This window comes from Aegilops tauschii, chromosome 4, assembly GCF_002575655.3.
Source record: "Aegilops tauschii subsp. strangulata cultivar AL8/78 chromosome 4, Aet v6.0, whole genome shotgun sequence".
Taxonomy (NCBI): Eukaryota; Viridiplantae; Streptophyta; class Magnoliopsida; order Poales; family Poaceae; genus Aegilops; species Aegilops tauschii.
In genome coordinates, this window is record NC_053038.3 from 18,318,482 (window position 1) to 18,388,203 (window position 69,722).

General features: G+C 47.2%; 6 protein-coding genes, 5 non-coding genes and 1 pseudogene across 13 annotated transcripts; 9 read left to right on the forward strand and 3 right to left on the reverse strand.

Moving 5' to 3' along the window:
- Positions 1-3,398: 3,398 nt before the first annotated feature.
- On the reverse strand, positions 3,399-5,382 carry LOC141021616 (uncharacterized). Its single transcript, XM_073497457.1, has 7 exons — positions 5,351-5,382; positions 4,880-5,117; positions 4,580-4,800; positions 4,185-4,500; positions 4,005-4,106; positions 3,761-3,844; positions 3,399-3,671 (listed from the first exon to the last, which is right to left on the reverse strand). The coding sequence occupies exons 1-7, from the start codon at positions 5,380-5,382 to the stop codon at positions 3,399-3,401; spliced, it is 1,266 nt and encodes a 421-aa protein (XP_073353558.1).
- Positions 5,383-15,054: 9,672 nt separating this feature from the next.
- LOC109742611 (nucleobase-ascorbate transporter LPE1) lies at positions 15,055-18,600 on the forward strand. The gene is made up of 14 exons (XM_020301710.4): positions 15,055-15,330; positions 15,430-15,527; positions 15,606-15,785; positions 15,910-16,010; positions 16,119-16,194; positions 16,312-16,371; positions 16,463-16,647; positions 16,747-16,843; positions 16,988-17,074; positions 17,167-17,225; positions 17,332-17,423; positions 17,526-17,603; positions 17,697-17,857; positions 17,958-18,600. The coding sequence occupies exons 1-14, from the start codon at positions 15,237-15,239 to the stop codon at positions 18,174-18,176; spliced, it is 1,587 nt and encodes a 528-aa protein (XP_020157299.1). The 5' UTR covers positions 15,055-15,236; the 3' UTR covers positions 18,177-18,600.
- Positions 18,601-19,230: 630 nt separating this feature from the next.
- On the reverse strand, positions 19,231-21,185 carry LOC109742610 (uncharacterized). The gene has a single exon (XM_020301709.3). It carries the CDS (start codon positions 21,071-21,073, stop codon positions 19,445-19,447), a length of 1,629 nt encoding a protein of 542 aa, XP_020157298.1. The 5' UTR covers positions 21,074-21,185; the 3' UTR covers positions 19,231-19,444.
- A 2,457-nt stretch (positions 21,186-23,642) lies between these two features.
- LOC109742590 (uncharacterized) lies at positions 23,643-26,300 on the reverse strand. The gene is made up of 2 exons (XM_020301693.3): positions 26,002-26,300; positions 23,643-23,950 (listed from the first exon to the last, which is right to left on the reverse strand). The coding sequence occupies exons 1-2, from the start codon at positions 26,298-26,300 to the stop codon at positions 23,941-23,943; spliced, it is 309 nt and encodes a 102-aa protein (XP_020157282.1). The 3' UTR covers positions 23,643-23,940.
- On the forward strand, positions 26,222-35,006 carry LOC109742589 (uncharacterized). 2 transcript variants are annotated; one of them, XM_020301691.4, is made up of 3 exons: positions 26,222-26,379; positions 26,460-26,554; positions 34,438-35,006. In XM_020301691.4, exon 3 carries the CDS (start codon positions 34,457-34,459, stop codon positions 34,799-34,801), a length of 345 nt encoding a protein of 114 aa, XP_020157280.1. In that variant the 5' UTR covers positions 26,222-26,379; positions 26,460-26,554; positions 34,438-34,456; the 3' UTR covers positions 34,802-35,006. The 2 variants fall into 2 exon arrangements, with proteins under 2 accessions (XP_020157280.1, XP_020157279.1); XM_020301690.4 differs by lacking the exon at positions 26,222-26,379 and having other exon boundaries at positions 26,425-26,554.
- On the forward strand, positions 27,082-27,199 carry LOC120963699 (small nucleolar RNA snoR104). Its single transcript, XR_005755448.1, has one exon. It is a non-coding gene; the product is annotated as a small nucleolar RNA snoR104 (small nucleolar RNA).
- On the forward strand, positions 27,515-27,632 carry LOC120963703 (small nucleolar RNA snoR104). The gene has a single exon (XR_005755452.1). It is a non-coding gene; the product is annotated as a small nucleolar RNA snoR104 (small nucleolar RNA).
- Positions 28,212-28,329, forward strand: LOC120963700 (small nucleolar RNA snoR104). Its single transcript, XR_005755449.1, has one exon. It is a non-coding gene; the product is annotated as a small nucleolar RNA snoR104 (small nucleolar RNA).
- LOC120963701 (small nucleolar RNA snoR104) lies at positions 33,275-33,390 on the forward strand. Its single transcript, XR_005755450.1, has one exon. It is a non-coding gene; the product is annotated as a small nucleolar RNA snoR104 (small nucleolar RNA).
- Positions 33,719-33,836, forward strand: LOC120963702 (small nucleolar RNA snoR104). The gene has a single exon (XR_005755451.1). It is a non-coding gene; the product is annotated as a small nucleolar RNA snoR104 (small nucleolar RNA).
- Positions 35,007-35,240: 234 nt separating the features above from the next.
- Positions 35,241-46,263, forward strand: LOC109742587 (lysine--tRNA ligase). 2 transcript variants are annotated; one of them, XM_073496101.1, is made up of 16 exons: positions 35,241-35,407; positions 35,495-35,555; positions 35,800-35,871; positions 35,952-36,117; positions 36,204-36,297; positions 36,443-36,528; positions 36,710-36,825; positions 43,661-43,741; positions 44,094-44,219; positions 44,327-44,609; positions 44,856-44,952; positions 45,060-45,216; positions 45,383-45,526; positions 45,622-45,690; positions 45,801-45,944; positions 46,050-46,263. In XM_073496101.1, exons 2-16 carry the CDS (start codon positions 35,532-35,534, stop codon positions 46,092-46,094), a joined length of 1,704 nt encoding a protein of 567 aa, XP_073352202.1. In that variant the 5' UTR covers positions 35,241-35,407; positions 35,495-35,531; the 3' UTR covers positions 46,095-46,263. The 2 variants fall into 2 exon arrangements, with proteins under 2 accessions (XP_073352202.1, XP_073352203.1); XM_073496102.1 differs by having other exon boundaries at positions 35,274-35,388.
- Positions 46,264-47,962: 1,699 nt separating this feature from the next.
- Positions 47,963-48,474, forward strand: LOC141021174 (uncharacterized; annotated as a pseudogene).
- Positions 48,475-69,722: the final 21,248 nt, after the last annotated feature.

A 69,722-nucleotide genomic window follows, 5' to 3' on the forward strand; every position in this document is an offset into this window, starting at 1 on the left:
TTCAATAGGGTGCTCAAAGGTGCACGTGGATTACCCGTGACGGCAATAGTTCAATACACATTTGACAAGATGAATGCGTACTTTGTAAAGTACTCGATGGAAACCGATGCACAGATAGCGGGTGAGAACCCACGGAAGTACAAGTACAAGTTCCCACCCAAATTTGATGAATGGTTGCTATTTCAATCACGGAAGGCGGACTCAGAAGAAGCTATATTATATGACAATGAAGAGTGGAAGTACGAAGTGAAAGAGCCAGGAGGAACCACAAATGATGGCCGGCAACATGGAGGTCGGGCTTTCAAGGTGTCGTTAACACAATGTGATTGCACTTGCGGGAGGCCATTGTTGCTTCATCTCCCATGCTCACATTTGTATGCCGCCGGCCGCGTTAGGAATGTGGACATCAATCACCCACGCATTGTGAGGGAGTCGGAGTTCTCAATCATGACGGTCAAGAAAACATGGGCTCCCCGCTTTCACCCATACTTTGACCAATCACAATGGCCGGAGTATCATGGAGTTCAACTATGGCCGGATCCGGAGTTGAAGGTTGTTAAACGGGGTAGACGTAAGACAAAGCGTCTTAGAGGCGACATGGACGGATGGGGCCATGGTGGGTGCCGCGAAGCGGGCAACGACCAATTCCAAGAGCCTCGTGAGAGCTCCCGTTGTGGGGAGTGCAAAGGTCATGGCCACAACAAAAGAAAATGTACCAAACCAAGGAAAAGGTCCAAGAAAAATGATGCAAGCACAAGCCAACATGGAGCTACACAAGGGAGCCAACCAAGTGGTATCCAACCTAGTGGTAGCCAACCTAGTGGTAGCCAACAAGTGCCAAGCCAACCAAGTGGTAGCCAACCTAGTGGTAGCCAACAAGTGCCAAGGCAACCAAGTGGTAGCCAACAAGTGCCTAGCCAACCAAGTGTTAGCCAACCTAGTGGTAGCCAACAAGTGCCAAGGCAACCAAGTGGTAGCCAACAAGTGCCTAGCCAACCAAGTGTTAGCCAAAGAGGATCTAGGCAACAAAGAGGTCGGCAACTTGGACTTACAAGAGGCCGTGGTGGTGGTAGAGGTGGTGGTGGTGGTCTCGGCCGTGGTGGTGGAAGAACTCGACGTGGTGGACTTGGCCGTGGTGATGGACAAGCGCAAGTTCGTTATAGAGGAATGTTTGGATACCTAGATGGACCGTTTCCGTATGTTCCTCACTAACTATAATGTATCATATGTTCTTGTTTTTTCATATGTTCTTCTTTTTCATATGTGCTTCCATTTGTTCTTATTGTCCTTACTAACCGTTATGTTCCACTCATTGTAGGTATGGCGGCTTCCCAACCCAACAAACCAACGATGAAGGAGGATGGCGAAGATGAGATGGCCGGATGGTGGGAGAAGGCTGCGAAGAAGCTTAGAGAGGAGGATGCAGCCAAGCTAAAGAAGAAGAAGGAAGAGGAGCTTGAGAAGGAGAGGAAGCGAAAACAGAGTGCGGCAAATGCGATGCGCGCTAGGGAGCAAGCGTTGATGAGGAAAGTTGAGGAGGCACAGAAGAAGCGTCAACAGGATTTTGAAGAAAGAACCATGAAGCTTTGGGCAATTGCAGGTGAAAAAGAAGAGAGGGACAATCAGATATTCATGGAGAGGGTGGTTAAGGAGGCTCACCTCATAAGAAAAAGGGAGGAGGAAGAGGAAGAAGAGAGGAAGAAGAAGAAGGGAAAGGGGCCTTGCTCTACGCAATAGAGCTATGTCTCCTCTTCGATTTGGTTGTGAACTACTATGTCTCCAATGTGATTTGGTTGTGAACTACTATGTGCCGTGAACTACTATGTCTCCTCCTCGATTTGGTTGTGTGAACTACTATGTGCGGTGAACTACTATGTCTCCTCCTTGATTTGGTTGTAAGAACTACTATGTGTCATGAAGTACTATGTGTTATGAACTACTATGTGTCGTGAAGTACTTGGGCGCTGCAATCTACCATGTGGCGCCTAGCTGCTGTGGCTCTCTGGATAGCTAAAAAATTCACTAAGTCCAAGTCCAAGTGCCTCAAACTGTAAAGTACCTTCTGTTCTGGCTGCATAGCTACAGACCAGTGCAGCGCCTAGCACGGAGGCGCCACACTGTACAGTGCAGCGCCTGGGGGCTAGGCGCTGCACTGTATAGTGCGGCGCCTCCGTGCTAGGCGCTGCACAAACACTTAGCGAAATTTTTGCCTGAAACTGGAGGCATACCTTCTGTTGCACTCTGGATAGCTACAGACATGTGCAGCGCCTAGCTCGGAGGCGCCACACTCTATAGTGCAGCGCCTGCGAGCTAGGCGTTGCACTGAAGAGTGCGGCGCCTCCAAGCTAGGCGCTGCACATGTCTGTAGCTATCCAGCAAGCAACAGAAGTATGGCTAGTTACAGACATGTGCAGCGCCTAGCTTGGAGGCGCCACACTCTATAGTGCAGCGCCTGCGAGCTAGGCGTTGCACTGTAGAGTGCGGCGCCTCCAAGCTAGGCGCTGCACATGTCTGTAGCTATCCAGAAAAGCAATAGAAGTATGGCTAGTTACAGACATATGCAGCGCCTAGCTTGGAGGCGCCACACTCTATAGTGCAGCGCCGGCGTGCTAGGCGTTGCACTGTAGAGTGCGGCGCATCCAAGCTAGGCGCTGCACATGTCTGTAGCTATCCAGAAAAGCAACAGAAGTATGGCTAGTTACAGACATATGCAGCGCCTAGCTTGGAGGCGCCACACTCTATAGTGCAGCGCCGGCGTGCTAGGCGTTGCACTGTAGAGTGCGGCGCCTCCAAGCTAGGCGCTGCACATGTCTGTAGCTATCCAGAAAAGCAACAGAAGTATGGCTAGTTACAGACATATGCAGCGCCTAGCTTGGAGGCGCCACACTCTATAGTGCAGCGCCTGCGTGCTAGGCGTTGCACTGTAGCGTGCGGCGCCTCCAAGCTAGGCGCTGCATATGTCTGTAGCTATCCAGAAAGCAACAGAAGTATGGCTAGTTACAGACATATGCAGCGCCTAGCACGGAGGCGCCACACTCTACAGTGCAACGCCTAGCTCTCAGGCGTTGCACTGTAGAGTGTGGAGCCTCCGTGCTGGGCGCTGCACAAACGCTTAGCAATTTTTTGCCTGAAACTTGAGGCCTACCTACTGTGCCTCCTCCCCCCCCCTCTACTGGGTCTTTTTCAGCCACAGTTCAACAATTAGTATAACAAACATTCAGGTTCAAAAAGGGTTCACAAAAGACATCATTTCTTAGAAAGGACCATCACAATAAGTTCCAGTTTACCATAGAGCTACCACCACTCCAAGTTCAACGACATAAAAGGTACGACCACTCCAAGTTCAACGACATAACAAATCGCACTCGAAGTTCAACATTATAAAAAAACTAAGATGACTAGTGCTTTCCACGCTTGCTTGATCCTCCCCCCCTCTTGACGCTTATCTTCTTCACCTTCCTAGGAAGAGGAACCCACTCCGGCTCCGGCTCCGCCTCCGGTTCGACATCGTCATCCAAATACTCATCCAAAGCCGCCATCCGCGAGGTGTCGACCATCCTTTTGCCTCTTTGGGTGAAGTCTTCAGGTGTGTACTTGTTGATTCCCCTCCTAGGCTTCAACTCGTATGCAGACCGAGCCCGGTACGTCCCCAAGGTCATATCATCAACAACCTATGCATCAACAAAAGATATGGAAAGACCGTGTGTGAGGATATAGTTAGCAATGCATCAACAAATGGATATATATCGTCATGACATACCTCTTGGGTGACCACACCCACATCCTCATCCTCGAAAGGTTCACCATGGCTCTGCCCGTAGCGGGATCTGATGGTGTCGCCGACCTAGACCGTTCTGGTGATACATACTCGGGGTCACGACAACCGAAAAGGTTTGATAGCCGCCTTAACTTTTGGCCCTGGCGCTGCAACATGTACAAGTGAATGAGACATGGAACGTACCAACAAATGTTAAGTGCTAGTTTGAATGAGACATGGAAAGTACCTTAATGAATTCTCGAAGTGCACCTTCCCCATCACTTTTGCCAGCCGGGGTTGTTTCGAGAATAGTCTCGGTCTCGTCAGCTGCTTTCTTGATCTGGGCACGCTATGAACAGAAACGGTATCAAAGTGTTAGGCAAGCGAAGATGTGAAAAGTGCGAATGGAAAAGCAAAAAGGGCTAACCACAAAGTTCATCATTGGAGCTGAAGGGATCACCGAGTTGCCTTTCCTGACTAATGCGTTGTACTGGTGCTGGGCTACCTCATCAAAAACGGTGGGTTCTTCCAGAATCTCCTCAGCATACGCCGGCTGGCATACCTCCACGCGGGTACTTGCAAGAAACCATGCGAGATAGTTGTTGAACGCGATCGGGCAGTGCTCACGAAGCTGGGCTCGTTTTCCAGCCCTTGCTTGCTCCACACTAAGAGCGAACTGCACGACATACTTCCTGTGATGGCTGGCCCAATCCTTGATCTTCCGCTGCTTTTTCCTATCCAACCTGCAAGTTAGAAACAGAATATTAGCATCATCGAAACCGTCGAGAAGCTGCTAAGTGCTCAAGGTTAATTATATCTTACGCGTGTAGCAACTTGTCCGTGTCCTCCCACTCCGGCGGGTGTGGCTGGAACAAACCAAACTGGCGGAACACCCGATGTGGCAGGTGAAGCTCAACCGCCCAGTTGCATATCAGTGGGCACCGCATATGCCAGAGATCCCTATCCCTAATGCACATCGGATTAAGCCTGAACTCTATAGGGTTACCAAAACTCTCTCCTTTTCCATACGGCTCCCATTCCACCTGCAAAATGGGATTGAATGCAAAATTGATATCGAGTGAAGATACAAGCATGATAATCACTTATGCAAGGTCGGTTCACCTGCTCAGGCGTGATCGCGTCCAGCTCGCTCTTGTACAACTTGTACATTACCGAGGGATCATCCGTCGTCTCATTTAACACATCCCACTTGTAAGCCCAAGTGGGGAGCCGTAGTGGGTCGTCTTTATCGTCCCAATCCTCGTACTTCACGGTCTTAGGTCGTCCAACCGGCAAACGCTCCCAGCTCCATATGGAAAGTGCGAGCAGACAACCACCAATACCTCCAGTGTGCCTACAACTGGCATCGGCCAACTGCACATAAAAAAGAACATGGTCAAATTTGCCGCAAGAGCGCATTGATAATGTATCAATGAAGTGAAAAGGAAACAACTTCATACCTGTCGATACAAGTAAGCTAGTGTCGCCGAACCCCAACTCCATTTGCTATCGAAGACGGTCAATGCCTTCAGCCACATCCATGGAGCATTCTTGCCTGTGCCATCAGCAAACATTGTCCTCGATATCACGTACCACATGTAGACACGAGCATATGTCTTCACCATGTCCTCATTAGCATCATCGGGGCAATGAGCGAAGTTCGATGATATCCACGTGAAAGTAGCGCCCGCTGCGACTCTTTCCTTCTTCTTATCTTCCCTTTATGGCTCCCGAGGCTCCGGAGGAACCATACCGATAAGGGCATGCATCTGCGCGCGCCACCCTTCAGAATCGGTGTTCATACATAAAGGATTGCCATCGATAGGAAGACCGGTGATCATAGCAATATCCTGCAGCGTCACGGTCATCTCCCCGGTCCGAAGATGGAAAGTGTGTGTCTCCGGCCTCCAATGATCAATAAGCGCGGTGAGTGTTGCAGCATTGTTGGGTGGCGTCGACCGGCGGACCAACTCAATGAAAGGGAGAAGTCCTGCCTTGCTAACATAAGGTGTGTACCGCTCATCATAGCGCATCCCTCCAAGGCTGATCCCGTGAGACCGAAGCTTCAGAGGTGCAAGCTCCTACAAACAAACAAATCATAACATTACATATGGGGCATTTGTGTTTGAAAAAACATACGAAATTCATAACACCGGCCACTTTCAGTATTACCCGCTGCTGCACCGACATAGCGTACGACCGGTGTTGTTTGTCCCAATGATCATCGAGAAGCCAAACCATCCTAACAATTTCAACAAAGCATTCTTGTCAACACGATTATCTTTTCAATTCAAAAAAACTAAAGTAGGCCTACTACATGCAAGATTCAAAGCATATGGTGCTTCCCCCTACTTGGGCCTACTTCATACAAATAACTTCTCCATAGAAATAACATGTCAATCTATGTATCCAAACTATATAAATAACATGTCAACCTATCTATCCAAACCACATTCTAATCTAACAAGGGTTCCCCAAATCTAATATATGCAAGATTCAAACAAAAGTTGCCCAAATCTAATACATGCAAGATTCAAACAAGGGTTCCCCAAATCTTCAAAATATAATATTTTCTATGGATAGAAAGAAGGGGATCAGAGGAGAGTACCTTCTACGATGGATTGGTGAACAAATGCACGGACCAAATCGTCGGATCGGAAGGATTTGGGAGAGGGGATTGAGAGGGGGAGTGCAGATGGCCGCCGCCCTATTTTTCTGTAACTGCCAATGGGGAGGGTGGGGGAGGAGAGGGCTGGCGCGTTTGCAGATAAGTCACAGTGCAGCGCCTAGCCGCTAGGCGCTGCACATTACACGTGTAGCGCCTAGCGGCTAGGCGCTGCACATTACAGGTGCAGCGCCTAGCTCGGAGGCGTTGCACTGCTGGGTGCGGGCCCATGGGCTGCCACGGTGGACAGAGGTGCAACGCCCACAGTGGACAGAGGTGCAACGCCCCGGAGCTAGGCGCTGCACCGTAGGGTGTGGCGACGGCGTGGCGGGCGCTACACAAAAGGGTTAGGGGTGTGAAATAGTTTCGCACCCAGTTCATTCTGTGAATTTATTTCGTTTCCAGGTCAAAATTGTCAAATTTGCCTCCACCGAGACGTCAATCTCCACTCTCACCGATTCAGTCAGTTTGACTTTGATCTGCGAGCCGCTGCTTGTCCTCGCGGATATACGCGCATCATGCGTGTGCCTGGTCTGCTGCTGCTACCGTGAAGGATCAAGTCCCGAGGTACAATCGATTTGCTTGTCTGTTGCATCACGTCAAGCCTACCAAGCTGCTGCTGCTCCTACTCGCGTGAGATTACAAGGTTACAGTACCTAGTGCTAGTACTATTCTACTCCGTGACCTACTAGTACTAGTTGAGTACTACTACTACTCACATGGACGTCGAGACTGATCTACAGATCAGATTTTTTGTTCTCTGTTCAATCGCTACGTCCACTGTCCAGCGACTATCAGGTGCTATTTACTCTGTTTTGTTTGCTCCGCATATTAATTCTATCAAGAATTTTTTTCTTCCGGCTTGTACTACTTTGTGCACACAGATTTAATCTTCTCATGGCATCCATGAAGTACGATCTTCCGCTGTTGGACCGTGACACAAGGTTTACCCTATGGCAAGTCAAGATGTGGGCGTTGCTGGCACAGTCCGACTATGATGAAGCACTGGATAGCTTTGGGAAGAACAGAATTCAGGACTGGACTGATGAGGAGAAAAGAATTGATTGTAAGGCTTTGTCACAAATTCAACTCCATTTGCATAATAATATTTTGCAGGAAGTTTTGAGCGAGAAAACTGCCGCCGCTCTATGGTTAAAGCTGGAAGGGATTTGCATGACTAAAGATCTCACCAGCAAGATGCATCTGAAGCAAAAATTATTCCTGCACAGGTTACGCGAGGGAGGTAATATTTTGAATCATATTTCAGAATTTAAAGAGATCATCTCTGATCTAGCTGCAATGGAGGTTAAGTGTGAAGAGGAAGATACTGCTTTAATGTTACTTTGTTCACTGCCAAGTTCTTATACCAATTTTAGAGACACCATATTATACAGTCGTGATACTCTCACACTTAATGAAGTTTATGAAGCTTTGAACTCCAAGGAGAAGATGAAACTAATGGTGCCTCATGATGGTTCAAGTTCATCCCAAGCAGAGGGATTATCTGTTCGTGGCAGGACAAAGGAGAAGAACTCACATAATGGAAACAGAGGCAAAAGTAAGAATGGCTACAAGGGCCGGTCGCAATCTAGAGACAAGAAGTATTGCAGGTATTGCAAGAGAGACGGGCATGACATCTCTGAGTGTTTCAAGTTGCAGAATAAAGAAAAGAGGAAAGGTAACAAACAAGGTGAAAATTCTGCTAACGTTGCTCGTGATGATAGTTCCGATGATGCTCTTGCCGTTATTGCTGGATGTGTTGAGACCAGTGATGAGTGGGTACTTGACACTGCATGCACTTTTCATATGTGTCCACATAGAGATTGGTTTAATACTTTTGATTCCACTACTGCTGCTGGTTCCGTTTTGGGTTTTGATAATTCACCATGTAAGATTGAAGGCATAGGTTCTATTCGAATCAAGATGTGTGATGGCATAATCAGAACTTTGACAGATGTTCGGTATATTCCGAAGATGAAGAGAAATCTTATTTCTACGAGTGCCCTTGATGCAAAGGGATACAAGTATTCAGGTGGAGATAGTGTTTTGAAAGTCACCAAAGGTTCCCTTATTGTGATGAAAGGTGATTTGAGTTCGACCAATGGTCTTTATTACCTTCGAGGTTCTACCGTTTCAGGTAACGCTACTCCAGTTATTTCAAAGAATTTCGATTGTGATGCTGCTAACCTTTGGCATATGCGTCTTGGACATATGAGTGAACTTAGTTTGGCAGAGTTAAATAAGAGAGGTCTTCTTGATGGATATGAACCTGGTAAATTGAAATTTTGTGAGCATTGTATCTTCGGCAAACACAAGAGGGTGAAGTTCAACACTTCGACTCATACAACTGAAGGTATTCTTGATTATGTGCATTCAGATTTATGGGGACCATCTCGCAAGAAGTCACTAGGTGGTGCTAGTTACATGCTGACTATTATTGATGATTATTCGAGAAAAGTTTGGCCTTATTTCTTGAAGCATAAATATGAAGCATTCTCAGCTTTTAAGGAGTGGAAGATTATGATTGAGAGACAAACTGAAAAGAAGGTAAAAATACTTCGCACTGATAATGGTATGGAATTCTGTTCAAAGCAATTTAAGAATTATTGCAAGTCTGAAGGCATTGTCAGACATTACACCGTTCCTTATACTCCTCAACAAAACGGTGTTGCTGAGCGTATGAACAGGACCATTATTTCCAGAACCCATTGCATGTTGTCCAATGCAGGTTTATATAGGCGTTTTTGGGCTGAGGCCGCTTCCACTGCTTGTTATCCCATTAACCGTTCACCATCTATTGCTCTTAATAAGAAAAATCCAATTGAGGTATGGTCAGGTTCACCTGCTGATTATTCACAGTTGAGAGTTTTTGGTTGCACTGCTTATGCTCATGTTGATAATGGAAAATTGGAGCCTAGGGCTGTTAAGTGCATCTTTCTTGGTTATAAGTCTGGTGTTAAAGGTTTTAAATTGTGGAATCCTGAAACCCAGAAGGTTGTTATTAGCAGAAATGTTATCGTTAATGAATCTGCTATGTTACATGATGTTTCATCTACTAATGTTCCCGTTGAGAGTGAACAGCAGCCTATTGTTCAGGAGCCTACTGTTCAGGTGGAGCATGTTATTGATTCAGGTGATACATCTGGTAATGAAATTGTTGATGCATATGATGAACCCGTCGTTAATGATGATCATGTCACTCCCACTCCAAATCAGCCTATTGTTCCACCCAGTTGGAATCTTGCACGTGACAGAGTTAGGCGGGGTATTAATAAACCTGACAGGTTAATTGAAGAGTGCAATATTGTTTCTTTTGCTTTATCTGTTGCAGAAGAAATTGAAGGTAATGTTGAGCCTTCTTCATATTCCGAGGCTATTATTTCTGGTGATAGTAATAAGTGGATGACCGCTATGCATGATGAGATGGAATCACTTGAAAAGAATGGCACTTGGGATTTAGTAAGATTGAGAAGAAACCTATTCGTTGCAAGTGGGTTTTCAAGAGGAAAGAAGGTGTTTCTCCTAATGATGAGACAAGATATAAAGCAAGGTTAGCTGCTAAAGGTTACAGTCAGATTCCAGGTATTGACTATAACGAAGTCTTTTCTCCTGTTGTGAAGCATAACTCTATTCGCACTTTACTCAGTATTGTTGCCATGCATGATTTTGAGCTTGAACAATTGGATGTTAAAATTGCATTTTTACATGGAGAATTAGAAGAGGATATTTATATGGAACAACCTGAAGGTTTTGTTATTCCTGGAAAAGAAAAGCTTGTCTGCAAGTTAAAGAAATCTCTTTATGGATTGAAGCAATCCCCGAGACAGTGGTACAAGAGATTTGACACTTTTATGCTCTCTCAAGGTTTCAAAAGGTCTAATTATGATAGTTGTGTTTATTTGAAAACTGTCAATAGTTTAACTATTTATTTGCTCCTTTATGTTGATGATATGCTTATTGCTGCAAAGAGTATGTCAGAGATTAATGAACTAAAGAAGCAATAGAGTAATGAATTTGAGATGAAGGATTTGGGTGCAGCAAAGAAAATTCTTGGCATGGAAATATCCAGAGATAGACCGTCTGGAAAAGTATATCTAAGTCAGAAGGGATATATTGATAAAGTTCTTCGTCGTTTTAGTATGCATAATGCCAAGCCGGTGAGTACTCCGTTAGCTGCACACTTCAAATTATCATCAGCTTTATGTCCTAAGTCAGATGAAGATATTGAGTACATGTCTAGAGTTCCCTATTTGAGTGCAGTTGGTTCACTTATGTATGCCATGGTTTGTTCTCGTCCTGATTTATCATATGCATTGAGTGTTGTCAGTAGATAAATGGCTAATCCTGGAAAAGAGCATTGGAAAGCAGTTCAGTGGATTTTCAGATACCTGCGAGGTACTTCTAATGCTTATTTACAGTTTGGGAAAACTGGAGATGGACTTGTTGGTTTTGTTGATTCTGATTTTGCTGGTGATTTGGATAAGAGGAGATCACTCACAGGTTATGTTTTCACCATTGGTGGTTGTGCTGTGAGTTGGAGAGCAACTTTGCAGTCTATTGTGGCTTGTTCCACTACTGATGCCGAGTATATGGCTATTTCCGAGGCATGCAAAGAAGCTATCTGGTTGAGAGGTTTGTACACTGAGCTTTGTGGAGATTCATCTTGCCCTACCGTATTTTCTGACAGTCAAAGTGCCATATATCTTACAAAGAATCCAATGTATCATGAGAGGACAAAGCACATTGATGTCAGATTTCATTATATTCGAGATGTTGTTGCTGAAGGTGATTTGAAGGTATGCAAGATAAGTATTCATGATAATCCTGCTGATATGATGACAAAGCCAGTTCCGACCAATAAGTTTGAGCTTTGCTCAAGCTTAGTTGGTATTTCTCACTAGTCCTATGGACTTTGACGCACAAGGTGTTTATGCTGATTTGGATGGAGTTATTCACTTTCTTCTACTACTGGAGGGAATTTGGCTCAAGGTGGAGATTGTTAAATTGTGATCCAAATTCTAGTACCGGGTTGACTAGACGTAGTACAACCGGTGTGGGCGTTGCGTTGGTACCGACGCGTACGAGTACAACTCGTTTACTTGTCCTCCAAGGACTCTCATGTATTGCCCTCATATATACCCCATGTAGTGTCATCTAAGACGGTCTGTCGTCTCGTGCTTGTAATACTCCTCCTCATAGTGATTGCGCCTTCGTGCGTCCGTGGTTTTCTCCCGCAAGAGTTTCCATGTAAAAATCCGTGTCTCTCTGTCTTGTTTATTTCTCGTTATTATCTAACAATGTGGGTGCAGCCCAGACAACCAAGCTGCTAATTTTCGTCCCGCACGGGCCTGGTTGGCCCAAATTCGAGCAACCAAATGCGTCCTTGGTCTCACCGAAGTCGGGGTATAGCTTTTCCGAGATTTGACTAGCTGGATGCACTCTAGCCACAAAGATTGAAATCCCATTTGGAGTTTGGACGCCCCTCCACCTTCTAGTGTAGATAGCACAAGCTACTAGCCCACGCCTAATTGCCGCAAAAGAAAATGGTACTCCCTGTGTATATAAGATCTTTTAGGTCAGAGCATCTCCAGCCGCGCCCTCAACAAGGCCCCCCAGGCAATTTTTCGGTCGCCGGCGCCAAAAAATCGGCCCAGTCGCGTCCCCAGGGGCCCTTTTTTCACCGGCTCGGGCCAAAATTGGCACCGGCGGACCCAACCCGAACCCGGCGCGCTGGGGGGCGCTCGGGGGCGCCAGGCAAATCGTTTTTGGCGCGAAAGCGCCGCGGCCAGCCGCGTCAGCGACACCGCGACGGGCAATGGGCGCCAAGGAGGTTCGGCGCGTCCTCCTCCTCTTCCTCCTTCCACTCCTCCGGCACTCCGACGCTGCTCGGCGTCAAGGCCGAGCCCGCGGCGGAGACGCCGCTCGGTCAGCGCACTCGCAGCGTCGGCATCGTCATCAACGAGGGCGGCCGGCGCGCCTCCTCGTCGGCTCCTCCTCCGCGCTTCGTCAAGCCAAAGACGGAGCCGGGGCTCGCGCCAGTGAAGACGGAGCACGGCGAGGTCGAGCTCGACGACGACGTGGCCCTTGACTGGGCACGCCAGGACTCCATCAAGATGGCGACGGAGCGCCAGCGCGCCGCCCTGCGGCGCTTCGAGCAGCGCCGCCGAGGCCGCGACGAAGGAGGAGTCGTCATCATCGACGAAGGAGGAGTCATCATCGACGACGACGACGACGACGCGCCGCCGCTGCCACCAGCCGGGGAGGGGTCCAGCAGGGGCGCCCGAGTCAAGGAGGAGAAGGCCGACGATGGCGGCGACGACGGCGACTTCTCGGCCTTCAGCAAGTTTTTTTATTAGTTTTTATATGTAATGGCGACTACTCGACTTAAATCCGTGAATATAAGCCCAAGTTTGCCGAAATTTGGCGTGTTTTAGCCGAACTTTGCGTAAATTTGCTACACAATTTTTTTTCCCGCGCCTGGGGGCGGCGGCTGGGGGCCAACTCGCCCCAGGCCCATTTTTTTCGCCGGGTCACCCCAGGCGGCGATTTTAGGCGCCCCTGGGGGGCCAACGGCTGGAAATGCTCTCACTACTCTCTTATAATAAGATCTTATATTAGTCTACAGTACTGGCTGGCTAGAGCCCAGAATTTTGCCTTTTTAAGAAACAAACGGATAGCGACGACGGCATCCATCGGCGCTGCAGCCAGCCACTGTCGGCAAATTTGACAAATTTGACCTATAGACGAAATCAAATCACATAATGAACTGTCCGTGAAACTATTTCACGCGGCTGACCCGTGGCGCCTAGCTCTCAGGCGCTGCACTAGTGCAACGCCTGGGAGCTAGGCGCTGCACTAGTGCAACGCCTGGGAGCTAGGCGCTACACTGTATAGTATGGCACCTAGCTCTCAGGCGCTACACACTGACTTAGTAATTTTCTGATCACACGGGTGCGACGCTGGCCGTGTAGCGCATATCTGTGAGGCGTTGCACAATGTAGTGTGGCGCCTTCGTGTCGGGCGTCACACAAAAAGGTCAGCCGCGTGAAATAGTTTCACGGATAGTTCATTCTGTGATTTGATTTTGTCTATAGGTCAAATTTGTCAAATTTGCCACCACTGTCTACCCAACTAATCCCATGCCGTCTCGTCTCGATCGATCAGTTTGTGTCACACTCCTACGTACTGTCTATACATGTGGAGGCCCTGGCATTGGCAGAGGATCTAAACATACAAACTATATATATGGCTTCCGATTGCTCAGTGGTGATAGATGTTCTTAAGAGAAGAAGCGGGGCTGGTTATGGGGCTATTATACATGAAATACTAAAGTACTCTACTAGTTTTACTTCGTGTAATTTTGTTCATGAATTTAGGAGCTCGAACGTCGAAGCTCACAATCTAGCAAAGCATGCACTAAAACTGGGGCTTGGTCGCCATGTTTGGTTGGGCCACCCTGGGGATCTTCATTTCGTCCATGTAAACTATGTGACGGATCAATAAAGCTTTGCTATTGTCTCAAAAAAAAAAAAACCGTACTGTCTTGTTGTCCACCACCCACTCGTAGCGTCCACATAACGCGTCCTTTATCCGGTCGCTGCAACCCCAGAACCACCATTCCAACTCCAACTATACACCACATAAAATACACAGTTACGAGGTGTGTATGCATGCATCCATCGGCCGGTGACGGAGACGAGACATGGACAGGCGCACGGCCGGCCGCCGGAAGCAACCGTGATGCATGTGGAAGTAGAGTGGGAGTTGGGACTGCACACCAGACCCAAGCTAGCTAGTTCGCCAACCCCATCTAACAACGTGGGAAAGCAAAGCGGGGAGGGTACGTAACGGGATGATGGCTGGACCTGAATATTTTTCCTACCTAAAAGCCACCCAGTCTTGTCCTCGTCTCTCCAAACTGCGCCTGGCCCCATCTGGTTAACGGCTTCGATCGACCGAGGGTCAACGGCTGATGAAACTCTCTTGATGCAAGTATATCTTTTCTTCCTTTTTTTTTTGCAAAATATTATATAGCGAACGTGCTCTGGGAGGGATCGTCCGGACGGATGCTCTAGGCTGCATCGTGGGCGTATTTTTCGCTCGTTTGGGCCTCCTAGAGCGAACGACCCAAACGGAGCGAACAAAAATCCAGAGCACGACAACTAGTCTGCATTGCATGGCAATTACAGGGGAAAAAATGTGTGGCAACTTCTCCGCGTACCATGACATTTCTTTATGATGTACTAGCATTGCAATTCCTGAACATGCGTATGGACTTACCCTGTGGTATCATGGCGAATCTCTTTTCGTCATGGCATGGCAATTTTCTTCTACCAGCATGACAACTACTGAACACATGGCAGGTTTCCATGGCAATTTATAACTCTTTATTTATACAGCATGCAGGCCTCTAGCGGTGTGTGAGGAAGAGGGCGCGCAGGGCATCGTTCGTACTAAAAAATACGTACTACAGTTCGTACAATTCCAAGGTTTGAAAGTAACTGGTAAATTTTGAAAACTAGAAAAAACCAAACCAAGCCAAGCCAAACACACAAAAGAGAACAGAAGAGAACAGGCGGCTCATCCACCGACAGAGACGTGGTAAAGCGCAACCCTGGATTAGGACCTGAATGCGGTAGAAACGGATGACGAAACGCACGCACGCACGCACGGACAGAGGAAGCGGGAGAGACCACCGGCTACATAAATGGAGGCGAGCATGCGTTTCTTCCACCATCATCAGCCGCTTCACTGCGCTGCAAACTGACCCCGGCCCGCCCCCTTCGCCTTCCCCTCCTCGCCTGCCGGCCGGCCATGTCGCCCGTCAAGGCGGAGGACCTGGTGCCGCACCCCTGCAGGGAGCAGTTCGCCGAGCTCGACTACTGCATCACCAGTCCGCCGCCATGGAGTGCGTGCCCTCGCCACTCATCCGCAGCTAGCCGGTAGGCCGGTTCACCAGTGGTTCCGAGCTCTGACTGACGTCTCTGCTTCTCCTCCTTTGCCGCAGTCACCACGGTGGTCGTGGCGTTCCAGCACTACCTGGTCATGCTCGGCACCACCGTCATCATCGCCACCATCCTCGTCCCCATCATGGGGGGCGGCCATGTGAGCCTCATCTTTCTTTCCTTCCGTTTTCTCGTATATATGTGCTCCTCGTCGTGACCATTGTCGTGCGCATTGCAGGAGGAGAAGGCGGTCGTGATCCAGACCATCCTCTTCCTCGCCGGCATCAACACGCTCCTGCAGGTGCACTTCGGCACGCGGCTCCCCGCCGTCATGGGCGGCTCCTTCACCTACATCTACGCCGCCGTCGCCATCATCATCAGCCCGCGCTACATCCTCTTCATCGGCGCCCCCTTCGAGGTCCGGCCCGCGTTTCTGCACTTCTCCCTGCTGCTCTGTCCCCTCCTGTCCTGGTCCTCCACTGGCACTGCAGCAGTTGGCGGCTGGTACGACTGACTGATCGACCGATGCTGTTTTCTTTCAGAGGTTCGTGTACACCATGCGGTCGCTCCAGGGCGCGCTCATCATCGCCGGCGTCTTCCAGGCCGTCATCGGCTTCTTCGGCATATGGAGGGTCTTCATAAGGTTGTCCGACGATTCCTCGCTCCCTCCCTCACGCTGCCGTCTCCGATCCCGGCAATCCCTTCTCTCTGTTACTTGTTGCACTGACGCTGCTTGTGCTTCCCGTGCCAGGTTCCTGAGCCCCCTCGCCGCTGTCCCCTTCGTCACGCTCTCCGCGCTCGGCCTCTTCTACTTCGCCTTCCCAGGGGTAAGACAGGAGCTCTTGATGCCATGATTGTTGCCACTCGCTGCTGCTTTTTGTTTGGATTGTTCCCCTCTTGATTCAGTCTCTGAGTTCTGTCACAACACATTGGCTGTCCTGCAGGTCGCCAAATGCATCGAGATCGGCCTCCCGACGCTCGTTCTGCTCTTAATATTCTCAGAGGTATCAGGCGAAATCGGTCTGTTTTTCTCCAGACTAGATTTGTAACTGAGAATTCATTTCCTGACCTCCTTCTCTTCTTTTGCCCTTGCAGTACGCGTCCCATTACTTCGCCAGAGGGAGCTTCGTGTTCGGCCGGTGCGCGGTGCTGGTGACGGTGATCATCGTGTGGATCTTCGCCGAGATACTGACGGCGGCCGGCGCATACGACGAGAGGAACCCCGTGACGCAGTTCAGCTGCCGCACCGACCGCTCCGGCCTCATCCATGCCGCCCCCTGGTATGGCCTCTGACTCTGAACCCTTACTGCCTAGTTTTGTTGCTCCCTGGAGCGGTTCACTGACAGACATATGCCTCGTGTTGCTTCTGCCATGAACAGGGTCAGGTTCCCTTACCCGTTCCAGTGGGGATACCCCATCTTCTGCGCGCAGGACTGCTTCGCCATGATGGCCGCTTCCTTCGCGTCGCTTATTGAGGTATGCACGCATCTTCAGTGCTGCACTTCAGTTGAACTGGGACTGCACCGGATTGTTGCAATTCTGCAAAACAGAGTAGCATTAGGTAGAAATATAAACATGTGGAGTTATTGGGTTTAGTATGATGAACAATTCTGCTTTCAGTCTACCGGCACCCTAATCGCAGTGTCAAGATACGCAGGCGCGACATTCGTCCCGCCTTCAGTTTTTGCCCGTGGAATTGGCTGGCAGGTACTTGAATAACACAAAAGTAAATGCTTGAATCTTCTCATGAATATTTTGCTGCCAGCACACTCACTGCCAAGCAACTTCCAAACTATCAGGGTATATCTATCATACTAGATGGGATGTGCGGTACGTTGACTGGCACAGCAGCTTCAGTGTAATGAGCTCTACATCTAACTCTGTACTCCAGTCTGCTGAGAACCACTGCTCAGAAATCACCTAAATTGAAGTATCTAACAGATTTTCCTTGTTTGATCGTGTAGTGAGAACTGCGGTCTACTGGCCTTGACACGAGTTGGAAGCAGACGGGTCATCAAGATTTCCGCTTTGTTCATGATCTTCTTCTCGCTGTTTGGTAGTGATCCTATTATCTGAATCTTTCAGCACTATCAGTGATCAGCGATCACCATTTACAGTTCGCGACTTCATTTGGCTGACATGGCTTAACAATCAACAGGAAAATTTGGGGCAATTCTTGCATCTATTCCGTTGCCGATTTTCTCTGCACTTTACTGTGTTCTCTTTGCTTATTCAGGTGAGCATTACATACCAATCCACCAGAGTTCTATAGAATCAAATCCTCGAATGTTCATAACATTTTTGTGATCTTGTTTTCTGCCTGAAACAGCTGCTGCAGGCCTCTGCTTCCTTCAATACTGCAATCTTAACACCCGGAGAAGCAAGTTCATACTCGGCATCTCCTTGTTCCTGGGGCTATCCATACCACAGTACTTCCGGGAGTTTGAGACATTCTACGGCTTCGGACCAGCTCACACACGTTCACTGGCGGTATGTAGACAAAACTACAGGGTGACACAACCTAGTTATTATAAGTATAACTTTCACACTGATCATTACCTAAACCGTATCTTGTTCATTGAAATTTCAGTTCAATGTCATTGTCAACGTGATATTCTCCTCGCCCGCGACTGTTGCTGCCATACTTGCCTACCTTCTCGATTGCACACACCTCTACTGGGAACCCCATGTGAGGAGGGACAGGGGCTGGCTGTGGTTGGAGAAATTCAAGTCCTACAGGCATGACGGCAGAAGCGAGGAGTTCTACGCTCTACCGTATGGTATGAGCAGGTACTTCCCCTCGCTCTAGGAGAGGTAACAGTGCGAGGATGAAGCGGTGGGGAAGTAGAAATTAGACGGTGATTCAGGGGATCGTCAGTATATGAAGCAATATGTGATGTTTTGATTCTAGCATGCAAAACATTTTGGATGAGAAATGTAGCATACTCACTGTGATATTCGGATGAGGATACTGTCATATCAACCAAGGGGAGCTAGCAATGCTTCTACACCAGTTTAACCCTTTTGCTTTTGTCTTGTCTCTGATTTGAAATAGCAGAACACAAACACCTTGTAGCTTGATTTTATCGCTGACTGGCAACAGCAGATGTATACCTTCCATGAGGAATTGGATTGAGGAAACAGGCATCAGTTAGTAAACCAGAAACAGCAGAATGTATATGTTTCATGAGGAATTGAATTGAGGAAACATGCATCAGTCAGTAAATTTTCACAACGATCAGTGAAATGCATTGCACATACAAGTTAATTCTAGTTCACCATCCTCATCTGCAATTCCATGCCTTTTTGTTTATGCGATCTGTTTGGAACCCAAGAATTTTGTGCCAGTTTCACAAAAAAATGATGATGATTTAATTGCAGCAGGAATTTACAGAGGTTACAATATTACTCTAAAACCAATCTGGCAATAGCTAAGTTCAGCAAACCAATTTGGCAATCTCAAAGCCCGCAAACCCTACATGGACACCTTTGCACTAAATATTTATAAATAAGAGCTAGCACCTTCATTACTTGAAAATCAACCACTGGCACATGTTACCACATATTACTACTATATATACTTCCTGTCTACGGAATGTTTCCGACTTCGGTGCGGACTGGGACAGCAGTGGGCACCCAGACGCCGCAGTGCTGCCTTGCGGCGCCATTCACTCAGTAACATGAGGAATTGAGAGGAAACAGGCTTCGGTTCTTTCACGGCTGAATTGTGCATCAGTCGGTAATTTTCACAATGACCAGTGAATTTATTGCAGATACAAGTTAATTCTAATTCACCATCCTCACCTGCAATGCCAAGCTTTTTTGCTAATGCAATATGTTTGGAAAGCAAGGATCTTGGCAAATTCCCACCAAAAAATAACAACAATTTAATTACAGCAGGAATCTACAGGGATTACAATGTTTATTACCCCAAAACCAATCTAAAGCCCGGCAAACCAATTTGGCAATCTCAAAGCCTGCCAACCCTACATGAACACCTATATTCTACTTATAGATAGGATTTAGCACCTTCACTGGCACATGTTACCACATATTACTACTATATATACTTCCTGTCTACGGAATGTTTCCGACTTCGGTGCGGACTGGGACAGCAGCAGCCTTGGGCACCCAGATGCTGCCCTGCTGCCTTGCGGCGCCATTCGCTCGGCTGTGACCACCATGGCACCGCCGCCCATGGGAGATCCTCGCATCACATGGCTTCTGCTGGGCTGCGGCTCTCATCTCCACAACTGGCTGCTTCTCTAAGCCAATGGAATTTGCCTCCTGGTTCATCTCTTGACCACTGCTGCTCCTTTGATTGATACTGCTATCAGCAGCCGGATGCGGCTGCGCTCTCATCTTGGCCACCGCCTGCTTCTCCCCAAAGTCCTCAGATTTGACCTTCCTGTTCATTCCTTGATCACGGCTACTTGTTGGATAGCTACTGCTGTCAGCAGCCGGATGTGGCTGCGCCCTCATTTCAACCACCGGCTCCTTCTCCCCAAAGTCCTCAAATTTTGCCTCCCTGATCATTTCTTGACCACTGCCCCTCCTTCTGTTGCTGCTGCTCTCAGTAGGCGGATGCGAGTAGACCTTCCCCTCCACCTCCGGCTGCTTTCCCCCAAGTCCATCGGATTTTACTTCCCAGATGGTTCCTTGACCATCACCATTCCTCCGACCGCGGCTGCCCTCAGCGGGTGGACGGGGTTGGTCCCTCCTCCCGTTCGGCCAATCACCGCTCGGTGCTGCGCCCGCCTGCCTTCCTCCTGAGGGTTTATTCTTCTTCTTCCACTTGTTAACCGACTTGACTCCCTGCAGTGGTGAATCCTCAGCTGCCTCGCCCTGTGAGCTTGCCGAAGCTTTTCCAGTGCTCTGATTACTCGATCCAGCCTCCCCCTTGTTCTCCGAATCGACGACTTGCGGTGGCGATGCCTTTACCGCCTCAACCAATGAGCCGGTCATGGCTGTTTCTGTGCTCCGGCCATCGAAACCCTTCTTCCCCTTGTGCTTGTACCTGGGCTTGACGCCGCCTCGGTATGAAGCAGTGTCCACCTCGGCCAGCTCGCCTGGCACGCCACTCGTCCCCAATGCCATGCCCTGACATCCAGAGGCCTCCCCATTGCTCTTCTCCCCCGGCTTGACGCCGGTAGCAATCTCGGCTGGGTCGCCGGCAATCAAAACCGCGGAGGCCTTCCCCTTCCCCTCATCCCGCGCCCTGCCTCCGCCGCCTAGGGTTCCATCGGCCGCGTCGCCGCCCGGCTCCTTGCTGCCTCCCGCGGCGCCACCACTATTCAGGGCCGAACCCTCCCCGCGCGGCGGCGGCGGCGGGCGATGCGCCACGACCACCACGCGCGGCCCTCCGCGGGGCCTCTCATTATACCTGAAGGGGGCGCGCGACGAGGAGGTGCCCTTCACCTCCGCCGCCGCCGCCGCATCCCTAACCCTCCTCGCCGCGGCGGCCTCCTCCTCCTTGGCCCTCCTCGCGGCGGCCTCCGCCTCCGCCTCCTTCCGCAGCCGCCGCTCCTCCTCCTCCTGCTCGGCCTCCCTCCTGGCGGCGGCCTCCTCCTCCTCCTGGCGCCGCCGCCGCTCCGCCTGCTCCTTGAGGCGGAGCTCCTGGAGGTCCCGGAGGCTGACGTAGTTGGGCGGGATGAGGGGCCTGTCCCGCCTCGCCCCCGCGCGCCGCGACGGCGCCGCCGCGTCCATCCTCTCCTCTCCGGCGATCGCCGCAAGGGGAAGAAAGGACTGGCGTTACTGGTTGGAGCTAGCACTAAATTTTTTTCCTGGTTCTCCTCGGTGAGGAAGGGAAATAAAATATTCCCGTCGCGTCGCCCCACCACCCGTGACCCGTGTGGTTTTGTAGCGTTGAAACTGTGGGCCTGCTGCACCGGCTTCAGAAAGTTCAGTCAACCCCACAAGAAGATTCAGGCATGGGACACATGGTAGCTTTGGCTTGTGCCATGGACCATGGTATTTACTACTCCCTCCGTTCAGAAAGTTCAGTCAACCCCACAAGAAGATTCAGGCATGAGTACAAGTTTTTTTTGAGATTTCAAAATCAGCTACATACGAATGTATGTAGACATAGTTTAGAGTGTAGATTCATTCATTTTGCTCCGTATGTAATTCATATTAAAATCTCTATAAAAGGATTTATATTTACAGACGGAGGGGGTATTTAGGAAACCGATGGTGGTGGTCTACTCATGGTTTCACTCCTCATCCTCGTCCCTCTTCGTTAACCCTAAGATACCGGATTCGCGGGCTTTTATAAAACCCAGTGAGCTTGCAACGTGCAATAAAGGCGCCTGTTTGATTGATGCCTTTTCTAAATGGCAGTCGTATAGGAAAACCGCTCCCAGATCCAACGAACGGGCATCCCCTCTCCCTAGCTGGTCCGTGCATGCATCGGTTTGTATTTACCGTCACAACATGGTTTTTCAACCAAGAGCAATCAATGACCGCGTTCCGTTTCCATGCAGCGGCCCTTGATCTGCCACAGTCCTTGGTCCAGCCATGATGGCTCACCCTCCCGCCAGCCGTCATCGCCCTTGGTTGTTATATCCCTCTATCTAGTTCCCGTGCGCAACTGCGCCCCTCTCCCCCGGCTTTGTTGAATGTTGCTACCACAAAACGACGAAGGTGGAGCCCCTTTGGGGCTACGAGGCAGCCGTGTGAACGCATAGTGGTTGGGTAGATGTTTCGTCATAGACCCAGTTGTGTCGTCATGCCATCGTCCTGTTTTCACATTTTCATGACTGGCCATGGAGTCACGGGTCCGAGGAAACCATGTATTCATGTTGGGTCATCACATGTCACTTACCCCATCATCTAAGAACTTCTTCTTCGGTCCCGTGGTTCTCTCCACTTAAAGTGCTTCATAGCTAGGCAATACCGCCCTTCCTACAGCCAAGTCGGCAAAAGGTACGTGCCCTGCCAACTGTGTGATGAGGATGAGTTGGTTATCATACCATGCATAGTCTGTTGCATCACATGAACAAGATGTGTGGCCGCACTTGACGGTGATGGTTTCTGTCATCGTTTCATGGCTTGCAAAGCCAGTGTGACAAATGTGTGGCTAGTGGTGTCGAATATGTGAGTTTATTTGGCTTGTGATGCCAGCTTGACAAGTCATTGGCTAGTGGCACCGAACATGTGGCGTCTTATGTGACTATATTCAAGGGGAATTGCATTTGTTATATTTAAAACTTATTTTGAATGTAGGCGGGGTTTACAAACGTACTTGACAACTTCCCACCAATTTATGCCAAGTCTGAGCATACCCATGAATCCATGATCAAGGTTGTGGTGTAGGTCATTCTCATACAACAAAATGATTGATGTACTATTGTTCATTACTTTTTCCATTTTAGCATATAAGAAAAGAGATAACAATGATTTTTCTTCTTCTCATTCTTATCTAAGTGTTTTCCTAGCAAAAAGGATAATTTCTTTGTGATCATCCGCAATGCCAAAAGGTTCATCGTGATACGACAAAAGCGCCATGAGTAGTTGATGCTTATCCAACAGAAGAGCTTTCCATGACACCGAAGGCAGATCCTATCGCCGGGCTTCCCTTCCACGACGCGCAGCTGATAGTAAAGCCGCATGGCCTTCGAGGTTTTTATTCGAATATTGGTTTGAGGTGAGGGGACGAAGAACGCCCGTCTTCGCCGCACATATCTCATGGGGTGAAGAGCTCAGTGCACCACCATCCGTCCTTCCGTAAACTAATATAAGAGCGCTTAGAATACTAAAGTAGTATTCTAAACGCTCTTATATTAGTTTACGGAGGGAGTAGTAACTAATGCGGTTATTTGTGCGAGTTATAGATGAGGAGGGAGCGAGTAAAGTGGAGGGGGTGATGAAGGAGCGAAGCAATGGCAAACCAAAGGGGTGTGGAAGACACAACACGTCTTTTTCTAGAGCGAGGGGGGAGAAGGCCACTTGATGAGAAGAGCATGGTGGTCGGTAGAGAGAACATAAGTGGGTGAAAAGAGTCGTGGTTCACATAATAGGATGTTTCGCTTGGTCAATCCATATATTCACTTTTTTAAATGTCCCAATTACTTAGCGTCGGCCCTGCGTCTCCTGAAGTTACCATGATCTGTTGGAGTTGGAGAAGAACAACATAATATGAAACAACTTGACAGGATTGTAAAACAACGGCTTGCGTTCTTGAGAAGTAATATTGGAAAAGGCTAGCAAAGGGTGGACCCATACTGTTTGCATATGGTCATCATTCCATCAGCAACACAAGGCCTGAATTAGCAGATTCAGAGACACCAAGAACAGTACATTACTAAGGTGTACCATAAAAATTCCTCAACAAACAATTTATCATAACCTTGCCTATGATCCAAGACGTGAAAAGATTCTTGGCACGCAGGTGAGTTATTATCAACCTGCTGTAAACAGATCTATAGTTAAAAAAAACATCATCAGTTCAGTTACTACATCCCACCACGGAGATTGATTACATGTTCAACATGGAGCACCCATGAGGAATGGCGTTGTAACCCCCCTGTAGTACCGTCGAATGTTGCTGAAATGCTGCCCCCTGAGAGATGCCCTTACTGACCCCTGCACAAAGTAAACACTCTTCGGTAAACAGATAGAAAAAATGTAATTCATACATACATAATACTGAATTAGGCTCCATGAGTATGTGCTTTAGACTAGAGGCCCCATTAAAAGCTCTTGCAGACATAGTTTGCGCAAAGTGCAAACAGTATCACAAAAACAGTATACAGTAAGTACCTCCCACTGAAATGAAATGAGTTCTCACTCTGATGTGATGTGCTAATCACATAAATGATATGCCTTGTAAGAAATTAGTCTGCTCAACATACTCGACTTTCTATATCAGTAAATGCTAGCGGTTTGCCCATTACTCCTCATGCCCAATACAGTAAGTATTACGTATCTGACAGAGATATGGAGCCTTAGCACGGTGCCCCCAATCTGAGCTAGTACAGACCTAACAACATATATACAACATTGCAGTATAATGATTGCACCTGTGTGGTAATATTGTCATCAATGGGTATGAAAATGAATTATTTGCCTCCATTCTCTAATTATCTCAAGCATGTGATCAGTGCAGTAACATGTGTCATAAACTTTTCCATGATGATGCATCAGATATGAATAACCAATAGCCACAATAATGTGAATACAGATGTGAAAGCTCTAGAAACTAACCCAACTGTAAGCAAACAGATAATGTTACTGTATCATATCTGTCCTGTGTACTACTGTCAGTGTGTGACCTATATTTCAATCTTTACCGTTTCCATTCGGGATTCTCCGCCGATTTAGTTCATCGAGTAACTCGACGTATATATGCTGCACTAGCTATATCCTCTAACTTACCGCAGTTACAACCTCAAGGCAATCCTAGGAGTAACAATTTAAATTGTACCATCCATGACCCAACTGCTTGATCAGGAAGCAATGTAGTTGCAAGGCAAAGGTGCTAAGCAGAAAGTTGGCATGGACTAGTTCAGCTAGTCTTTTCAGTTAGTGCAGTTGATTGCGGGAATTGGTTTTGAAAAGTACTCCCTCCGTCCCATAATATAATACGTTATTACATCCAATCTACTTAAATTAATCTCCTTGGTGCCAAAATAGGACAGTGCAGTGTTAGATTTGTTTTTCCAATTTTACCAGGATATTAGCTTTACTTTGTTTAGCATGTATTCTCTGAAATGATAGTAAATGAGAAATGGCAACCCAGCAGAATTTAGATTATACATGTCTCATACAACTCAAGTAAATGTGCACTATGCGATTCAGTATGCTGATGCTGTCATAAGGAAATGGGACAGTTCATACTGGTTCACATGTCCGTCCTTGACAATTGATATGGTTCATCACTCATTACTTCATTAGCATATACTATCACATTCTACATTTGCATTGCACCTCATGACCGGATGAATTCTATAGAGTTGATTTAACACTTTCAGTGAAATATCAGAGGTTTATGCCATATACTCAACATTTGATGCAAACAAACAAAGGGGACTTACAAATTAAGCCAGAATTCAAGGGTTAAATATCAGAGGTTAACTATGTCAACTAACAAAACATCTATGAAGTCACTTTCATATCAAGTAATGTCGAACTTATAAACGAAGCCAACATTCAAGGGTTAAAACGATCTTTTGTTGATTAAAGTGATCAAATCCATATTCCTTTTACTAGATTATTATTATAAGTTTGTGGATCATGGACTTCCAATTTTCTCGGTTTCTGATATGCATCACATCGGTGACGGGATTACCCAATAAAGCATGACTGTCTCTGGATATCTAATCTGAGGCCAACCTAATTCACTCCATCACAAAATCTTCCCCGTGTTCATTTGACCAACAGCCCGTAGTTCCAAAGTAATAAGCATATATTTGTCGCCCCTACTGAGCCACAATACAGTATTACGGAGTATAATCCATCTGCATCTCAGGTTCTCTCAGTCCTGTAATTAACCACCCAAGCATTTCATCAAACATCTGCCATGCGGAACCAAACCCACAAGTCCTTGCAACCAAAACCGCAACCGGCATTTCGTCGAGCACCTGGAGAGCACACGAATGCTGTACTGTACTAGAGAAGGGGGGAGCGGCGCTGACCTGATCTTCTTGATGAGGATGTCGCGGAGGCTCTTGCCGAGCTCCTGGGAGCGGACGCGCGCCATGAGCGCCTTGCGCGCGAGCACGCGCTTCTCCGAGTTCTTGACGTGGTGCTCCGTCCGGCGCTTGATGAGCCGCTCGATGCCGCTGGACCGCATCTTGCGCTCCATCACCTGCAGCGCGCGCTCCAGGTTGCCGTCCCTCACCTGCACCACGATCCCCCGCGCCGGCTGCAACTGCACCTGCCCCCTCCCCGCCGCCGGCCAGAGCCCCCGCGCCGCCCGCGCCAGTGCCTGCATCGCTCGCTCCCTCCTTCTCCCCTCGCGCCGCCGCTGGCCCGAATGGAGCGTTGAGATTCGGGACGCCTCGCTCTCGGTGGTTCGGCCGTCTGTTTCTTCCGATGTTTTTGTTTCACTTGGACCCCTGCGCTCCTCTGAATTCGCATTTCTGGCTTGTAGGGCGAAACGTCAGTGCCTGTGCCCCTCTCCCCGCCGCCGCCGCCGCCGCCCGCCCCGACGGGAGCAGAGCGCCGCCGCCGTTTGCCCCATCCACGGTAAGACATCCTCTCTCTCCCTCGATTGACATCTCATGCTGTTGTGGACGGAGCTCCGGTTCCATGATCCTCGGATGATTCGTAGTGTGTGCTCTGCTCATACGCCAGTGGCATACAGGGGCGATTCTTTTCCATGGACTCCCCAGTTCCATTTAGTGCCACTTTACATACATTTTACTGTGGAGAAACAGTTCAAGTTCTGGAATCACTCCCATCCGTAACATTTTAGTTCATAAGCGCAGCGCAGTGGGTCTTAAATTCAAATTGAGGGTTTCTGACATCCGATGTATTTTCTGCAATTGCACAAGTCATTTCGTTTCCCCAGTTTCTTCGGTTACTCCGGGTTGATTGAACTGAATAAAATGCATTGCCTAAGCAAGCAGTCAGGCTATCCAGCTTCAAGTGTATAAAGGAATAAATACATTTACCTGATAGCGTGGGTAATGTGCCTGAAAATGTTGTCTTTTGAAGAAGCAAGTTGCACCCTGTGCACATGCCCAACTGGTTATTGCATGGAAGAAAAAGAAAGGTAGCATCCAAAAGATAAGATGCCTGCCCGATACAGTCTTCCTAGAGTAAAATTGTCATTTCCTGCTTGTGGTATTGTAAGCAAGTTCCGCAAGTCTCAAATGATAAGACAGCTTCACAGTTGGATTTAGTTTACTTCTAGTTATGGTTTCTTGAGGAGAACATTCCTTGTTTGTTTCCGTGTGTAGAACAGCTCTTGCTTACTCATTGTGATCTCAACTCTCGAGGGGTTTCCCAGTTCAGTCTGGAAATTCAGCCCTGGATATGTCAGTGCAATATGTATTGGCTTTAATTGAGGGCCTTTTGATATTTGAATATACTGGTGGGAATTTCTGTGTCTTTATTGATTTCTTGTAGAAGCAAAACTTCTTGATCAAAGCAATTTCCAACACTTTGGCCACACCCAAGTTTATATGCTACGGACGAAAAGAATGGTGGCATTCAAAGGACAACATGCCTACCTGATACAATCTTCCTAAAGTGAAATTATCATTTCCTGCTTGTGGTTTCGTTAGGAAGTTCTGCAAGTCTCAAATGAGAAAATATACATGCTGGATTTGTTTTGACGTTCCTTCCAAAGATGTTTGTCCGGTGTAATAATTCCTTTGTGTCCATATTTTCTTGTGGAGAAACATTTGTACAGTAGCATTTTTCTATGATATTGTCAGGACTTGGTTTCCAGTTCAAGTTCTGGAATCACTCCCATCCTAGAACATTTTCGTTCACAAATACAGCGCAGTAGGTCTTAATCCAATATATGGTTTCTGATATCGGATATATTTGTGGAAATTGTGTATCCCCCAAAGGCTGAAGTGAAATGCTGATATGTTGGTTTGAAGCTGAACTGAATTAAGTTTATCAAACATTGTGTAGAAGTGAAATGCCGATATATGCTTTCACTGCTTATTTGTGGATCTGAAAGTTTTCTTCGATTATATGGCGTTGGTTGTAACTGAATAGAATGCATCGACTTGCAAATGCGAGATTATTCTGCTTTATAAGTATATAAAGGAATACATTTCCCTGATAGTGTTCGTAATGTGCCTGAAAAGTTTATATCCTCTGAAGAAGCAAGTTGCATCCTGTCCTGTGCACACGCCCAATTGTTTATTGTATGGAAGAAAAAGAAAGGTAGCATCCAAAAGATAAGATGCCTACCCGATATAGTCTTCCTAGAGTAAAATTGTCATTTCCTGCTTGTGATATTGTAAGCAAGTTCTACAAGTCTCAAGTGACAAGATAGCTTCATCAGTGTTTGTGACTACATAAGTAGATTTGATTGAACTTCCAGTTATGGTTTCTTGAGGAGAACATTCCTTGTTTGTTTTCTTGCGTAGAACAGTTCTTGCCTACAGATTGTGATTTCTGTTAGGAAATATGCAACTTGTATTCCCATGAGGCCATAGGCTGATATATATACATGTACAGGTGTGGAACATATGCAGGAAACCCCTTATACAACGGGATAAATACAAAGGGGTACATGACTTATATTATAACTCTAACACCCCCCCTCAAACTCATGGTGGATGAACAACACTGAGTTTGGAGAGATAAAAGCCATGTTGTGCTCTAGTCTGGGCCTTCGTCAGAAAATCCGCCAACTGTAACTCGGAAGGCACATACTGAAGAGCAATAACCTGATCCTGCACACCAGCGCGCACATAGAAAGCATCAACACCAATATGCTTGGTGAGCTCATGCTTCACAGGATCACGCGCAATGCTAATAGCACCTGTACTGTCAGATAAGAGCAGAGTCGGTGTAGTGACAGAAACACCAAAATCCTGAAGTAACCACCGTAACCAAGTCACCTCTGCCGTCAAAAGAGCCATGGCTCGAAACTCAGCCTCAGCACTCGAACGGGAAACTGCAATCTGTTTCTTCGTCTTCCAGGCAATGAGAGAACCGCCAAGAAAAACACAGTAAGCAGAAAGTGAACGACGATCAGAAGGATCACTAGCCCACGTAGCATCCGAATAGGCCTGAAGCTGTAAAGAACTGGAGCTAGGAAAGAATAGACGGTGAGAGATCGTGCCCCGAAGATATTGGAGAACACGAAGGAGATGACTATAGTGAACCGATGTGGGAGCAGAGACAAACTGACTCAGAATATGAACCGGATAAGAGATGTCCGGACGAGTGACAGCTAGATAGACAAGACTGCCAACGAGATGACGATAACGCGTCGGGTCAGGGAGAGGATCACCATCAGTAGCACGGAGGTGAACATTGAGCTCCATAGGAGTCTCAACAATGCGCTCGTCAGTAAGAGCAGCACGAGCAAGAAGATCCTGGATATACTTTTCCTGGGATATAAAAAAGCCATCAGAGGTAGAAGAGACTTCAATCCCAAGAAAGTAGCGAAGAGGTCCAAGATCAGACATAAGAAACTGCTCACTAAGACGGGCCTTTACAAAGGCAATATACTCGGGGTCATCCCCAGTGATGATCATGTCATCAACATAGAGAAGAAGAAGAGTCCGACCACGAGGAGAAAGGTGAATAAACAATGCTGGATCATGAGCACTTGCTGAAAAACCAGCAGTAGTGACCACAGAGGCAAAACGCTCAAACCAGGCGCGAGGGGCTTGCTTAAGGCCATAGAGAGAGCGACGAAGACGACATACCATGCCATCAGGAACAGAATACCCAGGTGGTGGCTGCATGTACACCTCCTCACGCAGCTCACCATTAAGAAAGGCATTCTTAACATCAAGCTGAGATATAGACCAGTGGCGTGCAGAGGCAATGGCAAGAAGTGTACGAACAGTGGTCATATGGGCCACAGGAGCAAAAGTCTCGTCATAATCACGACCATGCTCCTGCTGAAAACCACGAGCCACAAGACGAGCTTTGTGACGCTCAAGAGAACCATCGGAGCGAGTCTTAACCTTGTAGACCCACTTACAAGTGATGGGACGGACTCCGGGAGGAAGAGAAACAAGATCCCAGGTACCAGTGCGTTCAAGAGCAGCAATCTCCTCTGCCATCGCAAACTGCCATTCAGGATGAACAATAGCCTGACGATAAGAAGTCGGCTCAAGAACAGCAGCACCAGCGGTGGGAAATCCAAAGCGATCAACAGGCGGACGAGGACGAGAACGCAAGCCATAAGTAGGCTGAGAGGAAGAGGACGACTCATCCAATGAGGCATCCACAGGTCGTGAACGACGAGTGTAATGCTGAGGAAAAGATGGAACAATAGAAGGAGGAATCGCCAAGGTAGAATCGGGGGGTGGTGACGAAGAAGTCACCGGAGATGAAGGTGTAGAATCCGGTGACATGCTAGGCGAGGAGACCGGAGAAGATGGTGGCTGCAAATCGACTAGAGGTGGAGAAGCAGAGGGAGTGGAACGAATAGGCACAGGCGCGACGGGGGTGATAGGTGAGTCAGGAAAAGTGAGGAACGAGATATCCTCCACTGAAAAAATCGAGGAAGATGGGCGTGGGTAGAAGGGACGAGACTCATCAAAAGTCACGTCTCGAGAGATACGCATCCGACGACCGATAGGATCCCAACAACGATAGCCCTTATGCTCATCACTGTAGCCTAAGAAGACACACTCAACAGACTGAGCGGTCAGTTTGGTGCGTTCGCGAGGGGCAAGAAGAACATAACAAACACAACCAAACAAGCGAAGCGTCGAATAATCGGGAGAACGATCAAAAAGACGCTCAAAAGGAACGCCACCCTGCAAAGCAGCGGGCGGCTGAAGGTTGATGAGATAGGCGGAAGTGGAGATAGCCTCGGCCCAAAAATGAGGCGGAAGAGAGGCGGCGATCATCATCGCACGAGCCGTCTCAAGAAGGTGACGATGCTTGCGCTCAGACACGCCATTCTGAGCATGAGCACCAGGACAAGAGAACTGGGCAAGAGTACCCTGCTCAGCAAGGACTCCACGCAACATCTTGGAGATATACTCTCCAGCAGAGTCAGCACGGAAAACACGAATAGGAGTAGAGAACTGAGTGTGAACCATGGCAGCAAAACGCTTATAGATAGATAACACCTCACTACGAGAAGACATAAAATATATCCAGGTGTATCAAGAGAAATCATCTATAAAAATAATATAGTAGCGATGACCTCCTTTCGAGGCAAATGGAGCTGGACCCCAGACATCGGAGTGAACAAGGTCAAAAGGACGCTGAGACATAGTGTCGCTATGAGGATAAGGTAACTGGACCTGTTTACCAAGCCGACAACCCTGACAGTCTAAAGACACACCGCCGGAGACAGATCCAAGAAGACCACGTCGAACTAAGGATGAGAGACGAGAGCCACACAAGTGACCAAGGCGATGATGCCACTGCTGAAAAGAGCTGGTAGACAAGGCAACAGAGGGGGAAAGACTGGCGGCGGTGGCAGCGGAGGGAAGGTGAAGCCAGTCAAGCTCCCAGAGACCCTGAGAGTCACGGTGTCGGGGGCCAGCACCAAGGAGAGCACCAGTTAGACGGTCCAGAACAGAACAAGAGTCAAAGTCTAGAATCACCCGACAACCGGAGTCAACAATTTGACCACCAGAAAGGAGCTGCATGGTAAGTCGAGGAACATGAGCAACATCAGGAACATGAAAAGATGAGGTGCTAAGAATGCCTCGACCATTAACCGGGAGGGAGGTACCATCAGCAGTAAGAACATGAATAGGAGAATCAATAGCATGAATAGAAGACAAGGTGGATGAATCATGAGTCATATGAAAAGATGCTCCAGTATCAAGAATCCATGGAGATGTACCTGACTGTGTTGAAGGTGATCTCACAATGCCAGAGGAGTCAGTAGCAGAACCAGCAGAACACGTCGGTGAAGAACCAGAGCATGCAGCGAGCAAGCACCGAAGGCGTGTAATCTCCTGCTCAGTCAGGAGCTCAACTGAAGAGGTCGACGTAGATGCACCCGGCAATGAAGAGCCGGAGGCGGTCAGCAGACCACGAAGTCCCACAATCTCCTGCTCGGTGAAGTACATAGCTGAAGTAGACGACGCAGTAGCACTGGGAGAGGAGCGGCCACCAGGCCCACCACCACCTGTGGAAGCCGCCAGAGAAGGCGACATAGCATAACCAATATCATCCGTAGAGGCCGGTGAAGGAGACGAGGGCACATGCCGACAAGCCCCAAGCGCCAAAGGAAGACGCAGGTCAATAGTCATATGCATCAACACATCCGATGGGGGCCGTGAGAGGAGCCGGTGTAGAACGATAATCACCGATGAAAGTCGCAGGAGGAGTCGATGTAGAGCGACAATCACCACGTGCGAGAGTCGCCACAGGGGACGATAGCACAGACGGACGAGCACCAAGCACTGAAGAAAGGCACATGTGCGAGACGGGGTTGGTATAGCAAACACTGAAAACACCGAGGAATCACCTCAGAGCAGGCGGGAGACACCATGTTCTTTTTTTTTCTTTCTTTTTTTTTCACGGAAGGGAACCAGCAGAGGGTCCGGACGAGAACCGCAGCAGCAGTCAGGGGCGAGATCGAGTCCTGATCCGGAGAGGATCTGGAGGGCGAGCCGCTCGTGCGGGCAGGACCCCGAGCGAAGCAGCAGCAGTCAGGGGCGACTCTGCTTGGTGGCAGATTGGAAAATGGGCTGGGGCCGGCGTCCTGGGCAACAGCAGCAGCTGTTCAATCCTGGACAAGCAGCAGCGGGAGGATCGGATGGGATTGCGGAGACCAGCGGACGAGCCGGCCGGATCGAGCAGCACGAGTTGGCGGGCGAACTCGAGGGCGGAAGCAGCCGGCCTGAGCGCTCGATGAGGAGAGAGCAGCACGGCGCGGAGAAGGAGGATGGCGGCCGCTCGGAGATTGGATCGGGAGCACGAGTTGCGGCGTGTGAAAAAAAAAACATAGGGCTCTAATACCATGTTAGGAAATATGCAACTTGTATTCCCATGAGGCCATAGGCTGATATATATATACATGTACAGGTGTGGAACATATGCAGGAAACCCCTTATACAACGGGATAAATACAAAGGGGTACATGACTTATATTATAACTCTAACAATTTCAAGGGGTTTCCCAGTTCAGTTTGGAATTCAGCCCTGTCTTAGCTTTAATTGAGGCCCTTTTGATATTGAATATACCGGTGAGAATTTTTTGTGTCTTTATTGATATCTTGTAGAAGTAAAACTTCTTGATTAAAGCAATTTCCCACACCCATGTTTATATGCTACGGAAGAAAAGAATGGTGGCATTCAAAGGACAACATGCCTACCTGATACAATCTTCCTATAGTAAAATTGTCGTTTCCTGCTTGTGGTATTCTAAGCAAGTTCTGCAAGTCTCAAATGATAATAAGACAGCTTCATCAGTGTTTGTGACCACACAGGTGGATTTAGCTCAACTTCCAGTTATTGTCTCTTGAGAACATTCCTTGCTTGTTATCTTGCGTAGAAGAATTCTTGTTTACTCATTGTGATCTCAAGGGGTTTCCAAGTTCAGTCTGTAATTCAACCCTGGATATGGCAGCACAATATGTCTTAGCTTTGAATGAGGGCCTTTTGGTATTTAATATATTGGCGGAATTTTTTCTATCTTTACTGATTTCTGTAGGAGCAAAATACTTATTGATTTAAGCAATTTCCAACACTTTGGTCACTCCCAACTATATATACCACGGAAGAAAAGAATGGTGACATTCAAAGGACAACATGCCTACCTGATACAATCTTCCTAAAGTAAAATTTTCATTTCCTGCTTGTGGTGTCGTTAGGGAGTTCTGCAAGTCTCAAATGAGAAAACATCCATGCTGGATTTGTTTTGATGTTCCTTCAAAAATGTTTGCCCGGATTAATAACTCCCTTATGTCCATATTTAGTAGTATCATTTTCAGATTTTCTCCTCAGAGTTTGGTCCTTGGAGTGTGTCAACTTGCTTAAATGGTTTGCGGTTAATCTTGATTAAACGCTTTAGGAAGAAAAGGCTGAAACTGGGACACTGGGACCAACCAACTTTCTGTTATGGACTCTTACTGAATGTCATACTGTGTGCTAACATATCAGTAACTTTCATGCTGCATACTAAAATTCTTAAGTTTCAGTTGAATTGATTACTATTTACTGGATCACTTTGTCACTTTCTCAACTGCTGAAATTGTTACTGCAAGAATAATGAACTATGATGATGTAAAACTGTAAAATTCTTCCCTGGATTCAACTGATCATAACCATCGAACTTGGATGACCTTTCTATGATACATTATACATGTGTACGCAATCTTGGATTTAGAATCTGACACATATAGAGTATCTTTTTTGTTGTTGTGTACCCACGATAACCATTCGCAGTTTTCTGAAACATTGAATGTGTTCTTGGCTAACTCCTTTTTCCTATTTCCTGGCTTACGCAGGTCAGCTTAACTACCCGATATGGTTATCCCTGCACCAGCTAGGGCGCCTGCAATCACCAAGTTCCTAAAGCCCTATGTTCTGAAGATGCACTTCACAAACAACTTTGTGACGGCCCAGGTCATCCACACCCCATCGGCGACCATCGCCTGCGCAGCGAGCTCTCAGGAGAAGATCCTGAGGCCAAGCATGGAGTCGACGCGGGACGTGGCTGCGGCGGCCAAGATCGGGAAGCTGCTCGGTGAGCGCCTGCTGTTCAGGGGCATCCCCGCTGTGTCCGTCTCCATGTCGAGAGACCAGACGTACCATGGCAAGGTCAAGGCCGTCATCGATTCTCTCATGGCCGCCGGCGTGAAGCTGCTGTGAACGGTGGTAGCTGATCATCAGTAGCCGATTTCCACCTGGTGTTTAGTCCTGACATATGGCAGTTGTTCTTGAAGTGAAGTGCAGATAAATAGTGCCTTCAGGCTTATGATGTTTTTCAGTTTAGCTTCCCTGTGCTCGATTTCGACTTCTCGAACCTGTAACTGCCCAGGCATCACAATACAGATCAACATGTTTCTGTTCAGAACACGGGGTTTTCCGACACGTGTCGCGGGAAGGAAATTGCATCTTCACCTGCGTTGGGAATATACTGTTACTTGAGAATCACGTTGTTGGATTCCAAGTCTTGAGACTTTTCAGGTCAAGTCTCCCATGCCCAATATAGTATGAGACCCTGAAACTTGACTACCACGGAACAACATAAGGAGTACAGTCAGCTAGCACTCACAAGGAAAGATAAATTAAAGAAGGGAAAAGCAGCGCCAGTCCAAGAAACGTCAAACTTCCTTTTGTCTAATGGTGCATCAGCTCACACCTGCCGTGGCCCCTATATAAACGTCGGCCGCCGCGGAGGAAGTCAAAGAGGAAGGATCACCAGCGGTTCGACCGAGTTCATCTTCATCCTACAGGTGAATCCAACAAGTTCGAGTGAGTGGTGCTCCTGTTCTTCTCTTGGATGGTGTTCTTGCTCTGCTTTTGGACCTGCCTGTTTCTCATTTTGTGTTCATGCAGCAGCTGGAGACAGATAGAGAGAGGGGAGTCGGAGCGGTTGATGGAACAGGAAGGGGACAACATGGTATCTCGATCAGCATCTGTACTTCTCCTTTTTCTTGTTTATTTAGGTGTTTCTAATCTCGATTCGTCGGTTCGGATGGCAGTAACCCTCGAAACTCGTCTCTCAGTCCTTGCTAGGAAATTCCAGCTTGGTTGTCTTATAATGATAGTCCTCTGAATTTTCTCTTTTGGTGGTTGGTTTAGTTGTGCCGCAGCCCCAAATCTTTTAGCTTGGTAGGTCACAACCGGTGTTTATCTTCTTATAGGATATAGCTGGGGATGGCATCCTGCCACAACAACATGGTCCTGCTGGGGACGGTGAAGAAACAGACCCCACAGTCAGTTCTCCAAACCATCGGCAGTAAGAAAACATATCCTTTCAGATAGAAAGCTTTGTTGATTCTGCTTCTTGCTGCAGCAATACTATGAAAATAGGCTGAAGATGCTCGATTCGCTTAGAAGCGCGGGCGTCGAGCCCTATCCGCACAAGTTCGATATCGCGATCTCCATCGCAGACTATGTGGCCAAGTACAACAGCTTGGGTGCTGGCGAACATTTGCTGACTGTCACTGAAAGCTTGGCTGGTATTGATTGTTTCTGTGTGGAAGTAACTGTAGTTAGCACTGCCAAAGTTTTCTGCTCCCTGAAATGATTTGTTTGTGCCTGCAAGGGAGGGTCATGAGCAAGAGAGTTTCCTCATCCAAACTCTTCTTTTATGATCTCTATGGCGATGGGGTGAAGGTTCAAGTCATGGCTGGGGCCAGGTATCAGTTGCATTGTTTGGATCAAGATGATGAAATTAGCATATCAGATGCATTTTGTTTGTCCATTATAATACCTTTTTCTTTATATATTTTTTCCATTACCAAAATATACGAAGTGATTTCTAGTCTCTTATTTCTCTGTTAGCTACTCAGAGGTGGCCGAAACTGAATTCTACAAGTGCCACAGTGTTGTGAAGCGGGGCGATATTGTCGGTATAATTGGATACCCAGGTTAGTAAACTTGTGTGCTTGTCCAATTTAGCAGTTCCTCGTTGAGGATTATACCTTTTCTGTGTCTGAAAGTCTGAACAATGTTAGAGAAGTCCCTGAAATTGACACTTTATATAGGATGCCTTTTCTTTCAGCTATTTTTTCCTGGCATGGTAACACTTTATTTTGACATGCATATCAGGTAGGAGTAGCAGGGGCGAACTTAGCATATTTGCCAGAAATTTAATATTGCTCTCCCCATGCCTCCATATGCTACCGAACCAGAGAACTGGGCGTTGCACTGCTGTTGCTGGCAAGGTGAGATAGTATACTAACCAGATATTCCTGATCTTGCCATATTTGTATTAGATGTAACACCTAGAAAGCGAAACAAATTACAACACCACCATCGGTGACAAGCACCAAAAATCATAAACAATCAAACAAGTAAATCTACTCTTAAGAGCTATCCTAGATATTTCACTGAACACTCATGCAGCTTTAATGATACAACATGTGGCAGACCGTGTAAAAAAACATATTAGCGAAATTGCTCCCATACTTCTTCAGAAGTGAACGGCGAGAATATAAAGTCGGCCAATGGGGCTGATTGGCACAAATTAATTGTGCACTGTTAGAGTACGTAATGGGCCTAATGACCTGGGAGCCCGTTAGTCTTAAGGTTAATTAGAGATAAGGGTCGCTTGCTTAGGGGTCAAGTAAGCCTTGCTTGGGAGTCAAGTAAACCTCTCTACATAAAGAGAGGAGATGTATCAATCTAATCAAGCAAGAATTAAGAAGGAAAACCCTTTCCTCTTGCCCGGCCGTGGGCAAAAAAGGCCCCCGGCCGGCCCTCTCGCGCCCTCCTTCTAGCAGCGCCATAACAATTTGGTATCAGCTAGCTTCGGTTCGATCATGTCTTCACCGTCGCCCAACCCGTCTCTTCCGCTGCCGGGATCCTCCGTCGCGCCCGCCCCCGCCGTCCTCACCCCGGAGGAGGTGTCCGGGGTGCTGCGGGACCTAACCCAGGCGGTCCAGGAGATCCGCCTGCTCTTGGCCGGGTCCTACAGGCCGCACTCGGCTACGCCGCCCATCGCCGCCACCGCGCCGCCGTGGCAGCCGCTGCACCAAGCGGTCTCCGCCGTGCTCGCCGAGCGGCTGCAGCAGCCGCTGCAGCTGCCATCCACCACCCCGCCCTGGTTGCAGTGGCAGCCGCCGCGCCCGGCGCTCTGCCGCCGCAGCCGCTGCCCTAGGGCGTCCCCGCCGGGCCGCTGCAGCTGCCATCCACCGCCCCGCCCTGGCTACAGTGGCAACCGCCGCTCCTAGCGGCCTCCGCCGCGCCCGGCGCTCCGCTGCAGCAGCCACCGCCGGTCAGCTCCGGCCCCGCATCGACCGCGCCGACGGGAGCCCCGATCCACCAGATCAAGTTCTCGCCGTCGCCATTACCGCTTCCCCAGGGCGTCCCCATCCAGCAGATCAAGTTCCCGCCGTCGCCGTCACCGCTTCCGGCTTGGATCACTACCCGCCACGTGTCGGCGACAGTGAGGCTGCAGGCTGCTGCGCGCGCCTCCTAGTGCGTCGGCGTGTGCGGGAGATGCGTGGTCTGCAGCTGCCGCTCCTCCCAGCTGCGTTTCGCTGCGCAAAGGACCTCGATCTCGTCCGCTGCGTCGGGGATCTTGGACATGCTGTTTTCCCCGTGGGCAGCGACCTCAAAGTTTGCGACATCGGCGGTTGGGGGGGCGCACCCCTCCTCGTCATTCTCCATCGCAAGCCCTCCACTCTTCCATGTGCGGTGCAGACCAACAGCCATACACATGCACTCCTTTTGTCCAGGTGGTGTCCATGAGATCCAGGTGGTTGTACACCTGCACGTCCGACATGCGGATGGTGTCCACTTTTTGTTAAGGGGTCCAAAATAAATCGTCCCAGTCCATTTCAGGTTGAGAGTAATAAAACAAGCCGAGATGTAAAAGGCTTGTTTTTAGGTGTTAGGTTTGTGTTGCATCGAGTCATGGTTATAAGTTGGTTAGGCTGCAGCTCGAGGACAAGCTGCATGTCCAGGTGGGGTGTAGTGTTAGAGTACGTAATGGGCCTAATGGCCTGGGAGCCCGTTAGTCTTAGGGTTAATTAGAGATAAGGATCGCTTGCTTAGGGGTCAAGTAAGCCTTGCTTGGGAGTCAAGTAAACCTCTCTATATAAAGAGAGGAGATGTATCAATCTAATCAAGCAAGAATTAAGAAGGAAAACCCTTTCCTCTTGCCCGGCCGTGGGCAAAAAAGGCCCCCGGCCGGCCCTCTCGCGCCCTCCTTCTAGCAGCGCCATAACATGCACACTTCGGAATTTTTGTAAATTCCTCTTGGGGGGAGTACCGTCCTGTCATGCCACATCATTTTCAGAATTTAAATTATTTATGAGATAATTTAGATAATATTTTTGATCTGTACATGTTTTCTGATCACACTGCTGTTATGACCGGTTTGGTCTATACCAGAAAGAGGCCCACCGGGCATTAGTATTAGGGGCTTGACCCACAAGTTATCTTAGGCAAGTTATATTAGGCAAGTTATCTTAGGCTAAAGTTATAAATACTAGTTGTAAGACACCGTTTGAGGTAAGCAATAAAGATATTATAATCTTCTGTTGCCCGGCTCCCCAAGGAGCCGGAACCCTAGCCGCCGCACCTAACCCTAGCCGCGACGGCGCCTCATCGCCGGCGCGCCCGCTCCAGCCCTCGTCCTCCTCCCCCTTGTCCATACAATCTACGCCGGAGGCCCGGTAGGAACCCTAGTCCTAGCAATTTGGTATCCTGAGACACCAGGCCGATCATGTCGCTTCCTCCATCACCGCCGCCGCTGCCATCCACCTCCGCCCCACCACCGCTGCCGCCGGCCACCTCCTCGCCGATGACGGCGATCACGTCCGGGACCATCACCACCACCGCGCCAGCGACAACCACCACCACGGCGGATCCGCCCCCGCTCCTTACGCCCGAGGAGGTGTCGGGCACCCTGCGAGAGCTCGTCCAAGCCGTCCGGGGCATCACCCTCTACCTCGCCGGGAATCAGCCCCCGCCGCCGAGCGCCGCCACCACCGCCTATGGGCCGCCGCCGCTACAGTGGCCCGCCCCGGCCTTCCAGGCGCCCTACGGAGGGGCGCTTCCGCCGCCGCTCCTGCTGCCGCACTACCCGGCCGCGGGAACGCCTTGGCCAGCGTGGTCGACCGCCACCGCATCGTTGGGGGGCCCGCCTCAGCAGTTCCTCCCAGCGCCACCGCCGGCCCCCACGACGCAGCCGACGGTGCAGCAGGACCACCAGGCGCCGCCGCCATCGACAGCACCACCACCCACGTCCCGACCTACTGGCCGGCCCCTTCACCAGGTGCAATTTTCGCCCTCGCCATCGCCGATTCCCGCGTGGGCGGCCGGCTCGTCTCTGGACCCGGTGTATACTACGGCGCCGGAACACCCGATGCCCTCCCTCTGATTTGACCGTCCCTCCAGCTCGGCGAACTACGCCCCAGAGATCCCCGACCCGGCACACGCACTACCGTTGACTGCAGCTCCCGGGCACGGTGGCCCGACACCCCCTCGCTTCGCCAAACTGGACTTCGCCACTTACGACGGCACGGAGGACCCCCTTAACTGGCTCAACCAGTGCGAGCAGTTCTTTCGAGGGCAGCGGACGCTCGCTTCGGATCGTACCTGGCTCGCGTCCTATCATCTCCGAGGCGCGGCGCAGACTTGGTACTACGCCCTCGAGCAGGACGAGGGCGGCATGCCACCATGGGAGCGCTTTCGGGAGCTTTGTCTCCTCCGGTTCGGGCCTCCTATCCGCGGGAGCCGCCTGGCGGCCCTCGGCCGCTTGCCTTTCACATCCACGGTGCAGGACTACGCCGACCGCTTCCAGGCCCTGGCATGCCATGCGCCGGGCGTCTCCGCGACTCAGCGTGCCGAGTTATTTGTGGGCGGATTACCGGACCATATTCGCGTGGACGTCGAGCTCCGGGATCCCCCCGACCTCCAGACGGCCATGTACTACGCCCGGGCCTTCGAACAGCGGGCTCAGGCGCTGCAGCAACCGGCCGACCGGGGCGGCCGCCATCCCAGTCGACCAGCGCCGACTCCACCATCACCGGGCCGGTTTCCTGTGCGCATGCATCCAGACGACATCGCCAAGACGGCGTTTCGCACCCACCATGGCCACTTCGAGTTCTTGGTGATGCCCTTCGGCCTCGCCAACGCCCCGGCGACTTTCCAGGCCCTGATGAACGACGTCCTTCGACCCTACTTACGGCGGTTTGTGCTTGTTTTCTTTGATGACATTCTTATCTACAGCGCCACCTGGGCCGAGCACCTCCAGCACGTCGCCATCGTCTTCAACGAGCTTCGGGCGCACCACCTCCACCTTAAGCGCTCGAAGTGCTCGTTCGGGACACCTACTGTCGCCTACCTCGGCCATGTCATCTCGGCCGACGGGGTGGCTATGGACGCCGACAAGGTGGCGGCCGTCTCTGCATGGCCGACGCCTCACTCGCCGCGGGCTCTCCGCGGGTTCCTCGGCCTCGCCGGCTACCACCGGAAATTTATCCGGGAGTTCGGGCTCATCGCGGCGCCCCTCACGCGGTTGCTTCGCCGCGACGCTTTCGCCTGGGACGACGAGGCGACGACGGCGTTCGAGGCCCTCAAGGGGCCCTCACGACGGGCCCCGTCCTCTAGATGCCCGACTTCGACCGCCCGTTCGTGGTGGACTGTGACGCCTCGGGCGCCGGGTTCGGCGTCGTGCTTCATCAGGGCGATGGGCCCCTCGCTTTCTTCAGCCGGCCTTTCGCTCCACGCCATCTTAAGCTGGCGGCATACGAGCGGGAGCTCATTGGCCTTGTACAGGCCGTTCGTCATTGGCGGCCGTACTTGTGGGGACGGTCCTTCCACATTCGCACGGACCACTACAGCCTGAAGTTCTTGCTGGACCAACGGTTGTCGACCGTGCCGCAGCACCAGTGGATCAGCAAGCTCTTCGGCTTCGACTTCTCCGTCGAGTATCGGCCGGGCCGTCTTAACATCGTGGCCGAGGCGCTGTCCCGTCGCGACTCCGACCTTGCTTCCTCCACCGACGAGTCCGCCGGGGCGGCCCTGTGCATCCGCTCCGGGCCGACGTTCGGTCTCTTCGCCGACATTCGCCGCGCCACTGCGACGGCCGACGACGCCGTCCTTCTTCAGCAGCAGCTCACGGCCGGCGACCTGGAGGAGCCTTGGCGCTTCTCTGACGGACTGCTTCTCCATGGGCGCCGGATCTTTGTTCCGGCGCATGATGATCTCCGTCACCAGGTGTTACAGCTCGCCCACTCGGCGGGTCATGAGGGTGTGCAGAAAACCCTCCATCGTCTTCGCGCCGACTTCTACATCCCTGGCGATCGCGCCCTGGTCCGCGACTGGGTTCGGTCTTGTCAGACATGCCAGCGCAACAAGACGGAGACCCTGAGGCCGGCTGGCTTACTTCAGCCTTTGGAGGTGCCGTCTCAGGTTTGGGCGGATATCTCCATGGACTTCATCGAGGGCCTTCCCAAGGTGGGCGGCAAGTCGGTCATTCTCACAGTGGTCGACCGCTTCTCCAAGTACGCCCACTTCATCGCGCTCGGCCATCCGTACACGGCGGCGTCAGTGGCCCGGGCCTTCTTCGACGGCATCGTCCGTCTCCACGGGTTCCCTGCTTCGATCGTCAGTGATCGGGACCCAGTGTTCACGGGCCATGTCTGGCGCGATCTCTTCAGGATGGCGGGTGTCCAACTCCGCCTGAGTACGGCGTTCCATCCTCAGACAGATGGTCAGTCCGAGCTGGTTAACAAGGTCATTGCCATGTATTTGCGTTGTGTCACAGGTGATCGGCCTCGCGCTTGGGTGAATTGGCTCTCTTGGGCGGAGTACTGCTACAATACCTCTTATCACTCCGCCCTGCGCGCGACGCCGTTTGAGGTGGTCTATGGTCGACCACCCCCGCCTATACTTTCGGTGGACCCGGAGACGGCTCGGACGGAGGTTGCGGGTGACCTTATCCGCACTCGTGACGAGATGCTTGCTGAGGTTCGTCAGCATCTCCTTCAGGCACAGCAGCTGGCCAAGCACTACTACGACGATCATCATCGCGAGGCGGAGTTCGCGGTGGGTGATTGGGTGTGGCTGTGTCTCCTCCACCGCTCTACGCAGTCACTCGACCCGCGCGCGAAGCGCAAGCTCGGCCCTCGCTACGCCGGGCCCTTCCCTATCTTGGAGCGCATTGGGAAGGTGGCATATCGTCTTCAGCTTCCAGCCCGCGCTCGCGTCCACGACGTCTTCCATGTTGGGCTGCTCAAGCCTTTCCGTGGCGAGCCACCGGCGGCTCCTCCGGCGCTTCCTCCACTCGCCGATGGTCGCATTCTTCCCGAGCCGGCAAAGGTGTTGCAGGCGCAGCTCCGTCGTGGCGTCTAGTTCGTCCTCGTTCAGTGGGCGGGCCTTCCGGAGGAGGAGGCTACTTGGGAGCAGCGTGACGAATTCCGCCAACACTATCCAGACTTTCAGCTCGAGGACGAGCTGTTTGCGCAGGCGGGGAGAGATGTTATGACCGGTTTGGTCTATACCAGAAAGAGGCCCACCGGGCATTAGTATTAGGGGCTTGACCCACAAGTTATCTTAGGCAAGTTATATTAGGCAAGTTATCTTAGGCTAAAGTTATAAATACTAGTTGTAAGACACCGTTTGAGGTAAGCAATAAAGATATTATAATCTTCTGTTGCCCGGCTCCCCAAGGAGCCGGAACCCTAGCCGCCGCACCTAACCCTAGCCGCGACGGCGCCTCATCGCCGGCGCGCCCGCTCCAGCCCTCGTCCTCCTCCCCCTTGTCCATACAATCTACGCCGGAGGCCCGGTAGGAACCCTAGTCCTACCAACTGCATTGTCAGCAATACAGGTATGTTACTCACTAAGGCACATAAAGGTGGACAGATAAGAAAATGCAGTCCACTTTTACCTGAAAAATATCCATCTATATCAAGTTTAAATTCCTTGGAAATTAAGAGCATGTTATCCATGAGACCATGATATTCTACCTATACATCTGTAAAATAGATGGATACACCCTTTCATCATCAATATAAGATGTTAAAGCGTTTTGTTATTTTACAGACAACAAGAGCAAAAGCTGATGCTGATTGTTGGGTTCCAGGAATAGGAAGGAACACTGAAGCTTATGTTTTAAAGGACCAGGTTAGTGTCACCATGACCCCTTGACCGCCAAAACTCAGTTGAGATGAGAATTTAATGATGTGTTCGAGCCACACTCTATACAGTCAGTCATCAATGTTGAAAACTTGATAGTAGTGCCCAGTAATGATTTAATAGGTGGATATTATATAAATACTTTCATATCATCAATTGCTGGGGTGCATACAGATACAGTGCTTCAATTTCCTTGTTCTTGTGATACCTTTAAAAAAAATTAGAACAGTTTGTGTTTTGTCACTCAAGAGGTTATTTCTGTGTTAAAAAATGTCGACCAGTTTTGAATGTTAGATCATAATTTCCTAGCTAGTTCCAACGATTTATCATCTATTTACAGGAAACTCGCTACCGCCAGAGATATCTCGACCTCATGGTAAACCATCAAGTGAGACATATCTTTAGAACACGATCCAGGGTCATTTCCTTCATCAGAAGGTTCCTCGATGAACGCAACTTTTTGGAGGTGGGTCCTGAACCATTATGCATTCTCTTTGAAGCGCTTATTTAAGAGAAGAGAAATCATTCTCTTATTTGGTTAAAGGGTTTCCCATCTTGGGGGTCATTTTCCAGGTTGAGACACCAATGATGAACTTGATTCCTGGGGGAGCATCTGCAAAACCTTTTGTTACACATCACAACGAACTAAACATGGATCTCTACATGAGAATTGCTCCTGAACTCCATCTGAAGCAGTTGGTTGTGGGTGGCTTGGACCGTGTTTATGAGATTGGAAAGCAATTCAGGAATGAAGGGTTTGATTTAACTCACAGTCCTGAATTTACAGGATGTGAATTCTATATGGCTTATGCAGACTACAATGACCTGATGGAGCTTACTGAAACCATTTTGTCGGGTACGTACTTATTTTAGCAACGCATAATTTTGGCTCATGTTTACAGGCCAGACAGACCATGCCAAATGTTAGGTGTTGCACTTAGGCTAGCAAGTACTACACAAGTGATGCATCCATGACCACTCGAATCAGTTTTTTTTTTGTTTTCATTTGATTTGCATGCATGGGCTAGAAAAGCCGTCGTACGAAATTTCTGTTGAATTGCTATGAAATGTTTGTGTATCTAAGTTTTGGTAACTATGGCAGGTATGGTGATGGAGCTGACTGGTAGTACTAAGATAAAATACCATGCGAATGGAGCTGATAACCCTCCCATAGAGATCGATTTCACACCTCCTTACAGGTAGTAGATATGGCTTCTGAACATCAGGGCTGCACCTGTGAAATATGATTGATATTATCTAAGTTGTTTTCTCACTTGGGTTGTTTGGTGCTTCTATGTTATTGTAGAAGGATAGATATGATGCAGGCACTGAAATCTATCGCTGGGCTTGACATTCCATCAGATTTGTCAAGCGACGAGGCTAACAAATACCTCGCGGCAACGTGTGAGAAGTATGGAATCAGATGCTCGCCGCCTCAAACAACAGCACGGTTGCTTGACAAGGTTTCATTCATGTCTCCTGGACACCAGCCTTTGTTGGAACTACTTGTTAAAACTTGGCTTGTTTAACTTATCTTGCAACTTATGATTTATCTGTTGAGTTTATCATAATCTATTAAGCCAAACATTCCATAACATCTATTGAGCATACTAGTTTCTTCTGTATCAGATTACTGGGCATTTCCTGGAGGCCACATGTGTGAACCCAACTTTTATCATCAATCATCCAGAGATAATGAGCCCACTGGCCAAATGGCACAGGACTCAGTCAGGACTGACAGAAAGATTCGAGTTATTCATCAACAAGCATGAGGTAAATTCTGCTATTCTGCAACACTATGCGTTAATGCCGCACATTTCCCCCTAATTTATGAAGTGTAATTTGGTGTTGCTGTAACCTCCTGATAGGTATGCAATGCCTACACCGAGTTGAACGATCCATTGGTGCAAAGACAACGATTTCAAGAGCAGCTGAGGGTATGTACCAGAAACCGAAACTTTCCGCTGAAACCTTCTATAGATTACATTTCTATAGCCACGTTTTCTGAAAGCCTGCGTGCCCTTCTGTGAAACCTTGCTCCTCCCAGAGTCGGCAATCGGGAGACGACGAAGCGATGGCGCTCGATGAGGCGTTCTGCACTGCTCTCGAGTATGGTTTGCCACCAACGGGCGGTTGGGGAATGGGAATTGATCGGATCGCAATGCTTCTAACGGACTCGCAGAACATCAAGGTTTCTGCAAGCTCCCTCTTTGTATCTCTGTTCTTTGCACCACACAGCTTTTCTCTGCTCAGCGATTTCTAAGCTACCCCGCACTGGCTTTTGTGAATTTTTCAGGAGGTTCTTCTATTCCCAACGAGGAAGCCCCAACTACCTGGGTAGTAGGAAACCGCTATTTCAACTGAAGAAAGACAACAAACAACAATATTACATGTACATATAATTAAGAAACATGCATGGTTTCACACGAGTGTTGTATCCTTGTTGAAGACTGCTACTTGGAGTGTTTGATATTTGTGGATTCGTGTTTGACCATATTGGATTCGTGTTTGATTTGGAGTTGGAGTGGATCCATTGGCTATTGAGTTACTCAGAGAGACACGGAGTTGTCCATGTTTAAGCGCAGGCCAAGAGTATGAGCTTGCATAGGCTGGATGCACCTTCAAAGGACACCGGACTTGCAACACCCATCTCCAATATGGGAAAAAACTTCTCTTTGTGTATCCTCGGCCTACTTTCTTTCTCACAGCCTGTCACATACAGTATTTCATTAGAGGTAAATCATACCCAAAAAAAAAGGATGTGTTCTTGGTTAAATCTCGTTTCCTATTTCCTGGCTTACCCGGATCAGCTTAACAAGGAGTAAATTGCCAAAAAAAATCACCATAATTGCATCGCATGGTGCCAAAAGCCGCTGTTTTCATAAAAGTTTGTCGTAAACATTGATCTTGAGTAATTATTTGCTTTTTTAGGGGGGAGTAATTATTTGCTGAAAACACTAAAAACAATGCTTGACCACATTTTGACACAAAACTGACAGTGGGCCCCATCCATCAGGGCCGTGTGGGCAAGGATAGCAGTTGGTGGGGGAGACCATCATGTTGCTGCCATATGGGGTCCATCCGTCATACAAAGAAGAAAATATAAAGAAGTTGAATAAAAAAAACTTGTATCTCCCCCACGAGGCCACGGGCCAAACAGTTAACCTTACGTAAAAAAGAAAAAGAAAAAGTGATCGGATAGGGAGGCAGCGCCTGGATCCATAGTTCCATACGCACAGGAGGTCCGGCAGCCGCACCCGCCGGCCGGCGAGCGCCGTCTCTCCGACGAGCTGCTTCCCCGTGACCTCTTCCTTCTCCTCCTATCATTCTCGCCGAGCCCTCTTCCTTCTCCTATCATCTTCCCCCAATTCCTAGCCGCCATGGCGTGCCGCCGTATGTCAACTCCGGCGCCTCTTCGGCCGCAGGAGCCTCCTAGCCATACGCCTCTGCTTGACCTCTCGAAAGTAACACCAGAAGCTCCGCCGGCCCCTGCGGCCCGCAGCGGCGACTAGCAGGGAGGTCGCGGCCGGAGGCCATGGCATCCATGGCGGGGCTCGCCGGAGCGGGCTATGGCGCGGAACCTTTGCAGGAGGTGATGGCGGCTCATGGCGCCCGCATCCACAAGGCTGGCAACGAGCTCCGCCGGCTGGAGGTGGGCGCCCACCTGCCGGCGAGGCACCTCGTGGTGCTGCCGTCGTCGATGGAGAGCTCCGTCGACGTGGTGCGTTGGCAGGACGGAGGAGCGCGCCGTGGGCAGCCTGCAGCATGACATGAAGCTCGCGGCGGCGGCGGTCTTCGGCACCGTCCACGCTAGGAGCTGGGGCGGCGGCCGGGTCGGCGACCGGATCGAGCACAGGAGGGCTCGGGTGAGGCGAGCAAGGAGGGGTGGGAGGGTCAGCAGTGGTACGGCGCTCCGGTGCCGAGCTCGCCGGCGGGAGCAGCTCCGGCGGTCGAGTGCGCTGCGAGCGAGCGAGCGTGGGCGGCTGTGGACGTGCTGTACACAAAATGCTCAATAAAATGCACGGGTGAAGTCTATGTGCTGACAAGTGGGCCCTTTGTGAGCTAACGTCCAGCAAACGGCGTTAATTTTGGTGCCACGTCAGCCTTGACGGCGGGCCCAGCCTGCCATATTTCGTATCAAGCGGCTCTCAGTCAAGCATTTAGTGTCTTCAGCAAACAATTACTTAAAATCAGTATTTTCGGCAAACTTTTATGAAAACAATGGTTTTCCACACTGCAACGCAATTGTGGTGGTTTTTGGTAATTTACTCCTTAACTACGTGATATGGTTATCCCTGCACCAGCTAGGGCACCTGCAATCACCAAGTTCCTGAAGCCTTATGTTCTGAAGATGCACTTCACAAACAACTTTGTGAACGCTCAGATCATCCACACCCCATCGGCGACTATCGCATGTGCAGCGAGCTCACAGGAGAAGATCTTGAGGCCGGGCATGGAGTAGAAGCGAGACGTGGCCAAGATCGGGAAGGTGCTCAGCGAGCGCCTGCTGTTCCGGGGCGTCCCCGCGGTGTCTGTCTCCATGTGGAGAGACAAGACGCACCGTGTCAAGGTCAAGGCTGTCATCGATTCTCTCACGGCCGCCGGCGTGAAGCTACTGTGAACGATGGCAGCTGATCATCAGTAGTCGGTTTTCACCAGCTATTTAGTTCTGACATATGGCAGTTGTTCTTGAAGTGGAGTGCAGATAAATAGTGTCTTCGGGCTTATGATGTTTTTAGTTTAGCTTCTTCCCCGTGCTTGATTTCGGCTTCTCAAATTTATAATTGTCCCGGGCATCACTTCACAATACATATCAACATGTTTCTCTCCGAAACACGGGGTTTTCCGCGCATGTGTTGGGATTGAAATTGCTACTGTTGGAACACCTGTGTTGGGAATAATACCGTCACTTGAGAATCACGTTGTTGGATTCCAAGACTTAGAGATTTTTCAGGTCAAGTCAGTCTCCCGTGCCAAATATAGTATGAGACCCTAAAACTTGACCACCACAAAATAGCATCAGAAGTACAGTCAGCTTGCCACCGCAGAGGAAGGATCGCCGGGGGTTCATCTTCATCCTACAGGTGAATCCAACAAGTTCGAGCGAGTGGTGCTCCTGTTCTTCTCTTGACTGGTGTTCTAGCTCTACTTTTGGACCTGCTTGTTTCTCATTTTGTGTAGATGCAGATGGAGCGATTGATGGAACAAGAAGGGGACAACATGGTATCACAATCAGCATTTGCACTGCTCCTTTTTCTTGTTTGTTTAGGTGTTTCTATAATCTCGAAACTCGTCTCTCAGTCCTTGCTAGGAGATTCCAGTTTGGTTGTCTTGTGATATTTTATTCCTCTGCTTGTTGGTTTAGTTTATTTTAGCTTGGCTTGGTCACAACTGGCGTTTATCTTCTTAGGATCTAGCTGGGGATAGTATGCTGCCACAACAACATGGTCCTACTGGGGATGGTGAAGAAACAAATCCCATGGTCAGCTCTCCTAACTACCAGCAATAAGAAAATTATCAGCGGTTCCTCTGGCTTGCCCTTGGAGGCGCAAAAAAAGTTCATGGTGGTTAGCTAAAGAACTGCCCTCCCATGCCATCTCTTGTAATTATCAACCTCAAATGAAGGAGGTTTGGGAGTTGCAGCAAAAGCAATTGAGGAAAATTACCTACTCATATCAGGTTTTTTGATTGTTGAATATTTGACAATTTTTCATTAAGTTCAATCCAAAAAAAGGTAGATAAAATATGATAATCATAATAGAGATGATAATTGAATCAAGTAGCAAAGTGATGTAAGTAGTCATACAATTGGGTACATGACAGACGAACATCATCCCCATATCAATAGATAAAAGTAGTAGACCGATGCAATCCCTAACAAGAGAGAGAGAGAGAGAGAGAAATGTATATGTGTCGTTCGTCATGTTGCCGATGGGGTGGTCGACGTAATGGAAGAAGTCTTTGTCCAGGAAGTCGTCTTGCTCAACCACGAAGGAGGAAGATCCAGCGGTCATGCTAGAGTGCTCCCCAAAAACCTGATTGCCTCTCTACCATACATGGTTGCAAGAGAGAGGGCTTCGGTGGTCTGCTGTCTCACTTTGTGTTGGGGAATTAAGTGCATTTCTACAGAAGAGGAGTGACCTTTCTTATAGACTATGGGAAGGGAAAGCGAAACTGAAACACTAATGGAGGGACGTAAGGGGAACAGTCACAACTAAAGAAAAAAAAACTTTACAACTTCTTTCTTTTTCGAGGAATCGATAGGAGCGCTGCATTTTCATTGAAAAGAGGGAATAATGTACAGAGTGACATGTTTACGGAGGGTAAATGCCAGAAACCCCAAAACAAAATAAAATAAAATAGACCGCCTGCCAACTTCTCATAGTTCCGGATCACGCGAGGGCTCAATGCTAAAGTCCATTGTAGAATGTCCTCATAAGCCATGTGAGCGACCTCGATGTAAGTCATCCTCTTGCCGTACAAAATGCGACGGTTCCTCTCCTTGCTTAAGGAAATATGCCCTAGAGGCAATAATAAAGTTATTATTTATTTCCTTATTTCATGATAAATGTTTATTATTCAGGCTAGAATTGTATTAACCGGAAACTTAGTACATGTATGAATACATAGACAAAACATATTATCCCTAGTATGCCTCTACTTGACTAGCTCGTTAATCAAAGATGATTATGTTTCCTAACCATAGACATGTGTTGTCATTTGATGAACAGGAACACATCATTAGGAGAATGATGTGATGGACATGACCCATCCATTAGCTTAGCATTATGATCGTTACAGTTTCATTGCTACTACTTTCTTCATGACTTATACATGTTCCTCTGACTATGAGATTATGCAACTCCCGAATACCGGAGGAACACCTTGTGTGCTATCAAATGTCACAACGTAAATGGGTGATTATAAAGATGCTCTATAGGTGTCTCCGAAGGTGTTTTTTGGGTTGGCATAGATTGAGATTAGGATTTGTCACTCCGTGTTTCGGAGAGGTATCTCTGGGCCCTCTCGGTAATGCTCATCACTATAAGCCTTGCAAGCATTGTGACTAATGAGTTAGTTGCGGGATGAAGTATTACGGAACGAGTAAAGAGACTTGCCGGTAACGAGATTGAACTAGGTATGATGATACCGACGATCGAATCTCGGGCAAGTAACATACCGATGACAAAGGGAACAACGTATGTTGTTATGCGGTTTGACCGATAAAGATCTTCGTAGAATATGTAGGAGCCAATATGAGCATCCAGGTTCCACTATTGGTTATTGACCGGAGATGTGTCTCGGTCATGTCTACATAGTTCTCGAACCCGTAGGGTCCGCACGCTTAACGTTCGATGACGATATGTATTATGAGTTATGTGTTTTTGATGACCGAAGTTTGTTCGGAGTCCCGGATGATATCACGGATGTGACGAGGAGTCTCGAAATGGTCAAGACATAAAGATTGATATATTGGACCATGTTATTCGGACACCGGAAGTGTTCCGGGAAGTTTCGGGTAAACCCGGAGTGTCGGAGGGGTTACCGGAACCCCCCGAGGAACTAATGGGCCACCATGGGCCTTAGTGGAGAGAGAGGAGGGTCTCGGGAGGGCTGGCCGCGCGCCCCCCTTGAGTCCGAATAGGACAAGGGAAGGGGGGCCCCTTTCCTACTCCCTCTCTCTCTCCTTTCCTTCCCCCCTCCTTCCTTGAAGTGGAATCCTACTAGGACTAGGAAGTCGTAGTAGGACTCCTCCCCTCTTAGGGTGCGCCCTAGGGGCCAGTCGGCCTCCCCCTTGCTCCTTTATATACGGGGGCATGGGGGCACCCTAGAACACACAAGTTTCTCTTAACCGTGTGCGGTGCCCCCCTCCACAGTTACATGATACGTCTCCAACGTATCTATAATTTTTGATTGTTCCATGCTATTATATTATCCATCTTGGATGTTTTATATGCTATTTTATATGATTTTTGGGACTAACCTATTAACCTAGAGCCCAGTGCCAGTTTCTGTTTTTTCCTTGTTTTTGACTTTTATAGAAAAGGAATACCAAACGGAGTCCGATTGACGTGCCAATTTTTGATGATTTTTTATGGACCAAAAGAAGCCCCCGAAGTAAAAGAGTTGGGCCAGAAGAGTCTCGAGCCATCCACAAGGGTGGAGGGCAGGCCCTACCCCCTTGGCGTGCCCCCCTATCTCGTGGATGACTCGGAGACCCCGTGGCGTGAGACCGACACCAAAAATTCCTATAAATATAGAAACCCCCGAAAAGAAACTTAGATCGGGAGCTACGTCGCCGCAAGCCTCTATAGCCACCAAAACCCAATCAGGACTGTCGTGGAATTGTCACGTCAGATGTCCTAGTGGAAGGACTTAGTCGTGGAGCCATCGCAACTAGGAAGCTTAAAGGGGTTAATCGGGACAAAGGACACGGGGTTTATACTGGTTAGGCCCCTTATGGTGAAGGTAAAAGCCTACGATCCAGTTTTGAGTGGGATTGCTTATGTCTCGATTACCAAGGAGCGAAGTCGCTTGACCTAGCTCTCGATCTGATGTTACTTGCCCTGAACCACCGCCGGGTCGTCTCTTTATATACAGAGGTCGACGCCTAGCAGCTCATAGAGTCCCGGCCGGCTCATAAACAGTGTCCGGCTTGGTCTCTAACTATTCTTGCCTTACAATACAAGTCATGTACATATGACGGTTTATCTCTACGGTCCTTAAGTCTCCTCTGGGCTTTGGGCCCTTAACTGAACCGCCATCTTCAAGCTTGGTCTTGGGCTTCAAGAGTACTCATCGGTATAACCCGGCCCCTCCTGGGCGGGTCATACCTAATAGTTATATCCCCAACATTAGGACCCAGATTGATTTGAACTGGTTCATGTCAATCTTCGACACTTAAGAAAAATCTTCTGCTCTTTGCTTATGAAATTTTTGTAACCCACCATGATGTCATCCCATGGATTTGTGGTAACCCGCCATGACGTCATCTGCCATTAATGCACGCTTTGTCTAACATATCTCGACGGATCTTTATCTTAATGACGATCCCGAAAATCAAGGCGTCCTTGAAGTTGGATAACTATGTCTTTGGCCTCCTCGTTTTTCGCGCCCACTTATCAGTCTTCCCTTATAAATAGGCACGACCAGGTCTCTTCTCATTCTCCCCTTTCCTCATCTTCTTCCTCTCGCAACCCTGTAGGGTAACGTAGCAGAAAACAAAAAATTTCTGACCTACGCACTAGCCCAGGACCACTATGGAGACTGCATACAAGGTTTGATCTTTTTTGTTACCGACTCGTAGCGCAGCGGGAAGTAGAGTCGATGACGATCGGCGGTGCAGATCCCCGCAGCTAGGATTTACAACCTCCCAACCGCGAGGATGAATACCCTCATCCGCCATACGGACAGCCCTCCGGGAGGCGGTCGAACAGTCCCCCGGACGGTGTCGCGGACAGCCCTTCGGGAGGACCTTCGAAACTCGAACGGTCACTCAGACAGCCCTCCGGGAGGACCCACAGAACTCGGACCGTCACTTGGACAGCCCTTCGGGAGGCACTCTCGAACAGCCCCTCAGGGCACTAAGATCAAAACTACGACCTCTCTACAGAGTTGCACACATACGGTGTCAGCTATCCGGCAGGGCTTCGCCGTCCAGAACTAGTTCCTGCCGGAACCCAGACAGCCTTTCGGCTCTACGAAACTATTTCGCTGGGAGGGAGAGAAGAAGCCAGATCATTGCAATGGCATGTATGTGAGAAGGGATGATCCTTTAGGCAGCCCCCTCCACCCCTATTTATAGGCCAAGCCCAAGGGTGGCTTCTCCAAGAAGCCAAGGGGGGAAATACCAAAAAGGCCCTCAAGGTGGCTTCTCCAAGAAGCCAAGCAAAAAGCACTTTCACTATTCATGACGACATTTTTCAGCGTCCGTTCGAATTGAAAATATTTATGTGGGCTCAGAACATTTCCAGTACCCACTAAAATAATTTTCAACGCGTTCCGAAACAATTTCGGTTTAGTGATTTTCATCTGCGAAAAGCAAACAAGAATGCGTTTTCACTATTCATGAAGACAATTTTTCGCGTCCACTAAATCCGAAAATATTTCTGTGGGTCTTAGAATAATTCCAGTACCCACTAAAATGATTTTGGATTCGTTCTGAAACAATTTCTGATTAGTGAATTTCATCTGCGAAAAACAGCCAAAGCGGTACCGGCAGCTCCGAAACATTTTCGGTTTTTATTTCTAAAAATTCCAAAAAGTTTCCAGAATGATTCTGGCACCCTCCAAGAATTATCAGGCATGTGCCGAAACCATTTTGGCTTAATGGCATACCCCGAAACAACTTTTTCGGTTTCACCGAAACTCATCCGGTGACCTCTCTCTGCGGTACGATTCCGTTGTCCGAAACTTTTTCGGTGATTTTCTCTCAGACTCCCTGTCTAGTATTCAGCAGATAGATGACCCTTAAGCGTGTGACCCTATAGGTTCGGTGAGGTATAGACATGACCTGGAACCCCTTCCGATCAATGATCAACATCGGAGCCGTGGACACCCATATTGACCCCTATACCCACACGAATGAATATTCGAGTGAACCTCCAGTTGAGGTGAGCTATTCCTGTTGCTTCACGATATATCACAAACACCTGAGGTGAGATTTATTGCATCCCCGTGGGCCAACACTTTGTCCACTATGCAAGTTACCTCGTTACCGGTTTTGTTCTCTTTTCTCGTTTCGTGTTCTGGCATCCCCGTGATCAAATCACAAAGTGTCTGGCCAGACGATGATGGACACCGTAACACCGAGTGGGCCCGAGTATATCTCTCCATCGTCGGAGGAGCAAATCCCAATCTCGAGCTATCAAGTTACTTAACATACTTTCCCATGAACCCGTAAGCCGCCGTAATAGCCATCCAGTTACGGATGACGTTTAACAAACCCCAAAGTTCATGAAGCAAGCATGAAGAAACTCAATACTCTCATGGTCTAAGGAATTATGCAAACATTAACTATCTCTGTGTTATAAACCATTAACTTGTGACGAATGTATCTCATAGCATAACATCAATTCGGGTCGATTCAACACAAATGTCCTTCCTGACATTGTGCCCTCAAAGTTGCTTGGCATAGACATGCCCATGATTGGGAAAAAATAATCATCATGCAACACTTGAGCTAGTCTTAGAGGCACGACTAGGAATACATTTTACCGTTTATTATTCCACACGTGCATATGGGTTCTCCCGAGAGCCTTTATGGATATACGGGCTCGGGAACCACAGCAGTTATAGCATGGAACATAAACATAATTATGAACAAGGAGATAATCAATAACATTTATTATTGCCTCTAGGGCATATCTCCTACAGACTCCCACTTGCACTAGAGACAATAATCTAGCTTATGCTAATGCACTTCACACCTGTGGCACACCGGTGTAAATATGCTTCGCTTGTGGTATAGCCTGATGTCCAACGGATCTGACGACTTTAGTTCCGTGTGTATCTTTGCATGTCCTCGCGTTTTCACAAAATTCATATTTTGTGTGGACTTGGCTTTGTATGTATGTGAATCACAGGTCGAACCTGGATTCCTCAGACTGAGTTATGGAGCAACTACCTGCAGTAGTGTCCCATTGTCAAAAGCCATCTTGGAACTATACTAAGTCCATGAATGAACTATATGATTCAACATCTTCTTTGTCGCTTCTAAAGCGTCAACATACTTAGCCCTTGTTATAGAATTCGCCACAGTAACTAGTTTGAACAAATTCCAACTAACTGTGCCACCACATTGTGTGTTACACAAAACCCTTAATTTAAATCGAAAATCGCATGGAGAAAAGATGAAGACTGTATCGATGTAACATTTTACAACGAACTCTTCATGATCTTTGCTTGCGAGAAAACCATGTCATCAGTACTTACTCTAGTACTCTGTGACATCTTTCACTGTTGTCCCATGATCAGTAATTTGATCACTTTGGTATCCATACTCGCAACACCTTGGGAGTATCGGACATATCTGGTTGTTTTACATACCATGGAATACATGATTAATCCAAACACAAAAGTGTGTGGAATCTGCATCATGTATTTTACTCATCAGTGTTTTGGGACACTGAGTCTTGCAAAAACTCTTTCCATGTGACTTTGGCAAGAATCACTCCTTGGCGTTTTAAATGCTAAAAGGTTTTAGCATCTTGTCAATATGTATTCATTGCTTAGCCCCATTAGGTAAATCTATCTCCATAGATCATCATGCCTAATATTGAGGCTATTTAGCCTAAGCACTTCATCGAAAAACTATTTTCAAATGAAGTCCTAATTTGTGTCAAGAAATTTATTTCCAATTACCAATGTGCCAAGCACATAAGATTTTTAGAAATATTATTACGCTCCCACTTACTTTCTTGAATTACAAGCATCTTCGTTACCCATTGATGAAGTCAAAACCCCTTTGACCATTTCATCAAAACACGAAGATTCCAACTCCATTTTGCTCTCTTCTGTCCATTGCTGGAACTCTGAAGTTTGCATACCTACTAGCATCCTCTGGATCGACAAATTACTTTGGACTGTATCATATACAAGTCCTAGCTTTCATTTCCATCAGATGGAAATCCTTTTAGCATCCATGTTTCATATCTCATGATTGAAATATGTATTAATTGCTAGTTCAACCCGAACCGACTTTAAGCATCGCTACGATGAAAACAACCTCATCGTAGTCAACTCTTGAACTTGTTATTTCAACAAGTCGAGCTTTATGGATAAAACATTTTTATCTGTATCAGTTTTAAGTTCCATAAATATTCGTTAGACTCTAAGTCTTCCGAAAGGTGTATCAAGGTTTTAATCTTGAATCACTTATATGGAAACTAACTCGGGTTGTATTGGCATTTAGCCAATTCTGGAGTCAGGGCCCATCAACGCTTCCTTGTGTATCGTAGGTATAATGTTGTCTAACAACAATATCTCGTTTGCGCACCTGAGAGGTTTGCACGAGCCTTGCCTACGTGGTTCAGCTGCAAGTTCGACCGAAGTTCATACATTTTATTGTAGAGACTTCCGTATCAGTCGCAGTAGGAAACTCTGGAATTACTTCCAAGGTCTCTTTCCTTTGATCTGATGAAGATACTGTTTATCTCGTCGAGTTGCACTATTCTCCCACTCACCTTTTAGAAAGAACCATTCTCTTTAAAAGCATACCGTTCTTTGTGGCAAACCTATTTGCCTCGGTATAGTGAGGGAGGAATACCCAATGACTTGGGATAACCTACAAAGTAGCACTTGTCTGATTTGGAATAGGTTTGTAACCTTTTACACAAGCCCCATATTCCAAATGTTAAGAAAAGATACAACATGGTTGGGCGTACCATACCATGGCTTCATTTCAACAGACCCGATGTAGCTCTTTTCAGTGTAAAAGCCGCAGTCTCTAAATCATCACTTTAAAAAGGATAATGGCAAATTTATTTATGTCATCTTTGACCTTACCATGTCATAAATGGTTAGATTACATCTCCACGGACTTTTCACTTGCAGTGGTGTTCCGGGAGGTGCAAGTTATGAGACCCCTTTCACAACTCATCAGACATTCGCTAAGCATGTAACTCAAATATTCATTTGTGCAATCAAATTGCAGAAACATAATTTTCTTGTTACAATAACTTCTACTTCATTTTTGAAAACCTTTCGAATGATTTCAAAAGATCCAGACTTACGTCTCATCAAGTAAATATCCATATATCTACTTGAGTCATTTCTGAAGATAAATAATCCACCACTAACAACACTTATCGGACTACACACATCAAATGTATGATCACTAATAAGTTTGTTGTTCGTTCCTTATGGCCTGTGAACGGTATTTTAGTCACTTCACTTTTCGGAGGAAAGTTGCAAGTGTCAGATGATTCAAAATTAAAAAGACTTCAAAATCCATCATAATGGAATTTTCCATGCGGGTTTCTCCAATGTGACCAAATGTAGTGCCACACTTGTGTGGTATTCTTTTAGTCTTGCGACATTTAGCGTCAGTGTTATGGATGTATCATATTACCCTCAATATTCATAACATACGTCCCATCTTGGATGGAAGCATGGCCCTTCATGTTATTCATAATACTTAACAACAATTGTTGTTTTTATGAACAACTCTTTTGCAACAAACATTGTGCAATGGGCTAGAGTGTATGAAACTCTAAAATGAATTATGAAAGTAAACCCAGAGGTATTGTATTATTATCAATATTCATAACATACATCTCATTCATAATGAAAGTATGGCCCTTGTGTTATTCATAACATCGAACATAAAAGGTTCTCTTATGAACAACCTTCTTGCAAGATACCTTATGCAATGGGCTAGAGTTTGTAAAACTCTAAATGAATTATGAAAATAAATACAGACGGCAATACACCGATGGAAGGTATAGTAACATTTACTATGTTCCCTGTGTATACCTTAACCTCATTTCTGGCTAGTCTTTTTAGGCCACAGTAGCTCTTACAGTGATTCGCAATTGAATGCAATCGAGCGGGTATCTTTGTGATTAACTCACAATACCCAAGAATTAGTGATTAACATGTTTAACCATAATTCCCAAGAACTATCTCTTTGAACAGCCTACTATACATCAAAAACTTGTATGACATTCATACATGAGCTGGATATTCCAGTCATCTTTCTTTCTGCCTTTATACTTCTAACAGTTTAACTTTTAGTATTTCTCCTACTCGCAAAACAAGCACCCAACTTAAGAGTGGCGTTAGCCCCGAACTTCCTAGGCGTGTAAGTCATACTAACACCCTTTGGACACTTCCTTTCTCTTTAAGTTGTTGTTTTATTCACCTTTCATTATATGACAGGCGTTCTTCTGGATCCCTTTCCCAACAGTCAAATGCATAGTAAACACTTTTACTAATACTTGCAAACAAACATTGCTTTGTTTGTATCTAAAAATAATTTTCAGTTCCATGAATATCATATAACTATCCCAACTTTCGAAGTTTGGGTTTCATGGAAGCAAACATATTGCACTTGACTGAAACGGAATTATAGCTTTTGGATCGAAGGACGAGAGTCACATGATCCATAGCATTAGCGGGAGGATACGGAAAGCATGTGATAGGACAAAGTCCTTCTCGGCACTTTTGAGGACAATCCTCATATTACGTTACCAATCGTAAAGTTTTAACCAGATATTTAACAGCTATTCAATTTTAATAGGGAAGGTGGAAACGCGAGCCATTATTCTACAACTATTTTGCAAGAAACACTTAGACAGTGTTCATAATTAATTGCACTAAGAATTAAACATGTTAATTCAACAGTGCGCTCCCACTCAAATCAATATCTCTCAAAATTGATTGTGAGTGATACAAGACCCACATTTCAATTGTTCACCATTGGTGTAACACCACTGATGATGAAAAATCTCAACCGGTAGGCCAACTTGCCAATCACATCTCTATGTGACTCTTGTTCATCTTTCGATGCGTGTGTTCCGAGCTCATGACGGTCATGCCTGAACGTCAAGACAACCAAGTGATCTCGCTGCGAGGTCTCAACTCACCCGCCTCACACTTCTCTAATCGTTCGAACCTGTGTGACACGGCGCACCTCGAAAAGATAGGTGCCGTGACGGTGCTACACTTGGGAGAACACTAACTACTTGGTATTTTTGTGAGAGATCACCCTAATAAAAAGCGACTACCGCGCAATCAAGAAGGGTGCAACATAAGGGATAAACATCTTAGGCAATTCATAATAGCATGATATGGTATAGCCCTTTCTGACGGAGAAGTATTTCATTTCTTCGTCTTCGGCATTCGTGTTGGTGTTCACCTTCGCGAAGATTGCCACCACCTTGTCGATGCACCAGATAATATTGCTATCTCCATAGCGTATAATATTAATGCATTACTTAAGGTTGACACGCAGGTCATTAAAGTGCAATCATATGGCTCCAGCCATCATGCCGAACCATGACACGCAGGTCATGTTAATCAAATTACATCATATAGTCATCTCATACATAATCGAATTAGTATGAGCACTGCTATACCACATCACATGCACATCCTGCAAAACCAAGTTAGACACCTCTAATCGGTTTATGCAAAAATTTATTTTACATGGCTTCTAAGGTTTTGACTTAAACCGCAGCTACCAACGTTTTATCATCAAGTATGATTATTCAAGTTGCTAGATTAACATCTCGGGGTGTATGAAACACGAGATAATTAAATCTCGAGCCCCATACTAAACTTCGTCATACGCATGACCCCCGTGCAGATAATATCTGCAATGCCCTTTCATCTGCGAATTTCATCTTTCTTTTGACTACGGCAGAACCCAAAGAACTGATAGCACTTCCATGATCAATCAGGATCACGAACTGCCAGAACTTTGTCAAATTCCACCATGCTGTCTCGAGATTGAGCAAACGCAAATTCTAGGGAAGCAACAAGAACGTCGGGTAACAGATTTCATCTGTCACCCGCATAAATAATTTTCAGCAATAGATCTCATCTACTACCTAATTATATTATGCAATACCCATACATCTCCATGTATTCTAGATCGAAACCTGCATCTACGCATAGCACGGCTCTTGATGCCACTGTAGGGTAACGTAGCAGAAAACAAAAAATTTCTGACCTACGCACCAGCCCAGGACCACTATGGAGACTGCATACAAGGTTTGATCTTTTTCGTTACCGACTCGTAGCGCAGCGGGAAGTAGAGTCGATGACGATCGGCGGTGCAGATCCCCGCAGCTAGGATTTACAACCTCCCAACCGCGAGGATGAATACCCTCATCCGCCATACGGACAGCCCTCCGGGAGGCGGTCGAACAGTCCCCCGGACGGTGTCGCGGACAGCCCTTAGGGAGGACCTTCGAAACTCGAACGGTCACTCGGACAGCCCTCCGGGAGGACCCACAGAACTCGGACCGTCACTTGGACAGCCCTTCGGGAGGCACTCTCGAACAGCCCCTCAGGGCACTAAGATCGAAACTACGACCTCTCTACAGAGTTGCACACATACGGTGTCAGCTATCCGGCAGGTTTTCGCCGTCCAAAACTAGTTCCTGCCGGAACCCAGACTGCCTTTCGGCTCTACGAAACTATTTCACTGGGAGGGAGAGAAGAAGCCAGATCATTGCAATGGCATGTATGTGAGAAGGGATGATCCTTTAGGCAGCCCCCTCCACCCCTATTTATAGGCCAAGCCCAAGGGTGGCTTCTCCAAGAAGCCAAGGGGGGAAATACCAAAAAGGCCCTCAAGGTGGCTTCTCCAAGAAGCCAAGCAAAAAGCATTTTCACTATTCATGACGACATTTTTCAGCGTCCGTTCGAATTGAAAATATTTATGTGGGCTCAGAACATTTCCAGTACCCACTAAAATAATTTTCAACGCGTTCCGAAACAATTTCTGTTTAGTGATTTTCATCTGCGAAAAGCAAACAAGAATGCGTTTTCACTATTCATGAAGACAATTTTTCGCGTCCACTAAATCCGAAAATATTTTTGTGGGTCTTAGAATAATTCCAGTACCCACTAAAATGATTTTGGATTCGTTCTGAAACAATTTCTGATTAGTGAATTTCATCTGCGAGAAACAGCCAAAGCGGTACCGGCAGCTCCGAAACATTTTCGGTTTTTATTTCTGAAAATTCCAAAAAGTTTCCAGAATGATTCTGGCACCCTCCAAGAATTATCAGGCATGTGCTGAAACCATTTTGACTTAATGGCATACCCCGAAACAACTTTTTCGGTTTCACCGAAACTCATCCGGTGACCTCTCTCTGCGGTACGATTCCGCTGTCCGAAACTTTTCGGTGTCCGAAACTTTTTCGGTGATTTTCTCTCAGACTCCCTGTCTAGTATTCAGCAGATAGATGACCCTTAAGCGTGTGACCATATAGGTTCGGTGAAGTATAGACATGACCTGGAACCCCTTCCGATCAATGATCAACATCGGAGCCGTGGACACCCATATTGACCCCTATACCCACACGAATGAATATTCGAGTGAACCTCTAGTTGAGGTGAGCTATTCCTGTTGCTTCACGATATATCACAAACACCTGAGGTGAGATTTATTGCATCCCCATGGGCCAACACTTTGTCCACTATGCAAGTTACCTCGTTACCGGTTTTGTTCTCTTTTCTCGTTTCGTGTTCCGGCATCCCCGTGATCAAATCACAAAGTGTCTGGCCAGACGATGATGGACACCGTAAGACCGAGTGGGCCCGAGTATATCTCTCCATCGTCGGAGGAGCAAATCCCAATCTCGAGCTATCAAGTTACTTAACATACTTTCCCATGAACCCATAAGCCGCCGTAATAGCCGTCCAGTTACGGATGACGTTTAACAAACCCCAAAGTTCATGAAGCAAGCATGAAGAAACTCGATACTCTCATTGTCTAAGGAATTATGCAAACATTAACTATCTCTGTGTTATAAACCATTAACTTGTGACGAATGTATCTCATAGCATAACATCAATTCGGGTCGATTCAACACAAATGTCCTTCCTGACATTGTGCCCTCAAAGTTGCTTGGCATAGACATGCCCATGATTGGGAAAACATAATCATCATGCAACACTTGAGCTAGTCTTAGAGGCACGACTAGGAATACATTTTACCGTTTATTATTCCACACGTGCATATGGGTTCTCCCCAGAGCCTTTATGGATATACGGGCTCGGGAACCACAACAGTTATAGCATGGAACATAAACATAATTATGAACAAGGAGATAATTAATAACATTTATTATTGCCTCTAGGGCATATCTCCTACAAATCCTACTGCCGCTCGAGCTCCGCCGCCGCCGCAGCGCACCTCGTCTTCCTCGACCTCGGCCGCTGCATCAACCTGAGTCTGTCCAGAGAACGGCGGCGACCCTCCGCAGTAGATCTGCAGCTGTAAGTCTTCTCCTTCCCGCACCTCAGATCTGCATTTAGGGTTTTGCAAGTTTCTGTGTGTTCTTCGTGGTTCGGTTTCTTCGTAGTTCTTCCACCGAGGCCTTATTTGATCCAAAAGTAGTATGGAGCTCATGCGGTAGTTGTTCTGCGTCCATTTTTTATACCAGCAGATCCCTGATAAGATAATTTGTAACGGGTAACAAGCAATGAAAGTAAATAAGGTGCAGCAAGGTGGCCCAATCCTTTTTGTAGCAAAGGACAAGCCTAGATAATTTCTTATAATGAGAAAAGCGCTCCCGAGGACACATGGGAATTATCGTCAAGCTAGTTTTCATCACGCTCATATGATTCGCGTTCGGTACTTTGATAATTTGATATGTGGGTGGACCGGTGCTTGGGTACTGCCCTTACTTGGACAAGCATCCCACTTATGATTAACCCCTATTGCAAGCATCCGCAACTACAAAAGAAGTATTAAGGTAAACCTAACCATAGCATGAAACTAGTGGATCCAAATCAGCCCCTTACGAAGCAACACATAAACTAGGGTTTAAGCTTCTGTCACTCTAGCAACCCATCATCTACTTATTACTTCCCAATGCCTTCCTCTAGGCCCAAATAATGGTGAAGTGTCATGTAGTCGACGTTCACATAACACCACTAGAGGAGAGACAACATACATCTCATCAAAATATCGAACGAATACCAAATTCACATGACTACTAATAGCAAGACTTCACCCATGTCCTCAGGAACAAACGTAACTACTCACAAAGCATATTCATGTTCATGATTAGAGGAGTATTAATATGCATTAAGGATCTGAACATATGATCTTCCACCAAATAAACCAACTAGCATCAACTACAAGGAGTAATCAACACTACTAGCAACCCACAGGTACCAATTTGTGGTTTTGATACAAGATTGGATACAAGAGATGAACTAGGGTTTTGAGAGGAGATGGTGCTGGTGAAGATGTTGATGGAGATTGACCCCCTCCCGATGAGAGGATCGTTGGTGATGACGATGGTGATGATTTCCCCCTCCCGGAGGAAGTTTCCCCGGCAGAACAGCTCCGCCGGAGCCCTAGATTGGTTCCGCCTTGTGGCGGCGGAGTTTCGTCCCGTAAGCTTGCCTCTGATTTTTTCCAGGGTAAAAGCCTTCATATAGCAGAAGAGGGGTACCGGAGGGCCACCAGGGGGCCTAGGAGACAGGGGGCGCGCCCAGTAAGGGGGGCGCGCCCCCACCCTCCTGGCCAGGGTGTGGGCCCCCTCTGGTACTTCTTTCGCTCAATAATTCTTATAAATTCCAAAAATGACTTTCGTGGAGTTTCAGGACTTTTGGAGCTGCGCAGAATAGGTTTCCAATATTTGCTCCTTTTCCAGCCAGAATCCCAGATACCGGCATTCTCCCTCTTCATGATAAACCTTGTAAAATAAGAGAGAATAGCCATAAGTATTGTAACATAACGTGTAATAACAGCCCACAATGCAATAAATATCGATATAAAAGCATGATGCAAAATGGATGTATCAACTCCCCCAAGCTTAGACCTCGCTTGTCCTCAAGCGGAAGCCGATATCGGAAAATATGTCCACATGTTTAGAGCTAGAGGTGTCAAAAAAAATACGGACATGAGGGCATCATGATCATTCTCATAACAACAACATATATAGATTTTGTCATATGATTTCTTATGCTCAAGTAACAATCTATTCACAATGTCAAGTATGGTTCAGAAACTTCATTGAGAACTAACAAACTATAATCTCAGTCATTGAAGCAATTGCAATTTATCATAACATCAGAAAGAGTCAAGAATAGAGTTTTTCAGCAAGTCCACATACTCAACTATCATATAGTCTTCTACAATTGCTAACACTCACGCAATACTTGTGGTTATGAAGTTTTAATCGGACACTGAGAAAGATAGGGGCTTATAGTTTCGCCTCCCAACGTATTCACCTTTAGGTGATGTCAACAATAATAGCTCATGCTAACTTACATCCAATTGGATATATATATATCAGGATCTTTCCAACACGAGGTGCTTGCCAAAGGATAAAATGAAAAAGGGAAAGGTGAGGATCACCTTGACTCTTGCATAAAGTAAAAGACATAAAGTAAAAGATAGGCCCTTCGCAGAGGGAAGCAGAGGTTGTCATGCGCTTTTATGGTTGGATGCACAAAATCTTAATGCAAGAGAACGTCACTTTATATTGCCACTTGTGATATGAACCTTTATTAATGCAGTCCGTCGCGTTTATTACTTCCATATCACACGATCGTATAAAGCTTATCTTCTCCCACATTAATAAGTCATACATATTTAGAGAGCAATTTTTATTGCTTGCACCGATGACAACTTACTTGAAGGATCTTACTCAATCCATAGGTAGGTATGGTGGACTCTCATGGCAAAACTGGGTTTAAGGATATTTGGAAGCACAAGTAGTATCTCTACTTGGTGCAAGGAATTTTGGCTAGCATGAGAGGGAAAGGCAAGCTGAACATGTTTAGACGATCCATGACAATATACTTTAACTGAGATGTGAGAAAACATAAACCATTATGTTGTCTTCCTTGTCCAACATCAACTCTTTAGCATGTCATACTTAATGAGCGCTCACAATCATAAAAGATGTCCAAGATAGCATATTTATATGTGAAACCTCTCTTTCTTTATTACTTCCTATTAATTGCAACGATGACCAAAACTATGTTCGTCAACTCTCAACAACTTTTATGCCTCATACTCTTTATATGTGAAGTCACTACTATCCATAAGATCAATATGAACTCTTTTATTCTATTTATTTTTTCTATTTTCTCAAGATCATAGCAAGATAGCAAAGCCCTTGACTCAACACTAATCTTTATTATAGATAGCTCACGGACTTGATTACATAGAGAGATCACAAAGCAAAACTCAAAACTACTTCATACCAAAACTTTATTCTACTAGATCAAGATATTACTAAAAGGATTTAACTAAGTAAAAAGGTAAAGATAGGAGTGTGATGGTGATACGATACCGGGGCACCTCCCCCAAGCTTGGCAGTTGCCAAGGGGAGTGCCCATACCCATGTGATTATGTCCTCGAAGGTGATGAAGGTGGTGATGATGACGGTGGATAATCGCACATCGAGCGTAAAAGCTCCTCCAACTTGCGGATAATGCCCTTGAGTGCGACGATATGATCCTTCAACAAAATATTTTCCTGTGTGAGATACTTGTTTTGTATGTGAGCTAACTCAATCATCTTGAAAGCTTCAATCTCAGTTGGGGTAAAGAGGTTAGGTAGAGGTTGAGGGATGTTTTCTTCTTCTGCCGCCAGAGCTTGATCCTCCATGGCCTTCTTGATCCCTTCATCTTTGTTGATCTCCTCCAGTTCTTCTCTTTTCAGCTCTATCTTCAATAGCCAAGCATCCTTGTCTTCATTGCTGAAGGAGGGTGACGTCATGATGCTCTAGATCTGTCAGAAAAACAGCTCGAAACGAAAACAGAGGATATTTGCATGATATGGTGGTCAAAACCTTCGGAAGATTATATAATGAATTTTTACCGACCAAAAGAAGTAACGTGCAAGAAAACAGAGTCCAGGAGGCACACGAGGTGCCCACGAGACAGGGGGCGCGCCCTCCACCCTCGTGGAGGCCTCGTGTCCTTCCCGGATTACTTCTTGCTTTCCAAAATTCTTAAATATTCCAAAACGGATAAAAATTGCCATTAGAATTGTTTTGGAGTCGGTTTACTTACCGTACCACATACCTATTCCTTTTCGGAGTCTGAAACGTTCTGGAAAGTGTCCCTTATGTATTCCTCCGGGGTTATGGTCTCAATAATATTAGTTTCAACATCTATAGGATTACCTGAGATATAATGTTTGATTCTTTGACCGTTCACCACCTTCGGATTTGTGCCTTCGAAGTTGTTGATTTTTATGGCACCGGAATGATAGACCTCCTCGATAACGTAAGGACCTTCCCACTTAGAGAGAAGTCTTCCTGCAAAAAATCTTAAACGAGAGTTGAATAGCAACACATAATCACCTACGTTAAATTCTCGCTTCTGTATTCTTTTGTCATGCCATCTTTTAACTTTTTCTTTAAACAACTTGGCATTCTCGTAGGCTTGGGTTCTTCATTCATCAAGTGAGCTAATATCAAATAACCTCTTCTCCCCGGCAAGTTTGAAATCATAGTTGAGCTCTTTAATAGCCCAATATGCCTTATGTTCAAGTTCGAGAGGTAAGTGGCATGCTTTTCCATAAACCATCTTATACGGAGACATACCCATAGGATTTTTATATGCAATTCTATAGGCCCATAATGCATCATCAAGTTTCTTGGACCAATTCTTTCTAGATCTATTAATAGTCTTTTGCAAAATTAATTTGAGCTCTCTATTGCTCAACTCTACCTGACCACTAGACTGAGGGTGATAAGGAGATGCAATTCTATGATTAAGATCATACTTAGCAAGCATTTTACGGAAGGCACCATGAATAAAATGTGAACCACCATCAGTCATTAAATATCTAGGGACTCCAAACCTCAGAAAAATAACTTCTTTAAGCATCTTAATAGAGGTGTTGTGATCAGCACTACTAGTTGGAATAGCTTCTACCCACTTAGTAACGTAATCAACAGCAACTAAAATATGTGTATATCCATTAGAGGCAGGAAAAGGTCCCATATAATCAAAACCCCAAACATCAAATGGTTCAATAACAAGAGAATAATTCATAGGCATTTCTTGACGTCTACTAATATTACCAATTCTTTGACATTCATCACAAGACAAGACAAACTTACGAGCATCTCTGAAGAGAGTAGGCCAATAAAAACCGGATTGCAATACCTTATGTGCAGTTCTATCTCCAGCGTGGTGCCCTCCATATGGTTCGGAGTGACACTTGTGTAGGATCTGTTCCTATTCATGCTTAGGTACACAACATCTAATAACACCATCTACTCCTTCTTTATAAAGGTGTGGGTCATCCCAAAAGTAATGTCTTAAATCGTAAAAGAACTTTTTCTTTTGCTGGTATGTGAAACGAGGTGGTATAAATTTAGCAACAATGTAATTAGCATAATCAGCATACCATGGAACAGTACGATAAGCATTAATGACCGCTAATTGTTCATCAGGAAAGCTATCATCAATAGGTAGCGGGTCATCAAGAACATTCTCTAACCTAGACAGGTTGTCTGCAACGGGGTTCTCACCTCCCTTTCTATCAATAATATGCAAATCAAATTCTTGGAGTAGGAGGACCCATCTAATGAGTCTAGGCTTAGCATCTTTCTTTTCCATAAGATATTTAATAGCAGCATGATCAGTGTGAATAGTAACTTTAGAATCAACAATGTAAGGTCTGAACTTATCACAAGCAAATACAACTGCTAAAAATTCTTTTTCAGTAGTAGCATAATTTCTCTGGGCAGTATCAAGAGTTTTACTAGCATACTGGATAACATTTAATTTCTTATCAACTCTTTGCCCTAGAACAGCACCTACAGCATAATCACTAGCGTCACACATAATTTCAAAGGGTAAATTCCAATCAGGTGGCTGAACAATAGGTGCAGTGATCAAAGCTTTCTTAAGTATTTCAAATGCTTCTACACAATCATCATAAAAAACAAAAGGAATATCTTTTCGCAATAAATTAGTCAGAGGCCTAGAGATTGTAGAAAAGTCCTTAATGAACCTCCTATAAAAATCGGCATGACCAAGGAAACTTCTTATACCTTTAATGTCCTTGGGACATGGAATCTTTTCAATAGCATCAACTTTAGCTTTATCAACTTCAATACCTCTTCCAGAAATTTTATGCCCCAAGACAATGCCTTCATTAACCATAAAGTGGCACTTCCCCAATTCAAGAAGAGACTAGTGTCTTCACATCTCTGCAAAACTCGATCAAGGTTGCTCAAGCAATCATCAAAAGAGGATCCATAAACGGAGAAATCATCCATGAATACCTCACAAATCTTTTCACAAAAGTCAGAGAATATAGCCATCATACATCTTTGAAAGGTAGCAGGTGCATTACATAAACCAAAAGGCATACGTCTATAAGCAAAGGTACCGAAAGGGCAAGTAAAAGTGGTTTTTGATTGATCCTCCGCTGACACAGGTATTTGAGAGAAACCAGAATAACCATCTAGAAAGCAGAAATGTGTATGTTTGGATAGTCTTTCTAGCATTTGATCAATAAAAGGTAAAGGGTAATGATCTTTCTTAGTAGCTTTATTTAATGTATGGAAATCAATTACCATCCTATAACCTGTAATAATTCTTTGCGGAATCAATTCATCTTTATCATTAGGAACAACAGTAATACCTCCCTTCTTAGGGACACAATGGACAGGACTTACCCACTCACTATCAGCAACGGGATAAATTATACCTGCCTCAAGGAGCTTTAGTATCTCCTTTCTTACCACTTCTTTCATCTTTGGATTTAACCATCGTTGAGGGTCTCTAACTGGTTTGGCATCTTTCTCCAATTTTTTTTTGTGTTGGCATAGAGTGGGACTAATGCCCTTAAGATCATCCAGAGTATATCTAATAGCAGCACGGTGCTTCTTCAGAGTTTTCAATAATCTTTCCTCTTCCTGCTCTGAAAGGTTAGCACTAATAATAACAGGATATATCTTCTTTTCATCAAGATAAGCATATTTAAGATTATCAGGTAGAGGTTTGAGCTCAAACACGGGATCACCCTTGGGTGGAGGAGGATCCCCTAGGATTTCAACAGGTAAGTTGTGTTTCAGAATAGGACCCTGTTGAAGGAATATTTCATCTATTTCCCTTCTTTCATTCATAAACATATCATTTTCATGGTCTAGCAAATATTGTTCTAAAGGATCAGTAGGAGGCACGACAATAGAAGCAAGACCAATAGTTTCATCTTTACTAGGCAATTCTTTATCATGGGGTTGTCTACGGAATTTGGCAAAATTAAACTCATGTTACATGTCCCCCAAGCCAATTGTAACAA

Coding starts and splice junctions, on each gene's coding strand:
- LOC109742589 (XM_020301691.4), top strand. CDS start 34,457: ATGGTTATCCCTGCACCAGCTAGGGCGCCTGCAATCACCAAGTTCCTA.
- LOC109742587 (XM_073496101.1), top strand. CDS start 35,532: ATGGAACAGGAAGGGGACAACATG. Junction 36,529..36,709: donor CGGTATAATTGGATACCCAG/GTTAGTAAACTT, acceptor CATGCATATCAG/GTAGGAGTAGCAGGGGCGAA. Junction 36,826..43,660: donor GCACTGCTGTTGCTGGCAAG/GTGAGATAGTAT, acceptor GTTATTTTACAG/ACAACAAGAGCAAAAGCTGA.
- LOC141021616 (XM_073497457.1), bottom strand. CDS start 5,382: ATGGTGAAGACATATGCTCGTGTCTACATGTG. Junction 4,107..4,184: donor CTCCAATGATGAACTTTGTG/GTTAGCCCTTTT, acceptor TTCTGTTCATAG/CGTGCCCAGATCAAGAAAGC. Junction 3,672..3,760: donor TGGGTGTGGTCACCCAAGAG/GTATGTCATGAC, acceptor GTTGATGCATAG/GTTGTTGATGATATGACCTT.
- LOC109742590 (XM_020301693.3), bottom strand. CDS start 26,300: ATGCAGGCACTGGCGCGGGCGGCGCGGGGGCTCTGGCCGGCGGCGGGG.
- LOC109742611 (XM_020301710.4), top strand. CDS start 15,237: ATGTCGCCCGTCAAGGCGGAGGACCTGGTGCCGCACCCCTGCAGGGAG. Junction 16,011..16,118: donor ATATGGAGGGTCTTCATAAG/GTTGTCCGACGA, acceptor TTCCCGTGCCAG/GTTCCTGAGCCCCCTCGCCG. Junction 16,648..16,746: donor CTCATCCATGCCGCCCCCTG/GTATGGCCTCTG, acceptor TGCCATGAACAG/GGTCAGGTTCCCTTACCCGT.
- LOC109742610 (XM_020301709.3), bottom strand. CDS start 21,073: ATGGACGCGGCGGCGCCGTCGCGGCGCGCGGGGGCGAGGCGGGACAGG.